Source organism: Melampsora larici-populina (assembly GCF_000204055.1).
Source record: "Melampsora larici-populina 98AG31 unplaced genomic scaffold MELLAscaffold_77, whole genome shotgun sequence".
NCBI classification, from domain to species: Eukaryota; Fungi; Basidiomycota; class Pucciniomycetes; order Pucciniales; family Melampsoraceae; genus Melampsora; species Melampsora laricis-populina.
Window position 1 is genome coordinate 255,901 of NW_006768841.1, and position 72,089 is coordinate 327,989.

At 40.1% G+C, this 72,089-nt stretch overlaps 10 protein-coding genes across 10 annotated transcripts; 1 reads left to right on the forward strand and 9 right to left on the reverse strand.

The window, feature by feature from the left end:
• Window positions 1-1,007: 1,007 nt before the first annotated feature.
• MELLADRAFT_95015 (uncharacterized protein) lies at window positions 1,008-5,296 on the reverse strand (the record flags this gene model as incomplete). Its single annotated transcript, XM_007417711.1, has 9 exons — window positions 1,008-1,424; window positions 1,506-1,978; window positions 2,038-2,469; window positions 2,538-2,587; window positions 2,739-3,014; window positions 3,155-3,534; window positions 3,595-3,678; window positions 3,730-4,733; window positions 4,807-5,296. 9 exons carry the CDS (start codon window positions 5,294-5,296, stop codon window positions 1,008-1,010), a joined length of 3,606 nt encoding a protein of 1,201 aa, XP_007417773.1.
• A 7,638-nt stretch (window positions 5,297-12,934) lies between these two features.
• On the reverse strand, window positions 12,935-14,297 carry MELLADRAFT_118406 (uncharacterized protein; the record flags this gene model as incomplete). The annotated part of the gene is made up of 5 exons (XM_007417733.1): window positions 12,935-13,421; window positions 13,489-13,583; window positions 13,654-13,818; window positions 13,887-13,952; window positions 14,030-14,297. 5 exons carry the CDS (start codon window positions 14,120-14,122, stop codon window positions 13,112-13,114), a joined length of 729 nt encoding a protein of 242 aa, XP_007417795.1.
• A 19,401-nt stretch (window positions 14,298-33,698) lies between these two features.
• On the reverse strand, window positions 33,699-34,347 carry MELLADRAFT_68947 (uncharacterized protein; the record flags this gene model as incomplete). Its single annotated transcript, XM_007417688.1, has 3 exons — window positions 33,699-33,867; window positions 33,993-34,237; window positions 34,291-34,347. The coding sequence occupies 3 exons, from the start codon at window positions 34,345-34,347 to the stop codon at window positions 33,699-33,701; spliced, it is 471 nt and encodes a 156-aa protein (XP_007417750.1).
• Window positions 34,348-34,646: 299 nt separating this feature from the next.
• MELLADRAFT_95017 (uncharacterized protein) lies at window positions 34,647-34,802 on the reverse strand (the record flags this gene model as incomplete). Its single annotated transcript, XM_007417712.1, has 1 exon — window positions 34,647-34,802. The coding sequence occupies one exon, from the start codon at window positions 34,800-34,802 to the stop codon at window positions 34,647-34,649; it is 156 nt and encodes a 51-aa protein (XP_007417774.1).
• A 3,035-nt stretch (window positions 34,803-37,837) lies between these two features.
• On the reverse strand, window positions 37,838-39,031 carry MELLADRAFT_113123 (uncharacterized protein; the record flags this gene model as incomplete). The annotated part of the gene is made up of 2 exons (XM_007417732.1): window positions 37,838-38,302; window positions 38,489-39,031. The coding sequence occupies 2 exons, from the start codon at window positions 39,029-39,031 to the stop codon at window positions 37,838-37,840; spliced, it is 1,008 nt and encodes a 335-aa protein (XP_007417794.1).
• A 1,321-nt stretch (window positions 39,032-40,352) lies between these two features.
• On the reverse strand, window positions 40,353-41,708 carry MELLADRAFT_113124 (uncharacterized protein; the record flags this gene model as incomplete). The annotated part of the gene is made up of 4 exons (XM_007417731.1): window positions 40,353-40,376; window positions 40,452-40,667; window positions 41,253-41,296; window positions 41,444-41,708. 4 exons carry the CDS (start codon window positions 41,706-41,708, stop codon window positions 40,353-40,355), a joined length of 549 nt encoding a protein of 182 aa, XP_007417793.1.
• A 1,980-nt stretch (window positions 41,709-43,688) lies between these two features.
• MELLADRAFT_68949 (uncharacterized protein) lies at window positions 43,689-44,670 on the reverse strand (the record flags this gene model as incomplete). Its single annotated transcript, XM_007417689.1, has 2 exons — window positions 43,689-43,703; window positions 43,777-44,670. The coding sequence occupies 2 exons, from the start codon at window positions 44,668-44,670 to the stop codon at window positions 43,689-43,691; spliced, it is 909 nt and encodes a 302-aa protein (XP_007417751.1).
• A 9,391-nt stretch (window positions 44,671-54,061) lies between these two features.
• On the reverse strand, window positions 54,062-56,066 carry MELLADRAFT_95018 (uncharacterized protein; the record flags this gene model as incomplete). The annotated part of the gene is made up of 7 exons (XM_007417713.1): window positions 54,062-54,128; window positions 54,281-54,866; window positions 54,953-55,214; window positions 55,285-55,377; window positions 55,450-55,682; window positions 55,845-55,924; window positions 56,011-56,066. 7 exons carry the CDS (start codon window positions 56,064-56,066, stop codon window positions 54,062-54,064), a joined length of 1,377 nt encoding a protein of 458 aa, XP_007417775.1.
• A 6,328-nt stretch (window positions 56,067-62,394) lies between these two features.
• Window positions 62,395-62,592, forward strand: MELLADRAFT_95019 (uncharacterized protein; the record flags this gene model as incomplete). Its single annotated transcript, XM_007417714.1, has 1 exon — window positions 62,395-62,592. One exon carries the CDS (start codon window positions 62,395-62,397, stop codon window positions 62,590-62,592), a length of 198 nt encoding a protein of 65 aa, XP_007417776.1.
• A 7,141-nt stretch (window positions 62,593-69,733) lies between these two features.
• Window positions 69,734-70,940, reverse strand: MELLADRAFT_95020 (uncharacterized protein; the record flags this gene model as incomplete). The annotated part of the gene is made up of 5 exons (XM_007417715.1): window positions 69,734-69,778; window positions 69,890-69,982; window positions 70,058-70,204; window positions 70,275-70,592; window positions 70,653-70,940. The coding sequence occupies 5 exons, from the start codon at window positions 70,938-70,940 to the stop codon at window positions 69,734-69,736; spliced, it is 891 nt and encodes a 296-aa protein (XP_007417777.1).
• Between the last annotated feature and the right edge of the window lie 1,149 nt (window positions 70,941-72,089).

Genomic DNA, 72,089 nt, shown 5'->3' on the forward strand with positions numbered 1-72,089 from the left:
TAGAACCGAGGATAGTTCTCAATGAAGTTTTAGAGGAATGAGGTAGCAGCGCCAAAGTCTGGTAGAACCAAATTACATAGAGTCGATGTTTTCGCCCCCTTGTGTAATTGACCGCTTCATCCCTTTTCCCTCTCTTTCACTTCATCCATCCATCATCCATCTAACTATACAGCATACTCTACTATCAATTGATTTCGTATTTTCCCGACTTTTCGATTTCCCGCCCACCCTCACCTATATTTGTTTTTTTTATTCTTCAAAGTTTTTTAAAAAAAAAAAAAAAAAAAGTTATATTTCTCTTTTTGATCACCGAACATTTCATATTCCTGTCAAAAAAAAAAAAAAAAAAAAATCATCAACACATATTTATTATTCAAGTACTTTTTCACTTCAGTTTCGTTTATTTATTTCCTTTGTCTTAAACCTTTATGCCTTAGTTACATCTCACATTATATGTTCTGCTTTTTGTATTTCAGTTATACTCGTGTTATATTTTGTAGGAAGTGTCTTTACGTTGTGTGTTTACTGGCCTCAGGCCACCCCATAGGGGCTGATGTTTTTCTGTTATCTGTCACACTTTCCGTTCCAGATTCTTGTCTAGTTTCTCACGGACGTAATACATTTTCGTTCGCGCTACCGCTTCGCGGTCGCGCTCCGCGTACATCAAACAGCTGTATAAGCTCCGTCCTTTTCAGATGCCATCTCAATATCATTCGATAACCTATTCCAGGACCCTGGAATGCCCCTACCGAGGTATCTGTCGAAAACGTAGCAGAAAATCTCCGGTCTTCATTCTTTTCGGGCCGGATTGCTACGTTTTTGGTCAGATGCCTACACCGGTTTTCCATTTTTGGAGGCCAGATTGCTACGTTTCTGGTCAGATACCTTCATACAACGGGTTTCTTATAAACAATCAACAAAAAGCGCCATTTGATCCTTTGCACAGAGCCAACAAAACAATTGAAGCTATTACAACAGGAACGAAGAGACAAAATTGAAGAAAACAATCACGGGTTATTTTTTCCTTTCCCCTTTGGCTGCCCACGAGATTTTTTATTGGATGTAAGAAGGCGAATGCGTTCTTTTTCAAATGCATTCAAATATGCAGGTATGTTTAGATTAGTAAGCATTTGACAAATCACTTTAGGTAGTGAAAAGCATCCGTCTGCAAATTCCACTATGTTGGACCCGCTTGAAGGCTTGAAAACGTAGACTACACTTGTAGCCTCAAGGTGACCAAAAGTCCATTGACTTTTTGGTGATTTTGGTGGGGCAGTGCTTGCAATTGGATAATCGGGGTTGAAATACAATATCTGAGTGGATATGTATGAAAGTCCGCTGAGAGTTGTGGCTGATTTGACCCATGCATGATTGCCAGAGCCGGACATGTGCTGATATACGGTCAGAATCTTGGCGAGGTACAGCTTCTGTGTATATCCAAATCATCCAGATGATCAGAAGTCTTGAAACAAGAATATACATATGTGCATTTCTAAACAACTCACTGCGTTATTGATCAGAAGGACAAACTTCCCATGTTCCAAAGGATTGTCTGTGCTAACTTGACCGCCACCAAGATCGATATCTGTTGGAAAGTCGTCAACAGTTGAGGTGTTACGGATGACATCAGCTAGTCGAAGCTTTGAGGTGATATTCCAGCGATGCAATCGAGTGGTTGCTGAAGAAACAGCTTCGTGGTTCTTCATCATAACTGCCACCAATTTACTACACATGCTTGGCTTCAATTGTTCTGCTTCAGAGGCCGTGAGATTGATAGCGATGTCCGAAACCGTTCGTTTAGCTCGCTCATTTCCATGGCCTTTGGAGACCTGACTATCATGGGATTCTCGGATGCGAAGCATAGCTGTGGCATTGAGTTTGCATCCACTTTCGATCAAATCAACAAGCGCTTCCTGTGTAGCAGACTCTGATGCTTTTCGTGCAACAGTCGTGGTAGCCGATAACATGTTTGCAGCAGCTGAGAGTTCAACCAGATCAGTAGAGAGAATGAGATGTGAAAGAGATGGCCCGACTCACATTGTGGGTTCAGCAACGATGATATTCTCATTGCAGCATTCCAATACTCATCCGTTTGATGAGTATCGGGGACTGAGTCCAATATTGTATCGGCTTCTTGATGCTCACGAGTCAACTGGGCTACTGCTTCAACCACCGCAGCATCGTTCTCACCTGGAACAAAGCCATATTGGACGTCGTATGTCTTTGTTGGAGCTTGAGAGACGCCAGTGTCTTCCAAATCATCCTCGTCAGCTGAATTGAGATGGCTGGAGTCCGGAAGATCAGACTGTACAGTTTCAGTCGGGGGTGCCATACCAGCGAATTCGGCTAGACTCATAGCTCGTTTATGAGCAATAGTAAGTTCACGTGAAATCTCTTCATTTGATGGAAAGTAAGAGAGATCGGGGGTTTCTGTGACATCAGGCTCGTCTGAGAAGGCATGTTGATAGCCTGATCGACGGATTGGAGTGTTAGATAAGATATTGATACAGAAAGATTCAAGCTAATAGAGCACTTACCAGAGTGTATATGTTCTGACTGGGGCATTTCCATATTCCCGGACATGATACTTCGTATGACAGCAAAGATCTTCGGCATCATTAATCAAGCATCAAGGACTGTAAAGTTGGGGCATATTACCCTCATCCATCCGAAGATATGCTCACAAGCCTCTGTTCCATGCTTCCAAGGCATGAGAGGTGAATTCGGATAACACTCACGATGAGTTATAATGAGTGCTATTAGACTCTCTGCCATCGCACAAAAGATCTTCATACTCTGATGTGATATGAAGTTCTTTGATAAACTCATCAAGGAATCTGGTTCTTCTTGACGATCGGACAAGTATGATTGCCATCTTCTCAAGAAGAAGATAGCTGTCCACGCGGAACGAATTCGTTCTCCATGACCAATTGTCTTGTTTAGCCAGGCATCGCAAAGCTCTCCAAGGATGAAGAGGTAGATAGACAAGCCGGTGCATTTGGGTCGAGCTAGAGCTGCCTTTAAAGTATGATGATTTGTAGTTCGATATGCGCGGCCATCATCCTGTCGATCACTGTTGAGAACGTCTTTTGTGAATAAGGGCGAGTTTTCTGATTCGAGCAAAGTAACAAGGTGTTGAATGTTTACATAGTACTTCCCAAAGCATAGAAGTCGAGCTCCAGACAGTAATTGATTGGCCGCGGTTTTCCGACCATGCTTGGGATCTTGCACACATATGACTGGTAAACCCTGAGGTCCTAGTCTGGGGACCTTGACGTGTACTTTGAGTTTTTCGTTCGTGTATTCAATGAAGTTCTTTGCAAGATTTGAAAAACCGTGTTGAGCTTTGAGCTCTTCTGCAGCTCCATCCGATCCAAGAGATAGTACTTGCAACCCAGCCGTTTGAGACATCGAAATGAAGGTATCATGTTGTGTGATGAGTTCTTCGGCTGTCTCGTTTTTGTAGCTTGCGATTAATGCTACCACAAAGGTTGGAATGTTTGGTAGTGGCACTTGTATTGTATATGCTCGCACCTACAGTTGAACCGAGAGATCAACAAGGTGGTAAATGAAGCAAGTGGATTGAAAACATACCTTTGAACACAACTGTTTCTTTGAGACAATATCGTTGACAAGTTTTTCAAGTTCTTCTTTGTCCTTAAACTCTCGATCTCCACCCTCTGCCCCAACCAAGAATCCATGATGGTGACGGAGGGATTGAACACATACTGTCTGGTTGGTCGCAGCAGCAAGAGGTCCGTTATATCCAAGGTCTTTAAGGTACTTGGCAATCATTTCGAAATTGGATTGTTTAAGACCGTCTGCAAGCTGTGCTCCACTTTTGGCGCGATCGTAGCGCATAGCTCGAGACGTCTTGCCTGCGAGATGCTTGTTGAAAAGATTGAGTGCACTTGGACTCATAGCACCAATTGTCGTCAGGAAATTGTCCAGATATACGTCAATTCGCTTTCCACAAAGGCTTTTCCCATCAGCTTCTCTTTTAGCTCGATCAGCAACAGCCATCATAAGACCTCGAAGAACGTCTCGGTTTTTGAAGAGACCGGCCTTTCCATATGTACCAATAAGACTCCAGAGTTCTGAATCACCCTCCTTTGAGCACTGATTAATTGACTTTGACAATCTTCGTACTTCTTCATGTTGAAGCATGATGGAATGAAACTGGTCGGCAACCATGTATACATCGGGGATGAATTTGACATCATCTTTCTTCGCATAGGGTCGACTGATTGCGGAGAGTAATGATCGCTCGTGCTTCAATCCAAGGCATGATTTGCAGACCACATGTGACGATCCAGTGGCGCTAGGAGAATCGACCTGCCTTTCACATTTTGGCGAATGAATGGAGCCAAGGAATCCGTGTTGTTTTATCACCCATTTTGACTCAGCTTCAAGAGCTCGGTGAAGAGTTTTGCGTTGAGCATTGCTGAGTCCCTTTTCCTTGGAGGTGTTGAACAACTCTTTGCAAACAATTGACCGATGTCGAGAACCATGATAAGGAGTAGGTGAGCCGCGGATGCATTCGATGATCTTGTGCCGGGCGCCTTCACGCTTCCACGTCTCGTCCGTTAATCCTGCACATGGGACTAAGTTCTTGGTGCTTTTGTTCCGACCTCCATCAGTATCCTTGGATATTGGTCGCTTTTTTGACTCAAAGTAATTACTCAAGAGGCCTTTTTTGTTCTTAAGAGTGTTTGTGACTTTTGCACAATTGACTACAGAACCAAGCGCAAGTAGTTAGATACTGTGTAGCTATTGATTTGTGCTGAAGGAAAATAAACTACATACCTGACGCCCAGTGTCTTTCAGCAGCCTGAATTCGTCCCAATTTCAAAGTGATCGGCTTGGCCTTGCAGTGACACTGGTACACCTTGTCTGAATCCTTTTGTGTGACTACACATTGACTACACAAAGCTTCAGCGGTTGAAAGTGGGCAAGCAGCTACTACATCCTTTTGTTGCTTCTTTTGGGCTGGTTTCTTCTTCGGTGTTGGTGGATCAGAATCGGGTTGAGAGGTTGTTTTGTTCTCGAAATTTGTGTTTGGTGTGGCTATAGCCTGCGAGGACGTGGATTGTGGACAGCTCTTAATGATCTCGATATCATCCTTTTCCTCCTCACTGGAGGACTCATCATTGCTGATTGGTAGGTATTCCAAGCTGATGTCACTGTCTACATCAGAATTGGAAGGTTTTTTTTTTTGGTGAGAGTCTTCATTATCGGAACTGCTATCAATGACAATGCAGTCTTTGGAAGGTGCTGTGTAACAGGTAGGACTCATTTGCGATTATGATCAGGAAAGTTGATTAGTGGTGATTTAGGGAAAGATAATAAGCTATGAAATGAAGGAGGGTGAATGGGACGAGTGGACCCAGGCAATATTCAGGGCAGAAGTCCCATCTCCTGTGGCGCTGTCAAGCTATAGAAAGCTTGACAGCGCAGAATCAATATCTGTCTAGATCTGTCAAGACCAGGCCAAGAGAGGCTGGGACTAGCCGGGACTAGACTTATGAAACAGAGGAGAACAGGCTAGAATAGGCGCACTCAAGGCTTTCAAGGGGGTTACCTAAAAATGGCAATCAGCAATCAATTGCTACGTTTTAGGTGAGATACCTAAAACTCATGACCCATGATTGCTACGTTTTTGGTCAGATAGCTTGCCACTAATTTTTCCAAATTTCTACGTTTTTGACAGATACATCGCCAAAATCTTAGCCAAAATTGCTACGTTTTTCGACAGGCCCCTCGGTAGGAGCATTCCAGGGTCCTCCTATTCCTCGCTGTTGTGATCACAATCGATCGACTTTGATTCAACTTTGAGTTGAATCAGGACACCGTACGTCAGATATTGGAGGGTTAAGGTCAGACGTTTCGCCGTTTGGGTCGTTTACGCGGCAGTCCATTATTACAAGCTCAAGGTCTGATTTTACACGTCATGTAAACCATACAGGCCGTTTGCAAGGCCCGGTGCCTCGGTTTTATTCTCACGGGATTGTAAAAAGGCCTGTATTTATTTTTTTACAAGGCCCGGTGCCAACACCCGGCTCGCAGCGCAGACTGCGAGGCGCAGTCTGCGCCTGCGCTGTGGCTCAGCACAGGAGTTTTTGCAAATTTGGTCACTGTGCGATTTTGCAGCGCAGGGTCTGTTCGATTTTTGGCCACTGCGCGTTTTTGCAGCACAGTGGCCTCTTGCAGATGATAAAACTGTGCCCACTGCGCTTGTTCTTACATATTACATATGTATCAGCGAGATAGTTGAGAAAGGGTGAGGATTTTTTGCAATTGGTCCTTTGCTGATATTGTAATTGATTCATGGAAAATAAAAGTGACATTTGGTCATCCTTCCATTCTTACGGGCATCTTGATCGAGAAAGTAAGTCAGTTGAGTAAAAATCAATTAGCAGATTTGTGATTTCAATGGACTCTTGGCTGTGATATCAGTTTTACGTCATAATTCCAAGCTATGACTGATAAACACCTTGCTGCTCAACTTGATCACCACCAACACCCGGCGTGTTTTTACAAACACATTTGCTTCCTTGATTACCCCTTTTTATATACTGTTCTAACCATCATAGCAAGGTGCCATCATCTCTTTCCAAAATGCCCTCTAAATCCAAGAACCCAAAAGCTGTTGTACCTTCTAAGCAAAAAGCCTCTTCAAATTCTACGGTTTCAAAGCCTTCAAGTTCAAATCATAGAGCTACTACTGCTTCTCAAAATCCCGATGGAGTGACTACAACAATTGTTCTAGATGTAGACTCTGATGACGGTAATTATGTAACAGAACGGGAAATTGAAGATGAAGAAGAAGCCGGGAATTCTTTTCGAAGCACTCCGTCAAAAACAGATGGCAAAAGAACTCGTCAATCACCAACAGCCTCGAAGTCTACAGCCATTCAAAAACACAAGTCTAAGAAAGTCCGAAAGAAACAAGTATGTAACTTTTCTATTAGTACTCCGTCCTTATGTAGAGGCCGCTGACCAACAACCAACCAATCAGAATTACAAGATGCCTGACAACGTAGATGCCAATCAAGACTCTGATATTGATATTCAAACTTCAAAGTCTGATGAAAACTGTAAGTTTGATCCGATCAAAAATTATTATGGCAAGGAACTTGTGCTTGGACCGAGGCAGGTAAGCCAAGTTTTTCGTTATCATCAAAAATATTGCTTGTTTACTTTGTTTTCTGACTTAATCATTGGTTTCTTCAGAAAGAAGGTGAAGAACCCAGGTGCCGTGAATGTTTGTGGTGTGGTGACATATTCACCGATGGCGACAGGAGTCGTTGGAACCTTACTGAGCATTGAGATGGTGGAAGTAGCCGCCAGCCCTGTAAAAAAAGACAGCGGGCCATCGAAGCAGGTGAAAAGCTCCCTCTTACCTGGCAGGAGAAGAAAGCAGAGTTAGCACGAGCAGAAGCGCAGAAAGAAGTAGGAAAGAACCACACTCTGGATGCCTTTCTCGAGTTGCCTAAGTTTTTGGTCCAGTTACTCAACACAATCTTGGTTCTATGGCTCTTACGTAACTGTATTCCATGGCTACGCATGGAGGACACTTACCTTCAGGCTGCGTTTGTGCTTTGCAATCCAGCAGCAAAGCTATGGTCACCTACATGGGCAGCAAAGCAGGCAATGGCCTACTTCGAGCAATTTCACAATAAGTTAATCACCACTCTTCAAGTGAGTTTCTTTGCATTTCTATAAGTTTCTCTCAAATTGAAAATGATATACACGTTTGGGATAGGATCTATCTTCAAAAATCTGTGTCATCCATGATGTGTGGACAACGAAGGGGGGTAAGCGAGCGTTCATTGGGGTTTCTGTGTCATATATCGACAAAGACTTCAAATTTCATGTGCTCCATTTGACACTGAAGCTCATTGCATGGAATCACTACGGTGTCCTACTGGCTCAACCAGTTGGACAATTCCTGATACGACATGGGCTGCATAAAAAAATAAGTCTTCTAATTACATTATATCTGATCTTCACATTGTCTGTATCAACTCTTAAGCTTATCAATTACTCAATCTAGCACATGGTTGCACAAACAACTGATTCAGGATCAAGCAATCCAGTCTTGGCCCAAGAACTCGAAAAGATGTTCATGAATGCTGAAGATCCACATTATTGGAACTCGAGTCGCAATCAGATTAGATGTTACTGTCATAAACTGGCTCTAACAGTCAAAGCTGGCCTGGACACTATTGGCTTTGGAGTTGGTCAAACAAAACCCTTGGCACCCACTGGCAAAAGACTCCGACTTCTCTTACCGGACAGCTCCTTGCCACCACCCAAAATTGTTCTCCAAGATGGCACGGTTGTTGAAGATGATGAAGATCTGAATGAAGACAAAGAACCAGCAGATCTCAGTGATCTCAGTGAAGGTCCGACTCCTACTGATCACATTGATTATGACTCCCAAGGCGAAGACAATGACAACAGTCCAGACTACAAAGACCAAACTCCAGATGCCGACCTAGTACCCCGAGCTCTGAAAAAGGTCAGACCGTTTTGTAGTCCTCTTCATAATCCACGACAACATCAGATAAGCTTATTGGTATCGATTTGAAACAAAACCACTTGAACTTCCTATGACAGGTTCGAAGGATCAATAAGTTGATCGCCTCAAGTGCTCCTCGAATAAGCCACTTCCAGGCAACAGCTCAACAGCTATCTTATAAAGGCCCCGGATTGATTGGAGCTCACGGTCAAAGATGGAACATCTGGTATGATGCTCAAAACCGCTGCTGCCAAGCAAAACAGGTAAGCAACGACTTAATTGTAACACAGTCACGAACCATCAGCGTAATAAATGACGTACATTATGTATTTTTTATCCAGGTAATCAATTTTATGATCAATTCTGATCAAGAAGGCTATTATGAAGGTATAACCATCACTCCTGACAAATGGAAAGGCGTGGAGGCGCTGAATAAGGTCCTTGAGGTACACTATGAATTTGTTCTTTTGGTTTCAATTTGCATACATACCAACCTTTGTCATTTGTTCGAATTCAATATAGGTTTTTCTACTCTCCACCAAGAAGATGGAAGGTGACGGACCAACGGCAGGTTCGGTTTTATTTCAATACTCAACGTTGATTGGTCTCTTAACAACCATGAAAAACAAGACACCTCACTCAGCAATCTCAACAATGATTACCACAATGATTGGCCAGCTTCGACTGTACCAAACCGAGTCGTTACACTGCGACCCTGTCATCTTAGCCACCATTCTAAACCCACGTTTTCGTCTCAGCTTCTTCACTCAGAAGTATCCAACCTACGCCACCAATGCTGAACATCTGTTTTGCCAGGCTCTTTCTTCCCTTGAAGGAGTCGATCGCGATGAGAAAGATGAGGGTACTCAGGATGGTAATGCTGCTTCACCCAAATCATGTGATCCATTTGAAGAAAATGGGGCCTTTGAGGCCAGTTCAACTTTACAACTCAGCGGCGATGACGAGATCGACCAGTATCTTTCGGGAAAATTTCCGTGTAACGGTGATATCTTGGAATGGTGGCGAGTAAGTCTTTGCTTTACTCATGATTACTCAAAGAATGCAATATGCTTACTCATCGATTCTTTCAGTTCAATCAAAAGTCTTTCCCAAAACTTGCTCAGCTAGCACGAGACTATCTATGCTGTATGGGAACCTCGTGTACTGTAGAGAGGACTTTTTCCACAGCTGCTCACATATGTACAAACAGCAGGGGCGGCCTCGTTTCAAGAACAATAGAACGAGCGGTACACCACGGGGCTGATGGCACGTGACGCTCACGTGAGACATTCAAACACATGCTGTCTACATCGTCATACCCGATGTGAGTTACACCTGCCAGCCAGCATGGGCTACACCCAGTCTGGTCACGTTGCTACAATGTGATGACTCACCCGACAAGCAGGTGAGTCATCTCACCTTGTTAAGGGTGTGAGGCAGGCTGCGTGACAACCAGGGGGGAAGATTGCACACCTGTACTGTACGGAAGTTGTATTGAGCTTGTGAGCATTGGCTCATCCCAGTGCTTTCCCAGCCTCGTGATGGCTGAATAAACACACCAGTTGAATCAGGCGGGGATGTTTCCAACCTTTGCTTGCTGAGTGCACACTATAACAATGATCTGATCTTTGCATTGACAAGGACTACATGTGGTAATTATAGAAACACAAATAACATGGAGAACAGTTAGAAAACAACAAAACTAAGACTAGAACTAAAACTAAAAATAGTCTGTGAGTGAAATTTGATGATTGATTGTAGTGCTTGATAATATGATTTGATGAACTGTTTCTATTGAAGAGGATCATTGAGCAATCAGCCAATGAGTTGATCAGTGAGAGATAAAAAAATGACACAAAGAAAGACCTACAATCTACGAGATCGATCCGGGTGTACGGGGCGATAAGAACCATGAGAACAAAAAGGAAGGGCAACATTGATATCTGGTCGAGAGGAGTCATGATAAATATATGAACAAATTAACAGAAAAGTACCAAAAGGTTAGTCTTCAACTTCATTGAGATATCAGAAGATTGTTCAAGCAGGGGGAGAAGAGGACTTACAAATGAAACAAACAGTCAAAGGGTTTGATGTTAACACTTCAAACAGGAGCAAACCATGACATCAAGCTTCACAGTAAATTGAATGAGATAAATATGAAAGAATGAAAGACTGACAAATGAAATAATCGATCAAAGGACTCCAATATGAATGGAACAGAACTAGAGTCAGCAAATATGAATCTGAAAAAATGAAATTTAAAAGAGTGTTTAGATAGAAAAGAAAGACTTGAATCCAGCCAACTGGTACCTATCAGAATGATGATTTATGCAAAGAAGTCGAATGAATGAGCGCCTCCAAGACAAAGGTGATCGATGTGATGTGATGACCCATGAGTGACGAAGGACTCGAGCGTAGACTGGGGCAGTGGACAAGGTGTAACTGTGGAGTCTGTGACATGTGTCTGTGACGTCATACTTGACAGCATGTGTACCCGGTTCTGAAAATGACACCGGGCTGTGACATTTACACAGCCTGCTTTTGGAAAAGCGGCCTTCGAATTTCAGGATCACTTTGGCCAACAGCTCTTCTTGATTGTTCTTAACCATTAAGCTAGCCCCATTGGGTAAGTCTTTTCTTCTTCTTTGTCATCCAACACTCTCAACTTGATACTAATAGCCTTGTATCTCAATTGTCTTTTGATTGTCTTCTAGGGTTTCAAAGCTATCATCGCCAGTTTGTATCAAAGTAGTTGCTCTCAGCTTTCACTTCCATTCATCTATTGGGTATACATGTTGATGTTCCAGGTTGTAAGTTTTTTGTTGACTTTTATCTTATACATACCTCTTATGTCTGTGTGTGATGCAAGCAACCCGTGTTTTTTGTGTTTTGTTCTTTTTTGATAGTGTCAATAAGGCTGACATATCTTTTGATAACAAAAATGTTCTCACTGTATAGCGTAATTAGGATACTTTTGTACAATATTGATGTAATTAGCATTTACGGATTCTGTTTTCAATAGGAATCTAAAATGTTCATAATCAGTTACAGTATGAACACAAAATAACCAATTGTGGAGATGCATCAGAAAAAAGAAAAGAAAAGGATCCCAGAATTGATCAATGGGCTTTTTCTTGTTTTGTGTACTTGTCTCGATTCACTTTGTGTTTTACACACATTAAAAAAATACCCATCTGCTCAGCACCCGACGCACATTTGGATGCTAGTTGTCCAAGCTGAGTGTGTGGATGGGAGGTTGTACTGACACATGCCGGCTCACGTGCCGCCCAGGTGCTTAGGACCCAAATCAGCTTGCATGACTGGCATCCAAGTTCATTCGTGTGCTGAGCACCTGGCTTTCAGGCCACGCTCACATGCATCAGCTCACCCGCTGCTCACGGCGAGCTCATATGTAGAACGGGTGGCAAGCTGGGGTGAGGGCCTCGTAGCCGCGGTCACACTGCTGCCACCTGTTCTACACAACCACTCGGCGTGGTCATACCCAACTTACGTTTCACGTGGTCCCAGTTCAAAGTCGCCCCGTGGTGTAGGTGTGTGTCAGTGGCTCAAACAGGGCTTCTTTCCCGGTGGCGAAATTGGAAAGGCTGTTGTGTCCGTTGAAAAGCTTGCAAAGAATTTGACTCAGAAAAAGAAAGCCGAGCATTTGAGCAAGTGACTCTTTGCCTCGGTCTTCTTCAGACTAAATTATTCCAGAACTCAACCTTGTTTGCTTTCTACCAAGTTTCCTTCTATCGATCCTGCTCCTCTCTTTCTTTTATAAAATTCAATTGTTTTGTTCTCTTTGTCTGTTTTCTTTGTATGCCACTGTTGTTCTTGATTTACACACCGTTTTCTTTCCTTATACATAAGCGAGTACCTTTCACTTTTTATGCTATCCTTTACAAAGAAAAAAATTGTGTCGTGCCTCCTCGAAACGCAGTTTTTTTGCCCACGGCGCTGCACTGCACTGCGATATAGGACAGCGCAGGGGCATATCAGATTGTGGATAACTGCGCCCCAGCGCTGCACAGTGGGTTTGTTGATTTTCGAATTTTTGGGCGCAGCGCAGTTTAGCGCATTCTGCGCTGAACTGCGCTGAGGCTGGGTGTTGCCGGTGCTGATGCTCTAAGGGAGCAGTACTTCATTCCACCATCTACTCCGATTTCCATATGTAGGACTATCTAGGCAAATGCCGTCTGAGGCAGGAATGTATCAAATCCCTTCAACAACTTGAACTCAATATCTAATAATGAGCTTTTTCGCACCTATTACCAGAGTAACTGACGTTACACTCAAGCACGATTGGGCTCAAACATCGAAAGTGGCAATCTTTTCCTCAACGCTTGTATCATGGAGCCTACCACTGTTGCTAAAAGCCATATGGTCATGGGGATGTCTTCTCAGTGATGTACTCAATGAAAGGGTTAACTTTAAAACACATGGTCATAATATTTAATCAGCGGTGCGAAGCACAAGAATAAGTCAAGATGCAATAGAAAACAATTTTATGAAGAAAAGCAGATAAAACAGATAAAACAGATAAAGAAATTCAATAAGATTTGTTTACTATGTTGTGTGTGATGGTGATCAAGCAAACAGACTTATGATCATCCCAACTACAAAAGGGGTACTCAAGGCCGACAAGCTGAATCCTAAAGTGGCTGCAGCCGAGTTTGCACCTGCTGCGGCAGGGTTGTCAGATGAGGTGGTTGTATTAGGAGTGGTCGAGGTAGTATTCGCGGGTGCGATGAAGGGAGATGAACCTTTGGTGGAATTGGTGGAACTGGTAGAATTGGTGGCTGTAGTGGTGTTCTTTGTAGGTGTCGTATTCATTGATGCAGATGTATTGCTGGTAGGTGGAGTGGAAACACCAGTGGTAGTTGGCGGATTGGCAGAACTTAACGATGCAAAAGATATCTCTATTAGTAGTCAGCTTGCAGAAACTACAGGCAATGAGCACATACGTGGTGTTTGGGGTAGCTGGAGGCTGCGGAGTGGTGGGAGCAGGAGCAGGAGCAGGAGTGGAGCCGCCACCCGATAAACAGTCGGTGTTGCCGGGCTTAAAGAGGAAAGCAGCAAGTTTTTAATCAGCACAGACGTTGAGTCAAAACGAGCAAAGTTAGATTTACCTGCACTGTGACTTGCTGAGAATAGTTCAATTGTCCATTGGAATCCCTGATCCGAAGTGTTATCGACGTCCCAACAGGCTGATTAACAACCCAACGGTATGGAGATTCGGACAACACAGGGAAATCCATAAGTGAAGCAGCTGAGGGTTGGCCACCGGGAATCACCTAAGAAAGAGGAGCTGCCTTAGTCTCACGCAGAGCGATGCTTCATCATTGAATCGAAGCAAACCCACCGAGATGTAGTACGGCGGAAGGCCTTGGCCAAAACTGATGGACGAAGGGAGACATTGAGCAACACCCTGTGTAAAAGCGATTAGGTCAGAATTCAAAATGACAACTAAACTGAGAGTGGAGATAACTTCGTGATCAAACTTACTAGTGGGGTGTTAATAACAGGCGGGTCAGCAGCAACAGAGCCGAAGACGATGAAGAGAGCCCCTAAGATGGAATGGATCATAAGGCGAGCCATTGAGATCTAGTATGATGGCTGATAGTGTTGATGAAAACGACGAGGGGTGAATGTGGTTGAAGGTGAATTTATGACCGCGCAAGAAATCGAGCTAAGATAGCGATTAAAGGGGATGAAGTTCAGAGCAGAATATATGTGTAGAGATGGGTATTGTATTAAGAGATGACGAATCACGATGATGACGAGGGTGGGGATTTAAAAGAGGTCAAGCTGTTGATTGGAGCGGAAGGAGAGAAAGCAAGTCAGCGAAGAAAGGGGTTTAAATAGGTTTAAATACAATTCTTTCAATGCGCAATTCCCTCAGATGTCAAATGTCAGATTGTAAACTGATGATGGAACTGATCGAACAAATTGGGAAATTCAGTCAAACGAATTTGAATCTACGCGTAGTTTCTACTTACCTAATACAGTTGAATTCTATCTTTTGATGGATGTTTCATCTACTGTATCTAGATCAACTTCAAATTTATAGCAGTTGCACCACCAATGAAGTTGACCGATTCCAAGGTTGACCGCTTTGAGGAGCAAACCACCCATGATAGATAAATGCTAACCAGGCGTGCATTGAATCTAACGACTAATGTCAATCCTTTCTTCACTCCGCAACCTTGACCGATCATCGTAGCTGAAGCCAGCAGAGATTCGGGATGAAGTTCCAATTGCGACTGCAATTTGAGGTGCTTTCTCTTATCCAGCGCTCAGTAAACTCTAACCTCGCTGATTGAGTCATTCATATCTCCCAACTCGAAACGAGCCTCGCTGTCGCAGGTAGTGAATCTTGGAAGATCCTCGTTAACCTTTTTCTTTATCACCACATATCACGAGAGCAGTGGAGCCTACCGCGGTATCCGCGAAATCGCGGAAAATACAGTGTGTACATAGATACAGGGCCACTCTGAAACCCCAGGGTAAGGGAGCCGAGTAAGCACATTTGTTTCAAGCCGAAAGCAGATATAGCCAGAAATAAGAACGGCACCCGGCCTGAAGGTAGCCCTGAGGACTACCAAGCGGGCTTTGGGCTGCCCGATCTTGTCTGGCCTACTGTTCAAAAAAAATTGCTGCAGCGCGTGCGCTGCTCAAATTTGTACCATGAAGTTCAAAATTTTCAAATAAGATGGACATATCTGGCGCATGAATCAGCATATATTTTGATATTCAAGCTTGTTCCAATGGGCTCTACACACAAGCAACACACCAATACCAGCCCCAACTCCAACAAACACTCCCAAACCAAAGAGGCACACCTCTCGTGTTCAAAAGAAAGTACACAAATTTGAACACTTTCATCTGAAGAAGATTCTGATCACTCTAATCTTTGTATGAAAGTCACTACCACATCAACCAGCTCCAACCAATTGAAGAGTACTAGTTGAATCAACTCCAACCTTGGGCACAAAACCTTGTGGGTGTGGAGATATTTCAAGACTAAAATTGTTGTCAATCCAATCACCAACAAAGAAGAGAAGAGGACAATTTGCACCTTTGAAGTCAAGCCTGAAAAGCACTGCCAAAGCCATTATCAATCAGAGGCAACTCAGAGCACAATATCAATGAGTCAAATTTTGCAAAGCACAGCCTTGATGAAAAGTTGCATATTGAAGATGGAGCAGTGGATACAAAGAAGTACCTCAAGACAGGCAAAATTGTTAAGGTAAGTACCACAAACCTTACTAAATAGTTTTGTTTCACCTCTGACACACTTCCCTTGTGCTTCATGATAGAGTGAAAAGCTTTTGAGCTTGAGCTTCTGTTCTTGTTCAGTATCCGTACAAGGCATGTGGGAGGTTGAGCTTGTCCATGGAAGTACTGGGTCAGTAAAGAACTTGGGCTTTGGACTGACTGTGTTGCACATGACCAAGAAAGTGCTACCTGATCAAATGAACAGATCACCAGGGAGGCAAACACCATCAGGTGATCAGATATGTCAGCAAAGCTACACAGTCGGGCCCTGGAACTGTGAGACTCTCTTATCGAGAGAACTCAAAAGGAATTATATCCCTTTCCCCTTCACTCAATTGCTTCCAGACTCATGTATCTCTCCTGAAGATACAAAGCCCAACTTCTCCCCCCTTCCGCTCTCTCTAGCTCATATCACTCACAATTTTTCTTACAGCTCATTGTCAATCAAGAACTTCCATTATCTCTTGTTGAATCCAAGCAATTACAGGCTGCTTTTGAACTAGCAAATCCAACCACCCTATTCTTTGGTCATGCTATTTGACCAACACTCTCAATTCTCAATTCATTGAAGGTTAAATTTTACTGACTCATCTTCTGGAGGATTTTCCTCAAATGCGTTTTACCTATGATGGCTGGAGTCAGCACACTAGATCAATTCTTGGAGTCACAGCTTCTTGAAATATTCAATCAATGTAGAGAAAGTGAATTAGAAGATACATTAAGATACAAGAAAAATGAGAAGCACCCAAGTAGAAAAGAAATATGAAAATCATCATCAAGCAAAAGGAGACTTACATTATCAAATGATTGCCCCAATGTGGTTCAACTAACGGACTACTTATAGTAGGCATATTCAAATTTGCCCAACTTCTCTTTTCCCCATCTTTGGGAAGAGAGCTAAGTACCTCTTTACTTTGTCATCAATCTATCTATTTGATCTGTCAACCTTACAAGGATTATTGCGAAGCAATAATCCCAAGTACATTGCCAAGAATCCAAAACTACATCAAAATGTATAAATATATAAAAATATACATTTTTAGAAAATACACCTCTACACTCAGTTTCAAGAGTGCCATTCAAAAGATACCAAACTGGTTACAAATAGATCCAAAATACGAGATGATACATTTTAGCATCATTATGTTAATATTTCATTCCTTTATAACGACAGAAACCAAGAGCAGAACAAGGGACAGCTAGACCCCAAAAAAACCCTGACTAAACCAAAGCATATTGACAAGGCACAATACAATGGCTAGTTCAGGGTACAACTAAAATTAACGCCTTCTCGTTAGTTACTAAATAGAGAAATTGAACATATAAAAGATCTACCAACTCACGTTGAACAAACAAGGATTATCTTTTACATTTAACTTTCCCTATCAGGAAAAATAAAACCTTCTTATCCTTCTAGTTTGATCAAAACCCGAGTAGTTTAAAACCTCAGAATATCTTACTGTAGACTTCTTACAAACAACTTCTTGATCTTGATCAACACTTCTAGATTCACTTATTCTTTTCTCTTTACAAGTCTTGTTACAGATCATTTGGGTAGTTCCAATTGACTGACGTTCTCAATTCTTCAACTCCTTTTTTGATAAAAAGTGTTATCAAACCTCTGCTGAAGCAAGCCTGAAATATACCTAAGACTTTACACAAGGCACAATGTGTGGAGCAAGTCCATGAAGGCGTGCCCTGTGAAGACAGAGGATGATAAATAGAAGAAGGTAATAAGAATGACCTGTTAGATTATCGCCCAAAGAAGACATGTCAGATCTCTTTCAAGTGACCTCGGTCTTTCAAAAAATGTCAAGAGAGGAGTTACATCACGGTAGACTCTACGAGGGCGGTAAGACTCTTAGATGATGAGATATAGAACTCATCATTGAGTGAAATATATTCCCTTCCCTGCTCCGACTATTTCTCTTTACACCTTTCACTTCACTAATTCACTATAAGCACAACTGAAGTTATCTGTATCTTAGTTCAGGAAAGATCCCCAAGTTATTGAATAAAATAACTACCAGCTTATAAGATTGAATAATAACAATCTTTTTGTCCAACCCACCCGCCCTACAGAACAGGAGATCACAGATCTCCCGTTGGGAGACTCTGGCTCTCCCTGCTCTCGTCTTTATAAGAAAACCAGTTCCTCTACGTTAGATAGAAGGCAGGAAACCCCTTCCTTCTAACAAGGAGAACTGCGTCATCTTAGAAACTAGCCCTCTTAAATCACCAAAAGATTCAAGAGGGCTTCTAGCCCACATTAAGACCCTTTCTCGCCCAGTGACTAATCTGGGAGAGGTAGGGTCATCTCCCAGGAGATTGACGAGACACAAGATAATGGATACTTCCTGAAGTAGTCAATTTCAGAAGATTTGTCCTGTGAGTGCACATAACATCTAACTGGCAGCAGTAACCATTCTGCACCTTATACAGTAGTACTAACAATCTCTAGTTTACCTTTACAGCTCTGCTCACCAAGAATCTAAAGCTACATCTAGATTTATAGAACCATCATCTATATTTTGTGGATAGAGCTTTTGTGAGCATTAAGAATTCAACCCTAGCTTCTAAATCATCACTCATTTGAAGACTAAGGCTGACAGGATCCTATATTAATGTGACTTGGTTTCCTTTGTAATACTTGTGTCTGTTGTTTTGATTAAAGAGCTCTTTATTTCTTTTTCTCAACCAGAGATCAGTTATTGATCAGCAATAACTCACAAATACTCAAACATACACTTATATCTTTGAGTTTATATTCAGATATTGTCAGCCTGAGTCTCCAAACTGATGGCGCTCTGGAGAATTTTTTAATTGCCTTGTTAGATAAGTGTCCTAGGTGGCTTTGCTACAATATTTTAGTTTCTATCAAGACAAATTCAAGCCTTTCTTGAAAAGATGTTAGTATTTGAATAAAACTTCAAGATATTTAAAAATAACTTGTAGCACTCACAATTATGTCTGAACTAGCACGATTGGGCGGCGGGCGCCGCACCGGCATTTTTTTTCAGTGTGCCTGTACATATTTCAAGTATTGGGTGCGCTACCAGGCACACCTGGAATTTGGCACTGCTTTTTTGTGCTTGTTTTTCACACTCTAAACGACTCTATGGTGTAAATTGTACAAATGAAATTCTATTGTGCCCTAAGCAATCACATAACCCCTAACTCCTAACCCAATACACCCTATCAGTTCCTGACCAAAGAATAGGTATGGTGCTTGTGTGATTCCAGCTAAAACTCATAGTCGAAAGGTTTTAACTTGAATTGGGGAGTAGATCCCTAGTTGCAATGTAGAGGAAGACTATACAGGATAGTATCTAGGTGTACATGCAGCTGACTCAAAGGTTAATAAAAAGGTCCGCTATGGGGCGGACTAAAAAAGTATTACAAAATATCATAAAAGGGAGAGGAGCAGTGGGACAAATTTTATTAAATGAATCAACTATCAGGAAGGTGATAGGATGATTAATAAGAAGGTCTGGTCTTGAGTAAATGAGAATACTTTTAATGAGAAGAATGAAAAGACCTTTGAGATAAAAGTAAGAAGTGGGAAGAACAGGTAGTTCAAGACCATCCACTTTGATTATAAGTATAATCGTAACGGTAAACAGTGCTCATTACTAAGAAGGGTAATGAGGGGTTTTTGCAAGATTGCACAGGAGGTAAGACGCGAGTATGGCTTTCTCAGAATTCATCAAGGCTACATCACGTGGCCCCGTAACCTATTCTTGTACCTAGAAGTTGCCTCCTAGCACCCATGGTTTCTTCTTCAGGCTTGTCAGAGGTTCAGTGATTAGTACAATTGGGCAGTGGGTGCCGCACTCATAATGCACTTTCCTTCAGTAGCAATTTGTCATTACATGCAAATACTTTATTATCTTGTGCTCAATGGGTTGTTCACCTGTGGAAATAAAGTTGCACTTAGTGGTGAACTCCATGATAAAACCTGTAATTCTCTGTTGAAAGATAGGGAAAGAGACGTACACTGGGCTTATATATATCAATTAAACAATACACAATGCAACTTGGGTAAACAATGAGCTTGTTCCTGAACCATGACACAACTGAAAATGAAAATTAGTTCTATGAATATGTTGGCCCTAACAATATCAATCCTCAATTGATTATCTCAATATGAAAAACTTGGTAATAATGGTTACATTATTTGAATGATAGTGATAATAATCTGAAGTTACAAAAAGTTGGTTGTTTCAACATTAACTTGTTGCTTTAAAAGTCAAGTCTGCTTCTGGTTCTTGACCGTTCATCTTGAATTGATTGAATGAAATAATATCTGAAACCATTCCTCTCTTGGCGTCTGCAAAGTGGGATGCACTTTGTGTCCAAAACTGGCAACAATGGGAGTCAAAAAACACTGATTATCTTTTTGCATTCTCCAAGTTCCAAAGCTGGTGTTGCATTGTTTGACAGATTGAAACCTTGACTACTGGTTGAATGGTATTCAGCTCTAAAATATATGACAGACATCATTCTAAATAAAGACCTTGTATACAAAGTTGGACCAAGAAATTGGGTGAAATTGGGCAAGACTGAGATACTCAAAGATGTGCATTCAGGTTGAGTGATCAAGTTTGCATAATATTTGAATTCCCAAGGGAAGATAATTCAAGTGGGGTTGTGGATGATTAGGATCAGGTGTATCAGCCTCTCTCAAACCTGACCCGGTCTCAAAAACCCGTCTAACTCAGTTGGCTTTTTGGCTGGGAGCAGTCAACAAATGTCAACTTGATACACAAATTTACTGCAGAGCTAACTGGGCCAGCTGGTTTTTTCAAACTGGGCCACATTTGAGATAGGCTATCAACTTGACAATGGCAACAAAGGATCCCAACTAAACTGGCCAGGTTTTGGATGTAAAAATATCTAGAAGTTTACAGTTGGTTTATTTGGCTCATCAGATCCATAAAGCAAAGATTCTACTAAACCAAGTTAGATGGTTATATTGACACCAACAAAGATTTACTTCTCATATGAGTATCAAGTCATGTGATGATATTAGACTTTTGGCAATTCCTGATCTTAAGTTATTTGGTCAATTGATTGCATCACTTAGATTTGTTTGGTTTGAAAACAATTTGGGACTTGATTCAAGAACTGGATCCATGGATATTGTAAGCTGTGAAAAGCAAAACTTTTCTATAAATCCACTGACATGTGATTGCCCTTGTGTTACACATCAGATTCATGAGTCATCTATGGTTCTGTTGATGCCATTCCAGCTTTTCAAGTGGGTCATTGGGGTGACTTTGGTATAATACCGGATAAGGTAATATAGAAGTAGCAGTAGTTATAAGAAACTCTTTTTTATTGTGTGTGTGCTTGAAGACTCTTGTTCTGGAAATTAAATCCCATTTTCTAGATTGGAGTGAAGAAGTCTTGTTCAAAGTACATTGAGATAAGATAGAACAGTGATTAATGAGTTTGGCAAATGAATTGCACTGAGATTGAAATGTTTTTTAACAATCCAAAGCACATGGTAATCTTGAAATAGATGAAGTGAAATAAGTAAGTTGAGTAGACAATTGATGTGGAGCAGTGTGGAGCTTATTTGTGTAGAAACAGATGATTTAGATGACCAAGTTTGGTAGAGTATAGGCTCAGTTTCAAAGTTGATGAGCTCACCAAGCTTGTACATTCCTTGTTTGATTGAATGCATCAGGTGAAACCACTGGCTTTTGATTTGTGTTGAGTGATTTGTTGAAATGCAAAGTTTCCTAGATTTCATCCTGTTTGATTTCTTTATTGGCTGCTTTGAGATTGAAGTTAAGAAAGTTGAAATGAGTAATTGATGCAAACTAAGTTGAAAAAGAAGCAAAAGTTTCTTGAAATGAATAGCTCAATAACTACAATTATAACACATTTCAAGGTCAATTATAAAATATAGTAACTAAAACAGATATTGTGATAAGCTGGCACAAAAAAAGACATCATGTTAGTAAAGATGAACGGTGTTAAGAAGTGCAGGAGGTTAATTAAATCAAGTCGGAAGTACTCACAAACAGAGAGGGAACTAACCTAGTGTTGATAAGTGCATTGAAAAAGTTGTCCAACATCATGATCAAAAGGTTGATGTTGATGATGACTCTAGCCTGTGAAGTTCAATAAAAGCAAATAAGATGAGGATTAGTTAGTTAAGATGACTAAAGCTTTTAGGAGGCTGGGATCAATTTGAATACAATTGGAATTGGACCAAGATCAAAACAAAAATCACCTAAACGGTACAGGAGCAGCCAGTTTGAAGATAAGTCAGAAGGTGAATGTCCACATGGAGTGAAACCTCAAGGTGTGATTAGCGATTTTGAACAGTTTGACTCGACCTTCTGAGAGCTTTTACGGCTGGCCTGGCTAGGAACCGTAGGTGGCTAGGCATCTCACCCGTTTTTGGTTTAGCCCAGATGGAATATCTAAGAATGTTAGATTGGGCTGGTTTCATTTTTGTTTGTGTGCGTCATTCTAGTTGTGCCTGGCTGAAACTTGTTTCGTATATAAAGTTCTTGTTTCTTCTCTAAATAGTGTTGCTCTCTATTGTCACAAATTTCTTTTGTTACGGTAGACCTTTACTGACACTAGTTTAACTAGGTACATAACTTTTTCTCTATGATGCAATTGTCACAAATTTCTTTTGTTCGGTAGACCTTTACTGACACTAGTTTAACTAGTCTGCGTTTCAGCTCTGTTTGTCTCTACAAGAGCAATAGCAAAATTAATCGATTGTTGTATTCAGTACTGTTAGATTATGATTAGTAGCAAAAGCCAAAAGCCCGGAGAGTTCAAACTAAACATCAAATTCAGTCGATTGCAAAAGCTTTGATTGTCATTTTGAAGAAGAGATGCCAAATAAATCAATTTTGTGATCTAATCAATCAATCACATTCAAGTCCTAAAAGACTTGGAGTATGTAAGTCAAAGATCAATAAATCAAAAATGAGTCTGATCAAAAAAAGGTAGATTGATTTTTTTGAGTGTAAGATTGCTAATGCGTTGATTGATGTAAATTTGATTGATGTAGTTGATGAAGCTCATAAGATTAAATCATGTATGCTTTCTGTGACTTGATTGTTTGTACTTGTTTTGGCGTCACAAGTCCAAAATATCAGAAACACAATAGAGGGAATCAGTAACATTAATTGGGAATCTTTCACAATTTGCTATTGATTGGATTTACTTGCTTTACTTGAGAAGATTGTTCTGGAGATAAGTTTGGATGAGAATTTGATTCCAATTTTTGGTTAGTGAGACCAATGGAATTACAATTAGGGGATACAAAGTAGAAAGCCGGGCACGTGCCCGGGCATGTGCCCACAAGTCCAGATCCCAATTTTACAGCCAAAATTCGGGATGTGGACTTCTGGGCACATGCCCGGCTACGTGTCCACAAGTCCAGATCCCAATTTTACAGCCAAAATTTGGGATCTGGACTTGTGGGCACATGCCCGGCTTTCTACTTTGTATCCCCTAAATGAACCCACTCGCTTGACAGTAACACCGGAGAACCAATTACCAGGGTGCAATGACTATGGTGTCCCTGATGTATGGAGGACGAGAGTCGCGAGCAAGGACCACCTTGAATTATGCACTATGCATTGTGTGATATGCACTGTTGTCAGCCCTGGGTACATATACATGTACCCAAAACTAACTTATAATATTGGACTTTTACTTATAAACCTAATTACATGTACATACAGCTTATAAAACACATGTAACATATAATAAAACATATAAAAACATCAATTACATATGTATATACACTTAAAAACATATGTAACATGTAATAAAATACCAATTACACCTCATAACTCAGTGTCAAGAGTTAAAATGCTTATACTACATAAATTACATAACACGTATATGTAATTATGTTATATTAATAATAATAATAATTAATAGTAATTATTAAACCCTAAACCACAGTGATGATACAATCAAATATCACTACAATTAGGTTTGGAGAGGAGGATATATAAACCCCTCCTCTCTCAGCCTTCAAGGATTTTCCCTCAAGCATTTTATTACACAACTCTTTTAAAGAACCCTTTAAAGTTCAATTGAAGTATATAATCAAGAGTCTTATAATATATAAGACTAGTGATTCACTTCATTTCTTTAAGGAAGTTCCTGACTAGAAGATAAAGTAATTTCATCCTTCACCCCCTTTCTTTGGATCCTCTACTTCCCCCAAGTAGAACTCTTCCTGAGGTTAGTGACCTTCCAATAAACCATTAGGTTAGTCACCTTCAGAACAACTACAGGTTAGTGACCTATATCAACTCATAGGTTAGTGTACCTACAGAACAACTACAGGTTAGTGACCTACATCAACTCCAGGTTAGTGACCTCTTGAATAACTACAAGTTGGTGACTTTATTACAACCAGGTTAGTGACCTCCATATCACTCTTCAATCAGTTACCTTGAAGATTGAAGGGGAGCCTTGGATCCAGCTTTCAACAATTATATTATAATTAAACCCCTGAACCTCCTTTTGAGGAGTCATTTAAATGAAGTCTGTCTGGATTTATCCAAACAGACCAGTTCCCTTCTTCCCTTTTCTCTCTCTTATCTTATAATTTTATTGTAATACATTATATTTGAAATATATCTTTAATTATCTAAAACTACCAACCCAACTTGCCATTTTAGTGAGCCCTGAGTATTCTTTTGAATACCCAACCCTCACAACTGTGCACCTTGCTCGTGATGCTGGGGGGCAGACAAACTGTACAAATTTGAGATCTGCTCTGTACAGGTCTATCCTGGTCTGTCCACCCATACCTTTCCTTTTTGAACTCCCTCTTTGACTCTCCTTAACATGATATGTAGCTCAATTGTTTGACTTAACTTGTTCTTTGGCTGCCATGGGTTGTACTTAAACACATATCTCTTCGTTGGAATGCAATGAATACCTTCAATTGCTGATCAAAGTAGTTGGTTTATACAAAAGATGATATGATTTAATTGGGATGGTTGCTTTCAAGTTTTGTCTTATTGGTCATTGCAAACAAATAAAAGACAGGCAGACCGGATCACCATAGAACAACTATGTGTAACTTGACCGTCTTGATATGTATGGTATGACACAGAATATGTTTGATGATTGGGAAAATTGACAAAAAACCACTTCACCTTCACTGTGATATACTACAAAATATATAATGATTGACCAGCTGACCCATTGATGATGACTTCATAGACATTCCAAGACGGTGGTTTGGTGGCCCTTTAGTGATAAACCAGGGTTGCTACAGACGCTGTAAGTTGAGCGGTTGAATGACCGGAAAGGTGTGACTGTTTACTGAAGATCTACAATCAATCCTTCATCTAAAAACCAGGTTCGTTAGTTCTAGATCCTGGTAGTTAACCAGTCGATTGACCTTATGATGTGACCTCTGGATGACTGGTGGCCCAACCCTGAAGGCTTGGCTTCCAAGTGATGACTGCAAAGAAAAAGGCATGACTAAAGGAATTCTTTAGAGAAATTTCTAGGAGGTTTGTTGGTTGATCAAAGATCCGTAGTTGCTGGCTCCAGATGCGTCTGGAGTCTGGGAGCACAGCGAGTCCTGCATAGTCATCTGTTACACAGTGCATAGTACACAATGAATGGTGCATAATTTGAGGTGGTCCTTGCTCGCAACTCTTGTCCTCCATACTGATGAGCAATCAAGGACCACACTATGCGCTATGTACTATGCGTTGTGCACTATGCACTTTGTGCTTATGTGCTTTTGCACTTTGACAAAATCCCAACCGGCTGATTTTTGATTTGACCAGAATTTTGAATTCCATCATTGATTGACTCCTCAGCAATGTATGGCACCACCATGATCCTTACTTTCTCTCTCTTTCTCTACCATATCAAATGTTTTATATAGCTTGTATCTATGTATGTACCCGACTTGGTGGAACACCGGAAGAGCCAAGATTTTTCACAGGGATGCTCTTTCTGATGTTTGCTTCAGCTTGTTCTTGTTCTTTTTCATCAGTGATTGTCTTGTTTTGCTTGATTTGTCAATTTTATACCGTTCTCCTTCACCGATCAAAGATTAAGATATCTCCAAAATGCAGCTTCAAAATACAGCTTCGAACTACTCTGACAGTGAATCCGATGGTGATGATGATCCTGTGTATCATCAAGAGATCGAAGAGCATGCTATACGCCAGTGTGTTGCGGCTGCAATGCAAAGCAATGATATACTCTCTCATCTCGATGGCATGGGGATCAAGATATCACGGACAACTCTTACTTGTCGTCTTCGAAAGTTTGGCCTCAGCACTGCCTACAGTAAATTGTCACCTCAAGATAAAGCAGTAGTGGAAGGACTCCTCATAGAATTCAATAAACGTGGCTATCAGAAGAAAGAAGCCATTGATCAGATCAAGGGAGACACAGGTATTATGATCAACATGTATGATGTGCGCAAGCTATCCCCAGATTTATCACTTAGCTGGAAGAAAGACAATCTCCAAACTGGCCTGGTAGTTCCAGAGCTTCTCATTGAACAAATGGAATTCATAATTCGTGGTTCACATCGTGATACTGGGATACGACACATGAAGAATGCCTTGGCTGTATTACATAATATTCGAGTCAACCGGAACACAGTCCAAACTTTGCTTAAACAAATTGATCCAGAGGGTGTTGCTGCACAACGTCAAGGGCAATTGAAGAGGCGGATATTTCATGTTGATGGTCCAAATCATGTCTGGTCTAGTGATGGGCATGATAAGCTCATGCCTTTTGGGATTACTGAAAATGTGTGAGTCCTTTGGAATAGCGTTAACAGAACCTGATAAATGAGCAATGTTAGGTAAGGTAATAACCACAAAATCCTCTCTTAAGGATATGAGCTGACCTATGACGGTGCAGCAGGGATAAGTGAGATAAGGATAAAAATGAGCTTGTGTGCGTATGCAATCTAATGGGGACTAAGATTCTCTTTCCAAAGATGAGGAAAGAGAGATAAAACAAGCATCTCACAAGTTATAAGTAAGAAAAGATAGAAACAAACAAATGAACTACAAATTTACTTCCTTTGGCCAATCAACAATATGAACCTTTTGCTCCACTGCTTTACGTTAGCTAGACTTGGCATTCAGCGCATGATCAAGTCGTGCTCACAAGATTTTATGTAAAGCGAACTGACTGATTTACGTAACAGCATTGAGTCAAGTCAATTTTGTGTCTTGAGTCGATTGAACATTAACAATTACAATCTATGGTTTCATTGATGCTTGGTCTAGAAAGGTCTTGGGATTATATGTGGGTGTTAATAATAATGATCCGCGGAGAATTGGTTATCATTATCTGGATATTGCTGAAAAGCTTGGAGGAATTCCTCAAAAGACGTGCACAGATCATGGTGTTGGAACAAATCCTTGTTACATGTATACGCATATTTCATTTCATATGATTTCATTCAATATATGCTAATAATTAGATATCATGTAAGATAATACTCAAAACCTTTTTCTTTGAACTTTAAACCTAACCATGAGTTGTATCAAATCTTATATTCAATCATACCTTGTTACTCTGAAAACTTTCTTTTCTTTTCTTCATTACTTTAGAAAGTTTTCATCTTAAACAACATCTTATCTCAAAACACTCTCTCCGGTCTCATAGAACCTCTTTCCTGTTTGCTGATAAGCTTGTTGTTGAATCTGATCAGGAATCGAAGATTCCTTTAGGTTATGAGCCCAGGCTCTTAGGCGCATCCAATCAACGATAAAAGTAGACTAGAGTTTTAAATACGCTCTCTTGGCACGAGATTACGTCAATTTAAACTCGAAATACTCTTCAAAAGAATCTAGAACTCTAGAATCTTCTCGGTATCTGAATTGAAGAATTCGAACATCTTCTTTCGAATTCCGGAGAACTCAATCAATCCAATTCAATACCGAAACCTTAACGATTACCCCACAATCCAAACTATCTCAAGCTGGATCCAACGACTGATCCGAACCTTAATCAATCTAAACCTCCCACCCACCCGTCAAACCCAGAATTAACTGCTGATCAAAACACAACTGATTGTACAGCCGCTGCCACCGGTGCAACCAATCATCCGGTGACAGTCAAAATGTCTTCTAATCATGCCAATTCTTCCGTATCCCATTCCTCGTTTCTTCTCGGCCAAATTCCAAAACTCAACGATACCAACCAAGTTGACTGGGTATTAGGCATTAAGACCTATCTCAAAGGTCGAAAGCTTTGGAAGCATATCAAATGTGATACTTCCCTACCCGAATCTGATCTCAAGGATCCAGATAAGGTAGAACAGCTTGAATGTGAGCGTGCAGGAGTCCTCGAGGTAATCCGAGCGACTGTCTCACCCACTCGCCTACCAGCTATACGAGGAATTGAGAATCCCAAGGTTGCTTATGAACGATTAATCAAACAAGCATCTCAGGATGATGGACTCGAGGTTGCTTCACTAATCGCAAAGGTTGCAACTACTCGATATACCGGAACGGAATCTGTCACAAAATTCCTTGATGGAATTCATGACCTTCATACCCAGTTGGCTGAAGCCACTGCCAGCGACAAGGACCTCAAGATTAGCAATAAGCTATTGGCTGTCTTCCTTCTACTTAGCTTTCCTGAAGAGCAATTTGGTACTATTCGTGACCAACTCTTTGGTGATCTCAAAAGCCTTACCTCGGCCAAAATGTCCTTGCGAATCCGAACTAAGTCGGCGTTGAACTCAGTCGATGACTCTCCCATTGCGTTAGCAACGAATGCTCGGGTCCCAAATCAATCTCAAAACCGTACCATCACCACTCGGACCAACAAGTCTCCTAACGCTCCATGTGTACTTAAGGAGCATTGGCAATTCTCTCATACTAATGCTGCCTGTTCAAGACAAAACCGTCGGACAACTAATGCACGTCCTGGAGCAAATTCAACATCTTCTTCGGCCAATTCATTATTGGATGCTGAGAAGTTGAGAAGGTTCAATCAACTTGTAGCGGCTGGTGTAATTGGTTTGAATGCAGAAGCGCAAGGTGCTACTCCTCCATCAAATCCGAGTGTTACTGACAGTCAAGCTCCGGCTTCGAGCGAATTGCCGACTGCCGATTGTCAATTTGCCACTTCCTTCAACGTGGTTGCTGAGGATGAATCAACGGAGGTTTTGTTAACTGTTTCACCGAACTATCCACCATCATCAGAGACTCACAAGGCAACTCTGGCTGATACGGCTTGCAATCGACACATGTTCGGAGATGCAATGTTACTCGATGATCTACGAGAAGTTACTCCGGTCTGGATTAAGGTAGCAAATGCAGACAAGTCTTCCAGAATCGTGGCGAATCAAATGGGGACCGCCAAATTACACGCATTCAATCCTGATGGATCAGCCACCCTTGTCGAGATTCCGAATGTTTTGTATTCTCCTTCCCTACCTGCAAATTTGATATCCATCACTGAGCTATATGAGACAGGATTCAAAATTGTTGATCCTCACTACGGCACAAATCAAGATGATAAGAATATGTATTTCTCCAACTCCAATCACATCATCCCAGCCTACAAAGATGCCGGTCCTGGGGGGTTTTGGAAGTTCTATCATTACTCAGAACCTAGTGCGTGTGCTGCGAGTTCTTTCAAACCGAACACCACTGATTTATGGCATTTACGCTTTGGACACCTGAACAATAGGAGTACCGAATCTATCATGGAAGATGTCTTACAACTTAATCCTTCTGCACCGTCAACATGCGAGGCTTGCACCCTGGGGAAACAGTCGAGGAGCAGCCATTCTGGCAGCCTTCCAAGGTCTCAGGTCCCTGCTTATCGTATTCACTGCAATCTTGCCGGTCCATTTCCTGCTGCGACTATTGGTGGTTTTCTTTATTCAATGGTTCTTATAGATGACGCCACCAGACGTAACTGGGTTATACTTCTAAAATCAAAATCTCAGGCTCTTGATGCCTTTAAACAATTCCATTTAATGTTGTCTAATCAAACTTTGTGCAAAATTGCTGTTTTTAAAACCGATAGAGGAGGTGAATTCACTAGTACCGCTTTTACACAATACCTTAATGAGAATGGCATCATCCATGAGATGGGCCCTCCCGAGAGTCCCCAACAAAACTCAGTCGTTGAAAGATTCAATTGCACTATTTCCAGTCGTTTACGTTCGCAACTAATTCATGCCAATCTACCTGTGCGTCTTTGGGGAGAAGTTATAATGGCTACATCTTTCATCCTAAACCTATGTCCCTCTAAATCAGTTCGCTTCACATGTCCTGAGTATGCCTGGCAGCTATTAGCCTTGAAGGTTAAGGAACCAATTCTACCTTACAATCATCTGAAGGTAATAGGTTGTTTGGCGTATTCTATTCCTCCTGGTCACCACAACAAACTTGAACCAAGATCCGTTAAAGCTATTATGGTTGGTTACGAAAAATATTCAAACACTTATCGCCTCTGGGATCCTAAATCTAATCGGATAATGGTTTCGAATGATGTTGTGTTCAATGAGGATGAGTTTCCTCTTCGTCGTCTTGATCCCGAGTTCACTGAGGAGCTTGCAGTTTTACGAGAGGATGACTGGGACGATATGTGGGAAACCCCTTGCATTACATCTCCTGATTCTACAGAAATCAACAGGTTCCTTGGAATACCTAATCAACCTAACCAAGCACCACCACCTCCACGCCGATCCGAACGTCGAACTCAGCCTGTTGAACGACTCGGTGATCTTGTGGGACACCATACTTTTACTGAAACTGTCCAATGCTTTCATAGTCAAATCAATGATGGCCCTGAAAATGACGAACCTAACTATTCTGTAGCTATGAAGGGTCCTAATCGTGATGACTGGTTAAATGCAATGTCTGAAGAATTCACTTCTTTACAGAATCATTCGGTGGGTCACTTGGTCAAACCTCCTTCCGATGCCAATGTGTTACCCGGCATGTGGCGGCTCAAACGCAAGCGTGATGAATTTGGTCGAATCATCAAGTATAAAGCACGATGGGTTGCTGGCGGAAATCATCAAATCAAAGGCATCGATTTTGACTCTACATATGCATCTGTAGGAATGACTGACACGCTGCGAACATTATAGGCTCTCACTGCCAAAGACGACCTGGAAATGGAGCAGTTTGATATTGAAACCGCTTTTCTCAACGGAACGATGAAACATAAAGTCTATGTCCGACAAGTAACCGGGTTTCGTGATCTGAGCAAACCAAAACATGTCATGTTGCTTGATTGATCTTTGTATGGGACCTGCCAAGCCCATCGTGAATTCAATCATGATCTGGATTCCAAACTGAAGAAACTAGGATTTACTGTATGTCCGGTTGATAACTCATTATACACGCTGAGGAAAGAATCCTCGTTCATCCACATTCATATGCACGTAGATGATGGAATGACCTTCTCAAACAATAAACAATTTATAAATCAATTCAAAAATGATCTCAAACAATTCTACAAATTTCGTTGGAATGAAAATCCATCACTTCATCTTGGTATACATATCACCCGAGATAGATCAAATCGTACACTCACTCTTGATCAGTCACACTACTGTGAATCAATGCTAGAAAGATTTGGAATGGCTGACTGCAATGGTGTCAAAACACCTCTTCCTCAAAATATCAAACTTTCAACACCGTCACCCGAACACACTACTGAAATTGAAAATTATAGGGCCGCTGTTGGAATGTTAAGTTTTCTTTCTGTACAAACTCGACCTGACATTGCGTTCGCTGTTAGCTATCTTGCTAGATTCAATTCAAGACATAATGAGACACACTGGGCTGCTGTTAAACATTTACTTAGATACATAAAGCGTACAATCAATTTCAATTTAACATTTGGTCATCAAAAAGGGAAAAATAAACTTGTTGAGGGTTACGCAGATGCGGATTATGCTGGGGATATTGACACTCGTAGGTCTACCACAGGTTTTGTGTTCTACGTGAATGGATCTCTTGTTTCTTGGAAAAGTCGTAGGCAGCAATCAGTGACGTTGTCGACAACTGAAGCAGAGTACTTAGCTATTGGTGATTGTGCAAAACATGGGTTGTGGCTATGCAGGTTACTCGAACACATTCTTCAACAACCTCCCATAAACGTTCCAATATCTCTACCTCTTTCCAACAATAATCAAGGAGCAGTTTTTCTTTGTAATGAGGCTTCTGTTAATAATAAATCTAAACATATTGACATTCGACATCACTTTATCAGGGAACTTACTAGGGAAGGAAAAATTACTGTTTCTCATGTATCAACGAAGGAAATGCCAGCTGATGGTCTTACTAAATCTGTGGGTACCAATATCTTACTAGAAAGTTACGACCAACTTGGCCTGTCTGAAATAAAAAGGTAGTGAGCAGGGGGGGCTGTTGGAACAAATCCTTGTTACATGTATACACATATTTCATTTCATATGATTTCATTCAATATATGCTAATAATTAGATATCATGTAAGATAATACTCAAAACCTTTTTCTTTGAACTTTAAACCCAACCATGAGTTGTATCAAATCTTATATTCAATCATACCTTGTTACTCTGAAAAATTTCTTTTCTTTTCTTCATTACTTTAGAAAGTTTTCATCTTAAACAACATCTTATCTCAAAACACTCTCTCCGGTCTCATAGAACCTCTTTCCTGTTTGCTGATAAGCTTGTTGTTGAATCTGATCAGGTATGATATTATGCTACTCATGTTTTTATTTGTTTTTGTTTATGATATAAAGAAATATTCATTACTTTAGAAAGTTTTCATCTTAAACAACATCTTATCTCAAAACACTCTCTCCGGTCTCATAGAACCTCTTTCCTGTTTGCTGATAAGCTTGTTGTTGAATCTGATCAGGAATCGAAGATTCCTTTACATGGAACTGAGACAATCAAGATGGCTGGCTTTCAAATGTCATTAGCTCAAATTTATGGTGGTTTTACTCCTGAAGAAGCTGAAGCTGCTCATATCTATACAACTTCTCAACGCAACCAGAAGATTGAAAGTCTTTGGTCACTGTTACAAAAAGCAATTGGTTTTGTGATTCATGATGAGATAGAGGCAGCTATACATATGGGAATATATGATCAATGTGATCCCCTACAGAAGTAAGTTTATCTCCCTTCTTTCATGATGATATTTTGCTCACCAAGCATTTACTTTTTAGGATGCTCCTCTTGTATCTTTGGATACCCATTGTGCAAAAACTCTTGGACAACTACACTCAAATAAAGAATACTCCACGGACTCAAAAAAATAAGCAATCAGTGCTTCCAACGGGTACAATTTCCAATGTAGTCTACTCTTCACCTGAAGGTTTGAATGGTACCTACAGATGGCCTGGGTCCAGTTCCCAAATCAACCATTCAAGCTCTCAGACAGAAACATTTCCCTGATTCAGATATACTGTTCCAAGTCACTCCAAAAGCCTTCCAAGAACAAGTTGCCAGTGCAATTAGATGCTTAGAGATCCCGCCTGATTATATTTAAATTGAAACTGTTTGGCATGTCTTTCCAGGTATTCTAGCTGTTCTCAGGCGTCTCAATGTGGATGTAAATGAAGCAAGATTGATGTATAAACATCATACAAACTTTGTTCCCAAGGTAGAAATTAGGGATAGAGATAGATAGGCACCTACAATTGATATCACTCATCCACCTGTGCTAAACTAGTATATTGTATGGCTCTCCATTTTTTTGCTTGCCACTTCAAATGAAACATGTTCAGTCAATGAAGATTTTTCCGGCTCAAGCAGTAAGCTTAATTATTTGGATTTAAAGCTTTGGAGGCCAAACCTTTGCATTGGCTGTGATTATACTCATGATATATAATTTACAAAAAGTTATATGAGATGTGTATTTAGAAGTCAAGTTCATTTTGTTTAATTCAAACAATCAAGAATCTCATTTTGAGCATTGTCCTCATGACCACGTTCTTCTGACTCATCTTCCTCCAATTTGGGGGTTTCATTATCCTGCGTACCCACATTCTCATACTTGAAAGATTTTGGCTTCAAGTCTAGTGCAAAGCAAGTAGTTCCACAGCAATGACTTGAGATGAATGCATCCATCCCTTCTTGCTGTGGGTTATCCTATCTTGTACCTATATCGATTTTTTACTCCAAGTAAGATATCTTGCCATATTTATGTTACACCAATTGAAACAGGCAACTCACCTGAGGTCAACCATACACATGCCAGTCAGGAATCCGTCTTTTACCTTGATGTTTGCAACCAGTGCTTGACCTCGGAAGTACTTGTAGGTAAAGTGCACAAACCCACTCAAAAGGTCCAATAATAAAGAATCTGGCTGAGAAGGGCAAAAATTCTTTGTTGTACATATGACCTGGAGTGGTTGTTTCAAGATTTCTTCAATGTGATAAGTAGAGGGATCATCTCTCAGTACCATATTGAACACAACCTGCAAAGACACATATGTTAGTAGAGGAAGAATTGAGAGAAGAAGTAGCTTACTTGTAGGGTGTTCAACAACAGCTTTTGATCATTGGTCACATGAATAGAGAAACACATTGCAATCTTGAATTGTTTGAGTAGGCATGAAGTCAGATGATACACTGCTGATTCTGTTAAGTAGGTGTCTTCATCTTGTTTTTCAAAAGTCCTAATTTTCTTAACCACAACCGCACGAGCTCTTCCATCAATCAGTAATTTTGCCTTGTAGCTAGATCGCCTTGTCCCCTTAACCATCACATGATCTTCAATAGCATGCATTGTCCACCATTGACCAAATTTGAGGTTCTTGAGCGTTGTGGAAAGCAATTCCTAGGATTGTGTCTTAATCTCGTATCATTCTTTTATTACATTGTAGATCAACTCATCAAAGTGAAAGAAAAGATACATAGATGACTTTCTTCAACTCTTACAAGGCACAAGGGACTGGAGCAAAATTTGAAATCCTCATAACAATTCATATTATTTTCATTATGCATTTCTCTATACTTCATTATCAAGGGACTCAAATACATACAAAAGTAAATTAAAAGAATAAATTCAAAACATCAAATGAAATACAAACCTTAGAAAAGGGGTCAGAGTCAAAAATTATCAACATTGATGTGATGCAGGAATGAAGAAAGAAAAAAAAAACACTTACATATAAAATCAAGCAAGACCAAACAGTTGATCTACAAGAAAACATGTGCCAAGATTGAACATTTCAAAGTGTCAGTATGATTCAGAAGAAGGAATCAAATAAGATAACAAATTGATTTTAATTACATACCTGAATTAAAGATCATGATCAAAATTCCAATTGAATTTAAACTTCTATTTTGAGGTCCTAACTTGATACTAGATGAGAACTTGATGAATATTGAGTAAGCTATACAAACAAGAATCAAAAAACAATTAAATTCTAAATAAATAAAGAAACAATAGAAGTAGTCAGTAGTGTGTAGGAGAGCAGAGACTGAATAGGAAACTTACTTGGATATCATGAAGTTGATCATAGGCCAAGATCGAAATGATATACTTGATAAGTGGTTTGATTTTGGGGTCCTAATATCTAAACCTGATTGAGAGATGAAGGTGGAGATCGAAATTGAATTCAAGAATAAAGGTTGAAGTTGAAAGGGAAGAATTGAATTGATAAAATAAATAAATTTGTTTTTGGGGTTTGAAGTCAAAAGAAGGAAGGAGATTAAGTCAGTACTGAACAAGAACCAAAGCTCAGAAGGAGATAGAATGATAACTTACTTACATAATGATTAAAATCGAAATTAAGTGATTTGAGGTCTTGAGTGTTTGATTTAAATTGAAATGAACGGTCGGAATCGAAAGTGAGATGGGATAGAGGATGGTAGGAAGAAGTGTGAGGTGATAAGGGGATGGGATCGAAATTTAAATCTATCGGACCGATTAAAATTGAATCTAAAAATGAAAGGAATCAAAGAAGAAAGAAGAACAAACAAAAGAGGGAATGAAACTTACTTACACATCAAGAGCCAGAATCGAAATTTGAAAGATTAAAGTATGAACAAAGATAAGAAAATTGAAATATAACCTTACTTACATGAAGACCCCAAAATCGAAAATGGAATGAAGGGACATTATTGAATGAACAGTCAATATCGAGATTGATGAAGTCAAGATCTAAAGAAGAATGGTTAAGAAAAGAACATAGAGAGTTAGTACAGTGAGAAAGTGGAGAAGATAGAAGAGGAAAGCAAACTACATACCAACATCGAACACCAGAATCGAAATTGAAACAGGATTGGAGTTTGATCTTGAGGTCTGAAGTTGAAATAGCTGAAAACCTAATTAAGATCGAGTGTGAATTGGTTGAGATTTGAACCTACAGTTGAAGTGAATTAAAAACAGAAAGAAGATTAAGTTAGTATTGAAGAATGAACGAGAGAATGAATAATAAGAAATTATAAGAAATGAAAAACAAACTTACTTAAATAGAACTCAAGATTGAAATTGAGGATAGTGAAGAATGAGATAGCGGAGATCAATGAAAAGACAATTTAAAAACCTTACCTTTTGTGATTTGAAGAGAAGAAAAGTCCGATCGGAGATCGAGATGAAAATTGAGAAAGCAGGAGGGAGGGATCGAGAGAAGTTATCTATGAGTTTGTTTTTTTTGTCTCGTTTGTGTAGGAATCTGTGGTATCGTTTTTCTTTTTTTGTGATCCATCCAAGGGATCATCAAGTGTTCTTTTCGTGTGATTCGCGTATTAGTGTGGATCAAAGAGTGTTCTAGTGTTAGTTGTTAAAGTGTTCTGATTGTTGTTATCGGCTTCGTGTCCGTGTCTAAGTGTTTTAATCGTGTGTTCAAGTGTTCTTGACATCGTATAAGGTTTTTTTTAGAGTGTTCCATCAAAGAATCAGAATATCATCGTTAGTTAGTGTGTCCGATTAAAATCAAGTTTGTTAGGATTTTTTTTATCTCATTGAAAGAAAAAGAAAGATAGATAATAAAACAAACCTTTATCGTAGTTTAGATCATCGTTTGTAGTGGTTGATCTTGAAGAATTGTAGTGTTGTTGTTTTATTTTTTTTCTTTTATTGTAGTTTTGCTGAGCTGAGTCGTGAAACAGTTGTCAGTTGGTTGGATTCAAGCTCAGGGCCGGGTTTTTTTTATCAGGGCTTTCCATATATTGTTTTTTATCATTAACTTTTTACTCATAGCAAGAATTACATTAAACTCAAAATCTACATATCTTTGCTTCAACATCTAGTATATCTTTGTGTAGGGTATTGTTGGATTCTGCCAGATCTTGCGGTTTTTTTTAGAAATATCAGAATAGTGTTACGTGTTAGACTTGTGAAGGTAGAAAGTTGTTAGAGAGTTGCTTCCTTGCTTTTTTTATTTTTGAACTGTTATTTCAAGGTTGAGGGCAGTCTACGACAATCATAGTTTCACCCGCATCTTGTTATTCTTTCTGCGGTGATTCTTCCCCTCTCCGGCTCAGCCTACGCCACACAGCGTAGGAGTTCTACAGCGTTGGATCAAGACTTAAGTCTTCTGACTGTGCAACAGGCGCAATCAAAACTCCATTAGCCCAAGGCATTGGGTCTTGGTCCTGGATATCATATTCAAGTTCAGGTAGGACATCCCCAAAACTGCGAATCCAAGACGGCTCCATCAATGATAAACAACGCCCTGCATAAATAGGACAAGTATCAATATTGGTTTTGTGAACTTGAAAGCAAAACATTTACTGCTCACCTATTTTGAGACGCAGCTGTAGAGCATCACTCCATGAAATTAAAGTAATTGTCTGATCAGGGTCAGCAGGATGACCATCAGGAAAAGTAGTTGCGTATTCTTGAGGGGCGCCTGAATTTGAAGCATCAAGCTTTGGGCATGAGGCCACAACTGAATCGGCTGGTATTCTAAGAGGGTTGATACCTTTATTTGCCAGCTGATGGATTCGCCTAATTATAGCAAGGCTGACAGATTTGGATATATCATCTGTCCACAACACTGGTTCGTCGATATCTGTTATTGACAGTTTTATTAGTATCGGATAAGCCACACAATTAAGAAAGAATACTAGAATACCTGTGACAGCCTGAGATACCATCTGAGTATTGGCTGGAACCGGTTTAGAGAAGTCAAAAAATCATCCAATTCCTCGCTTTCTTCGTCTTCATCGCTTTGGTTGCTTTGGTCATCTTTTTTGCTTTGTTCATTTCCAGAATTTGAATTCAATTGAAAGCTTGTGGGAATGGTTGAAGCTAAGTAGGTGGCAGCAGCAAAAAATAAAGTCATGACAACTGGCCCTTGAGCTTTGCGTTTACCAGGCTGCTTTGTGCTGAGCAATAGTATATGTTCCTTGAGCGGATCTCCAGAAAGTTTTGCTGTACTAACACCAAGCAAATAGAAGGTGCTGTCATAGGAGGGGAGATTGGGATACAGAAGCTTTTCACTCTTGCAAGATTTGGTAGGGTTTTGAAAGAATCCTACTGAATTTTCCTGGAAGTGTCTTGTTGCAGAGCGAGCCATTTCATCTTCCCACTGAGGATCTGAGAAGTTGATATCATGAGTATAATCAGAGACCCCATGTGGTCTTGAGCCGGATTGCGTGTTTTATCGGAGCTTGACCACGACTCGATAGATAACAGGGTCTGCTGATGAGTGATTCTTTTTCTTATCATTTTGTCCTATCACAGTTGATTAAGGAGTTTTCTTTTGTTTGTTCACCTCGATACAATCCATACGGACTCGCTTTGCTCTAGTTTCACCCTGTTTGTAACCTTCAGCATGATTGAGCATAGTGGGAGTCAATTCTGATGGGTCGGGTGCAGATCGCTTGATAGGCCGAGAGACTGGGGCTGGGCTGGGGACAACACAATTGCAGCAATTTCCAAGAACTTGAGCTGGTGTTTGGAGCCGGCTTGTGCTGGCAGCTGGACGAGAAGGTAAGTCAATCGTCTTCCTGATAGACGCGATTGAGGCAGGGCTGAGTTGTTTGGCTGGGAGGGGTGCATCGCATCGAGGAGGGGGCTGTTGAGTCAATTGGCCTGACTTTTGCTTGCAAGGTCCACACATATCTGTTGCATACCGTCCAAGTTGTATTCCACAGCCATCCTTGCAGAACTTGAGCGGAGGGATGCTGTCTGGATCACTTGCAGTCTCAAGTTTATCATTGTATAAGCAAGATCCACAGATGGGATGTGTAATCGTATCCATGAAAGGGTACTCTTCCGTGCATGTGATGCAAGTTGGAAAATTGCTAGGAGCCATCCTATGAATTGAAAGAAGCATATGAAGAGATCAGAAGATATTATAGAAAGAAAACAAACCAAATGTGCTTGATAAAAAATACATACTTAAGAACAGGAGTACCAATTACTTATGATAATTACTTCCTTGAAGAGTTGGTTTCAAAAATAATCAAGTAAATTAAGATGGTGATGCCAAAAATTTGAATTCAAAACGTTCCACAACCACTGGTTAGGTTAACATCCAATGAAAAAGCTGCGGCGCAAGTTAGGGTGTGAGGAGTGGTGCCCAGACAGGTTCAGACTTGTTAGTGGATGGTAATGGTGATGGGCTGTTTTTTGTGGAGAGGGAATGAATAGCACGTGGGGTAATTGTTCATATTGGTGTTGACCACATGCTGTATTGATTGAGTTCAATAGCTTGAGTTGGTTGGTGATGGGCAGTTGAGTATCAGCTTGATCAAGTGATGATTGGGGTGCATCCGGACACTCCAATCAAATGATCCCAACGGTTCCGAAGGGTTGCATCTGGACAACCTTTCAGATCGTTGCTGCTGCACAGCCTAGGTATTGGCGCAATAAAAAGATGCTGTGATATCAAGATTTGTAGGCTGATGAGATGAGGTGAGGCGAGGTGTGAGGAGTCGATTGATCGATGATGGAATTCAAAATTCAGGTCAAATCAAAATTCAGCCGGTCGGGATTTTGTCAAAGTGCGAAAGCACAGCAACCTCAGCGCATAGCACAGAAGCACAAAGTGCATAGTACACAACATATATTACATAGTGCATAGTGTGGTCCTTGATTTCTCATCAGGGACACCATAGATGACTATGTTGGGATGGAGTTTGCGCGGTGTTATGTGAAGGTAGGCTAGCCAAAAGAACTACAGGTCTTGAGGGATCAGGTTGGCTGTTTTGATAACTGGGATAGTGTGCGTTCAAGCTTTGTTAGCATTCGAAATCAATCGGGCTTTACATTTATCTAGCATTTCAGCGGCGGGCGCCGCTCACGGACTTTGAAGCCAAGTTTGATATATAACCAATGTACTAAACTGAACCAGAGAGAACAGAATTACCAAATGAAGCCAACCTCGCAAACCCAATACAAATGACCAGACAAAAAAGTCACACAAACATCAAGGGCACAGGAAAATCAAGAATGCAAGGACACTACAGCACACTAAATCAAAAACAGGTAAAAATATTTATATCTGACTAACGTGAAGTCAGACTCACAAACAACCAACACCCAATCAGACGGGTTCAAGTATTAAATGAAGACAGCACCCAAAACAAATACCGGTAACCAAACCAAAAACAAATTCAAATTCAACATTAATATCATTTGAACCAACTGGCAGAACCCTATAGAATCAAAACATTTGAAGCATAAGTCAAAGAAAAACTGAATGGACTAAATAAATGGAACAAAATACATACCGACAAATCAGTGTGAGTCAATTTGTTAGTGAAAACACAACGTATACCATAAAGAGAGCATAATTCCACCAATTCAGGATCCTCCACACTTGACCCATTCCAAGTCATAAAAACAATGGTTTTGAAATTAGGAGGAAAATTAACAGGGACATATTCCAAATGTTTCAACAGAAAATGCCAATATTTTTTTGAGTGCCAATAACTTGTGACCAAGACCTCCAGTTCACAAAAGAATTTCCAGCTTAGCCAAGCAACGGATGTTGATTGGGCATCAAAAGACATGCACCGTATAACACGTAGTCAAGGAAAATGAGTATGCGCGACACTATGTGGTAAGCGGTAAGGAATTGATACCATGAAGAAAGATTCTAAATGTTCACGGAACGACAGAATGATTGGACCAAGTAGATCTTGATCTTGGGTTGGTATACATTCCAGCAACTTCACGCTTTGTTTTACACGATGGCATAAAACCCCAAAAGCGTTCAAGTTTGAGGAATGACATCGCAACCACAGATGTGTTAAGTTTGGTAAAGACCCGGGTTTTATATCTAGAGGTTTCAAAGAGCCACATGAAATTGACAACGATTCTAAATGAGGTGTTGATTCAAGTACTGATTTGATAGAATTTGATTTGTTTAAAACATCAACCTCCTTGCTCCCATGAATTATTAACACCTTGAGACATTTGATATTGTTGATTGCACTTGCCAAGCCAGGTGAAAAGCCAACCAAGTTAGCAAATTTGAGTTTGAGATGTTCCAAGTTGTGACCACAAGTGCTAATGATACCTGCCACCACATTCATTGGAATTGCCAATGTGTCCAACATGTCTGCCACAGAATCTGTTCCCCCATGATCATCACTCAATAAACCCCCAAAAACTTGCTCCCTGAGGCAATCAGAAACAAACAAGAGACGATTGAAGCAAATACGGCGCAACAGATGAGAAAAAGAAAATGACACAGGAGACTTCCACAATTTCAAAAAACTGGAGGACATAATTGGCGATAACAAATAGACAGATTTATATGCAAAAGGAATAACAGCTGAAGCCCAAGATTTGCTAACTAATTGTAGATTTAACAAATGTTTATAAGAATTGAGCAGTAAAAAAGCCTTGTTCGCACAATTCATAGGATCTGAAGCAGCACGAGGAGCCATTTCGACGTAGTGACTGATTATTAAATCTACAATTTCTACTGGTAGCAAACCAAAAGATAAGGATTTAGTATTATTAGCAGCCACTAAAGACATGACGGACAAATGCTAGGTGAAGTAACCTTGGGAATTGGAGGACACAACTGCAGCAATAGTTCACTATTGCAGACCCTATATAACAAACAAGCAAAAGAAGTTAGACTTCCATCAGGTAAGTGATTCATGACCAATTTGCACCAATGAACCTAAATCACATGCTACAAGAATATGATAAACGGAGACCCGTGAATTGACACTCCGGACAGGCACAATAAAACAAAGATCCGTATCAGCACACGCTCCATGACACAGTAACATTATAGCGCCATCCGGAAATATAAAGCAACCCTAGTGTCAGTAAAGATTTCACTCAATCCATACAAACATAATCATGCTCAAATGTGTGAAAACTGGCCAACAATACACAAACAACAACACTATCAGGTCTTGCAGGTTATCCTTTCATAGCAGTCCCAAAATCTCCATACCGCTACAACAATCCTGCAAATGAACCAAGCAATCATGAGGCCAAATGGAAACATACAAAATTCACACAACGTATCTAACCGTTTCACAACTTGAGACAAACCCAATATGTGCGCCACATATTCCTACACATGGGAACACTACACAAAATGTAATCTTTACCGGGCGGTAAAGAAAACTACTACCATAGAAAAATCCTGAGGCAACAGGAAGAGAGCTAAAAATCTGAAAAAATATGGACCTTTTTCCTAGATGTTGGGGCATCATGATGAGTATTTTTTTGTATTTTACAGACAGATATTGTTCGATGTACTAACAATAAAGGCTGAGAATCATCAAAAACCCACGTGTAACAATACCTGAAATTTGGCCCATGATTTTGAAGACAGGATTTTGAAATCTTCAAACATCAATAACTTTTGCATTTCCAAATCAAATCACTCGATTTTTAGTTCATCAAAAAGGTGGTTCCTTCCTCTACATTTATCATTGAGGCATCACATCTGTAGCCGGTCTGCAAAAGATCCTACAGAGCTATTTATTCAGAACTGTTTGAACATATGTAGAGTGTTTACATGACTAGATAACACCTTACTACCTTTATGAAGTTTAAAGGAGAATGGTTCAGCTTTTGAATGAACCAAAAATGGAGTCATTTGGAGCAGAATTGCAAAAGTTATTGAAGTTTTTAGACCACAAAATATTGTCTTCATAATCATGACCCAAATTTCAGGTATTGTTACAGGTGGGTTGTTGATGATCTTTAGCCTTTATTTTTAGTACATTAACCAATATCCGCGTGTAAAATACAAAAAAATACCCACCATGACGCCCCAACATCTAGGAACAAGGTGCATATTTTTTCAGATTTTTAGCTCTCTTCCTGTTGCGTCAGGATTTTTCTATGTCAGTAGTTTTCTTTACCACCCGGTAAAGATTACATTTTGTGTAGTGGAAACAAATAGTAAATTCAAGCTGGTAAAACCCAAACAATCAAGCGTAGTGATGGCATTTTATACACCATCATTTAAACTCACAAGACAATAAGTGACACACAATCACCAAAATAACTCAAATCGCCCACTATCAGCACACATTCATAGTAAAGTTGATATTAGGTATTATCTCATATCAGACATAATTGTCAAGATCATAAGAAAATCAGTGGAATCTATCTACAAAACATACAGGACAAAATGAGTCAAACCACGCGCAACAAAATGTTACCCTAGAATTAAGATAAGTATCAAGGAAATATTTGTGATTTAACAGGTTAGAAAAAACTCAAGACAGAATAGCCTATGACAATGCCAGACCACAACAAACAAACTACATAAGGAATTTAATATCAAGAAATTTGAAAGTATAACACAACAAAACGGAAGCATGATCAAGTTGACAGAATATAAGTCAATTGAATTTTGATATATGTGGCGTGATATCGGCGAACACAAACAGGCCATTGATCAGAAGTAAAGCCATAAATATCATGCCATAGAACACGATCTCTCCAATTATAAGATAGAAATTAATGCGCCAGAACAATACTAGTCATTCCAGAGATTCCTGTACAAAACAGAACACCAGGGTATTATCATAAGTAAACAAGACAAGAAAACCAAACATGAGCTCCACATACCAACATATCTCTGTGAGTCAATTTGGGCCTGAAGAGGCACTTAATATCATAAGCTAAGAAAGCATGGACCAATTCATCATTGCACATAGATTGGCCTTTCCAGGAGGTGTAGATGATCCATTTGAAGTTTTTTGGTAAAATAACCCCAGCCCAAACAGGGCAAGTCAACATCTTGAGCCAGTCCTTTTTTGAATGTGAACAACTTGTAATGAACACTTCCAACAAGACAAAAACCGGCCATTGTAACCAAGATAGGTTTGAGAGGATAATACCTGACCCAATGCTTTGAAAGACAGTAAGTTTAAGGAAGTACATTGCGCACAAATCACCGGGTAGATTGTCTGGGATACACTCCAAGAAAAGAATTTCAATTGAGTTCCGTAATGAAACAATCATTGGTGCAATGTCTTCTTGGTTCTCAGGTGAGAGGCATTCAAATATTTTCACATCCATGGCTACATCCTTACAAAAGCGGGTTAAAGCTGCTTGATTTTCAGGATAAGTAGCAAGCCAAAGATGTGACAAGTTTGGCGAAGAACCAGGCCACAGGTCTAAAGAATCTAGAGCAACACAATGAATAGATAAAGATTCCCATTTGGTTGTTGAAGTGAGCAAAGCTTCAATAGATTTTGAGTTGTTGCGGGTGCGTCGTATCTTGCTGCCAAGCAGAATGAGAACCTTCAAAGATTGAAGATCTCCAATAGCATCCAACATATTCTTAGAGAAACCCATCGAGCTTTTAAAACTAAGTTTGAGATCAGTGATATTACAGCCACATAAAGTGATAAGTTGAGCTGCTTCCTGCATTGAAAACCAAGTCAAACCAACATCCATGCCTAATACATCTAGGCGAGTGTTTGAGACCGGATCAATGACACCATAGGTTTGATACATAATATGATCCAATGAAAGTCAACATAAGCCAGTGCAACCGCCAATCATGAAACCATTAACGAATCTCTGCAATACTTTCTTGATCATTGAAGCATTAATTGGGCAAAGTGACCGATAGCCAAACGGGCCAATTGCTATCACCCATGATTTAGATAACAAACGCAGCTTGAGGATATATTTAATAATACTATGATGTAAGAAGCCACTATCGGCGCTGTTGAGGGTTTCAAAAAGGTTGACATGGTAAGAACTAACGAGATAAGACATGATTGTCTGCACTACCTCAATTGGAAGAGTAAAAGAAAGGCGCAAGATGAGAACTGGGATTGATTGCCACAAGGCATTCCAATAGCAAGACACAAAATATAACAAAAAACAATGTGCAAAGAAGCCAACCAACCACCACAAAGGACATCTTAAATACTATGACTCCCTCTCAAAAAACCAATTAGATAGAATTGGGGAAACATGCCACTCAAGCAATAAAGTGACCCAAACAAATCAAGAAAAACAATGCCCTGCAACCCCAGAGAAAAACTACAACTAATGTCAATTTCGTATCTTCATACGCCAACCAATGCGACAAAGTTGATATTGTTGATTTAAATTGCATTTCACAAAGATTGAACGAGCTAATCCATCATCCGCTTGTACCCCAACACAAAATTGAACAAAAAATATTACACATCGTGATAGTAGTATTCTTTGCAATACCGCAACAGACCCAGAGAAAAACTAATGCACACACCCACCATTAATAATTAAATTCAAACCGCAGACCACAAAAGCCTATGTTGAAATTAGTATAACACAACTACATCATACCACACGGACATAACAAAACAACCAATGCTATACAAAGGGATAAAACTTAACACCCCAGGCACAAATAGCATGTCATAGGGGGAAACAGTTTTCTAATTCAACATCAGAGCCACAAGATGGCTTAGAAAACTGATACTCACCAAAATAAACGCGGACCCATTCACAAGACCACATAACCCAAGCACTCAAGAACAATGCAGTTACAATGACACCACCACATGAGCTCAGTAACGTAATCAGCAAACTTGAGTCAAGAAAAAAAGTGTTGACATGAAAACCATTCAATTATTTCAATCATAAACCTATCATAGGTTGAATAGTCATAACCAGACACTTTTAAACATGAACAATATAACAAAAAACAAACATTTTGGCAAAAAGAAATTTTAAATACGCAAACTAACCAATTGGATGTGCGCACGGTCTGCCATTCTTCTCATTGTACAGGCATGCAAAGGTAGGACAGGTATTGTGGCAAACAGATACAAAAACACATCAATCACCAGTTTTGTTATTAAATCTGACGCCTAAGTACAAATCCCGGACAAAACTGAGACACAGCCATGTTACACTACAAGAAAGATAATATTTTCTGGGCAGAAAATTAAATTATTGATACACAAAAATATTGAGAGGCCAGGAGGAGAGCAAAAAATGAATGAAAATATGCATCTTGTTCCCTGCGTTGAGAACTTCACTCTGCATATTTTTCCAAATTTTTACAGTCCATATTGATAAGTGTACTAACAATAAACCTTCACAATCATCCAATTACAACCTGTAACAAGCACTGAAATTTGGGTCATTAGTGTTTAGAGAAACTTTTGATTTCTGAAAATACTCATAACTTTTTCAATTCCTGTCCAAAACGCTCGATTTTGGGTGCATTGGTAAGCTGGAATTGTCCTCCAAATAGCTCGTAATAGGACCACACAGCATGCTGGTCTGCTAAAAAAGATATCATCATTTTTATACATTTGTACATACAGATCCATAGAATGATTGGCATACTAGCTACATAGTTCTTGATCTTATGAAAGTTTGAGAGGAAGAGTTCAGCTTTCTAATGCACTCAAAATCGAGTATTTTGATGCAGATTTGACAAAGTTATAGGTGTTTTCAGAAATCAAAAGTTTCTCTAAACACTAATGAGCCAAATTTCAGTGCTTGTTACAGGTTGTAATTGGATGATTATGAAGGTTTATTGTTAGTACACTTATCAATACGGACTGTAAAAATATGGAAAAATATGGAGAGTGAAGCTCTCACCGCAGGAAACAAGATGCATATTTTTATTTATTTTTTGCCCTTCTCCTGGCCTCTCAATATTTTTGTGTATCAATAATTTAATTTTCTGCCCAGAAAATATTATATTTTGTGTAGTGTTAAATGATCAAGTCCGCATAAACTCATATTGGATCTGAGTCATGCAACACCAATTGTACAATGATATCCGCTCATTGGGATATACAATTTCCACCATGATGAACAACAAAAGGAAAAATATTGCTGTTGAATATGCGGAGAGATCAATCAGTATAATCCCACAGGGGCAATGTCTATATCACATTATCAATATTAAAGTCGCTAACCTTCGAACTGCAATCTCAATCAATGTGATCAACCTTGAAATATCAATCGGAGGTGCCAACCTGGATGCTATCCGCTATACCCTGTGAGGCACATGACCAAACTATCAGAATTGATACGGTTTCCAGTCGAGGATGAAGAACTGACCATCAAGTCACAATACTCTAACTGACGCCTGAAGTGACAGTGTATTCCATACTCTTTGAACATTTCAGAAAGCTTTTGATTGTTTACTGGAATTCCGTTACATGTCACAAAGATGATGTGCTTGAACTTCTTAGGTATCTTGAGGTAAGTCTCATTGGATTCATTTAACTTTGATTTCCAGCACGCATGTGAGTGATAATACCCCGTAATGAAGACTTCCATGTTTTGGAATACCCTACATACCAACCATTCAAGATCATCATACATAATGCTTGTACAGTCAATTGTTCAAATGACTGGAAGTTGAGGAAACACCGTATTGGAAATTTTGCGAGGCAGGAGATCAGGTATTGTTTTGGAGAACAGGATTTGAAGTGAGTTTTGAATCGCTAGCACTAAGGAGGCCGGGGCTTGAAAGTCATTGTGTGGTGTATATTCTAAGCATTTAATATTCTTAGCATAATACTTGCAGAGGTTAGAGATAGCGTCCAAGTTATGCAAATTGCATTTGACCAATAAGTGAACAAGTTGCGCAAGTGAATCGGCATTGAGCTTCATACGGCGCAAAGACTTGATTTTGAGAGTTAATGATTGTAAATTCTTGGTCACATTGAACAAATTTGCCAAAGAATCTCTGTCATTCGCATGGATTGTACACAAGTTACCCACAATGATCATGCATCGAAGTTGTTTAACAGATCCTATCACACTAATTAGGTCCAACGAGAATCCTACTGATCCATCAAAAACAAATTTCAAATTGGTGAGACTATTGCTACACAACCTGATTACGTGTTCCACATCCTTCATACGGTTTGAAGAATAATCATGACGTGTAGGAGGTAATTCACGCCTTGAAGACAGATAGCTCGCCATTGATTCGACTAGATTCATAGTGTTTTGTAGGTTTGGATAGAGTAAGTGGTCAAAGGAAATACACCGTAATTGAGACATTGTAGTGATCAGATAGGATTCGTTCCACGTTTTGACAAAACCACGAATCATTAATGGCGAGCTCAAGTGCACACAGCGGAACACAAAGGGCACAACAGCAATTGCCCATGCTCTACCAATCAATTGTCAATTGAGCAGTTCCAACACCAAGGAAACATTTGGATAAGGGAGATCAGCCAAATTCAGTGGGCTAAGATTTGACTTAGTAGATTTCCAAAAAATGATGAATGATGATATTGACGACTTCAATTGGTATATGAGTGATTAGCCACATGTTGGACTGAATCCAAACACAAACAAAAGAAAACACAATAATCTTATATAAAGATTTTGTTATGATACAGTCAGGTCAAATATTCATTACCTGAATCCAAACACAAACAAAATCTCAGTATAAGAGAAACAAAAGAAAAAACAATAATCTTATATAAAGATTTTGTTATGATACAGTCAGATGAGGAAAGAAAAATTCTATCGGACTGATTTAGGATCAGGTTATAAAGAGAAACAAAAATGAAATTTACAGCTATGACATTATAAGATCAGTGACATAATATTCTTCATTGGGCTATATGATGTAATATGGTAAATGAGGAAATACGAAAATGAGAAGGAAGAAATACATTTGTAAGAAATACATTAATAAGTAGAAAGACATTTTGAAGCACATCAATAATCCAACACCCCCCCATGCTGAAAAAGTCTGACAGAAAAATAAATTAAGATAGATCTTTGAAACCTAGTTGATTTCTGAGATTCACAAACGCAGGTCTTGATAAAGCTTTGGTTAAGCACCGCCAACATATTTACCTCGGATTGGAAAATCCGAGGTATTATCGGATTACCAACCTCCGATAGAAGCTGTCCGAGGTTTTGATCCGAGGCAACTCCCAGCGCAGAAGATTACCTCGGACAAAAACCTCGGACAGATCTTGTCCGAGGTTTTACCTCCGATGATGCCTCGGATTCCGCAACCCGAGGCATCTATGTTGGCAGTGAAGAAATCAGCGAGTTGAAAAGATGTATTGACTTGTTTTAAAGCTACATTTTTGTCTTTTATGAGTTGTCTAATGAAATGATAACGTAAATCAATATGTTTGCTACGTGAATGATGAATCGGGTTATTTGCAAGAACCGCTGAACCCGTATTTTCATAGTGAATGATTGTTGGAGAATTGTCTAAGCCACATAGCCTCCCTACCAGCATCACTTAACGCCATATACTCAGCCTCTGTACTCAACAAGGCTGTGGTTTTCTGTTTCCTTGACTTCCAAGATATAAGTCCATTACCCAACCTAAATAAGTACCCTGAAGTAGAAGACCTGTCATGCAAATTTTCTCCCCGATTTGAATCAGTAAATCCTTCAAGTTTATTATCATCACCACCCAAAGTAAGGCCAAGATGACGAGTGTGATAGGCATAAGCAAGAACTTGCAATGCCGCATTCCAATGGTCAGAGTTGTCCCGCTTCAGAAATTGAGAGAGTTGTTTTACCGCAAAGGCAATGTCTGGACGTGTGCATTGAGCCAACCATAATAATGCACCAATAAGAGAACCGTATCTTGAATTTGATGTTGAATTATCAATTGCAGGTACAAGAGAACCAACATTTGAGACATAAGGAGTCAAAACATGAGCTGGTTCATGAAGGAAAAATTGCTTGGTAATTTTAATGATGTACACAGTTTGCTCAAGAGTGAAATAGCTAAGATCGGGAGAACGATTGATTGAAATTGATAAATGATGTTCTAGATCTGTTTCCGCCAAGATGGGAAATTCAGAATGTAATGAATGTGAAAAAGAGGAAAGGAAAGAATCATCACCAGTAACTGAAATATTGTCGATATGTATAGTGATTAGGCCAACTAGTTCGTTGTTGGCAAGTTTGAAGAAAAGAGTGGAATCGTGTGCGGATTGATTCAAACCCATACGAATGAGAGAAGCAGTGAATCTGTCGTTCCAGTTTCTTGCGGACTGGTGTAAACCTTACAAAGGTAAGATTAAATGGCACACATAATCAGGAAATTGTTCATCTCTAAAGCCTTCCGGCTGCTCCATAAAAACGGCTTCCTGCAATTTATTTCCGTGTAAGAAAGCAGCAGTGATATCAAACCCCTTCACTTTCCACTTCTTAACCCCAGCCACGGTTAAAACAACACAGTTGGATTCTTGTCTTGAAGCTGGTGAGAATACATCATCAAAATATAATACACCGAGAATTTGACCACTACCTAAAACGACCAACCTTCCTTTATATTTATCGATATCTCCTGAACGTGATGATTTCCTTTTAAACACCCACATAGAACGTAATACTTTTCTATTTGAAGGTCTTGGTACCAATTTCCAAGTACCCAACTTTCGTAGCGTTTCGATTTTGGTGTTCGCTGCAGACTTCCATTGTGAAGCCTCTTCACTGTCAGTCGCTTTTTGGTAAGACTTGGGTTTGGGTGACGAGGTGTCTAAAACAAAGGCTGAGGGAGTAAACCTCTCGGGTTCCTTTCGTATCCTCGAACTTCTTCGCACTACTATTGGTGAAACTTTCGAAGAATCCATTTGATGTTGAGGTACAGGATCGGAAGGAGTTGCTTGTGGAGGATCAGGAGGAATTGTGGATGGTTCAACAGTTGGTAATGGTAAAGGAATGTCTTCATTTATAGGAGAAGAAATGGATGGAATGGATGAAGATGTTTTTGAACGAGTCAAAATCCCATAAGGCAGCACAGGTTCTTCTAAAGACGATAAATCAGACCAAGGAAGGGTTAAAGTATCTTTAGAATGCTTGTTCGGTTCAATAAGAGAAGGGAATTTAGTGTAGAAAAACTTGAAAGATGCCGTCTTGACTAAAAGATGTCGACTTCAATCATAAGCTACAATATATTTACCATCAGGTACAGAGTGTAGAAATACCGCTTCTTGCAACACCGGAGAGAGTTTTGATCGTAAAGTCGGGGGAAGTAGGTATTCAACAGCGCAACCAAAAGGCGCAAAAAGCTTAATATCCTCTTGTTCACGGTTAAGTGCAGAAAGGGGAGAACACAATCCAGCGTTTGTTTTGGTTGGAAAATTATTAAAACAAAGGACAATCTGCTGCAAACATTCTGGCCAAAAATAAAGCGGAACGTTTGAAGACGAAAATAGTGTTTGAAGACGTTCGGAAGCTGTGCGGTTCAAGCGCTCTGCGATGCCGTTTGATTCTGGAGTATACGGTGTAGAACTCCTACGCAGTGTAGCGTAGGCTGAGCCGGAGAAGGTTAGAATCACCGTCAAGGAGGACAGATGAAACTACGGTGCTGTGAAGCTGCCTTCAACCTAAAGAAAGTTCTAAAAAAATACGTGAGACAAATTTTTACAACCCCGCCGTTACAAGTTTTCCCGTAGACCTAATTTCACTCTGTACAAGGATCTTCAACCTTTCTAACCCTATTTATCCCTTCCACAATTCAGCCGCACACACAAAGTTAAAAAAACAAATTAAAACAAACACAACTTGTCCTGGAATTGAACCCAGGATCAGTCCTTTTCCCTACTGGCCCTGACTTGGCCCTGTACTCAAGTAGACAGAACAAAAAATAAAAAAATTAACATAAAATCACGCAACCCTTCTTCCTCAACTTCAACAACGAGAATTAAAAATAATACCACAACCCTTTATCACAGTAAGTCTTCCCTTTCTTTTAATCAACTTATAACTTGATAACTAACAAAAAACAATAAAACTTCCACTTTTTTGATCTTTCACTTCAAGACTAGGACTAACAATAAAAAAAGAACACCACAGTACACTCGAGTCAATCTCAAGGACACACTTAGACAAAAAAAACTCAAAACACAACAAAGATCACTTTAGATCGATTCGATTCGACCTCTCCACACAATGAGCCTCCTTTTCAACACCAACAACACCCCCCCTTTTATATCTTCCAACCTCTCCAACCACAACTTAGCCTCACAGCCCTTTCTCCCATTTGCTCCGATGAATCCTGATCGATTCCCATGCCAAGATCCTTCCCATTCGACTCGGTTCTCTCTTTCAACTCAGGTATGCTTCTTGCTTCTACTTTTCTTTTCTTTTCTCATTAGAGTTGTTCTTTCTTATTCTAATGACATCATTTTTTTATTAATTCTCTTTTAGCTTATCGCTCCAACCCTTCCCAGCTTAACTCCTTCCGTTTATCGACTTCGTTTTTTTCGATTTCTCGCTCTAGGTATGTTTATTTCTTTTCTACTTTCTTCTTCTCTTTCTCGATTGATTCTTTTTACTGACATCATTCGGAGTTGTTTAACTTTTAGCTAGTTCTTGCTTGGCAAATTTGATTTCGATCTTGGTCACTTATTGTTCACCTGTGGCACCTGTATGAAGAGACTTACAAGTCAGTCATACAGTGTACTGTATGACCGACTGAGAAGCCGGACTTTGGCCTACAGAACACTCCGAAGTTCTGGAGCACACGTTTCCATTGTGATAAGTCATGAAGATCATAAGTTTTCCACTTTTTTTCAGCATATTATTGCAATCAAGGAAGTGCTGATCATATGCGCACAAACTTTTACATTGACCTCCAAGTCCAAAAATAAGACACCCCCAGAGCGCTCTGAGCTGACCTTCAGAGCGCTCTGAGACCCTCCAGAGCGCTCTGAGACCCTTCAGAGCGCTCCGAGCTGACCTTTAGGGTGCTCCAAGTTCACCCTCAGAGCACTCTCAGTTCACCTTCCAAGCACTGCGCACCCATCTTGCCCTGATTCCCCAGGGCACTCTCATGAGTCTCTGCCCAATGCATTATGGGACTTGAGTCGGGCTTTCAAATCTTTTGCAGATTTGGAAGTGCTCTCACTCAAGTCTGTACCTGTTGCTCAAATCGGTACTAGTCCAGATTGGGATTGACTTTGGATCCTCCTTGTTCTATTCCAAAGCTGCTTGAGGTCTCTGAATTTATCTCAAGAACAATTTTTACAGATGAAATAAGTTGTTCCAAAGCCTAAGCAACAATGAACTTCTATCCAATTCACAAGTTTCCAGTCATTGATTTGGTTAATAGGTCTTGACGCTTAATCCTAGAAGATCATTTGAAACCAGGTATCGATCAAACTAACAGTCAACAGTCTTGACTGTATTTGTCTTCTCATACTCATACGCATATCCTTACTATGTCAAATACACCAAATCTAGGTGTTCAAGCATTTGAATGACTGTCCAAAGGTGCGAGGTATGTAAAGATTGGAAGACAGGTGGAAGGCTGTGGAAGGCTGTCTTCGATCAATGTAGAGTTTGATGAATGATGAATCACTGATCTCATTGATTTGAAATCGATTGAATGAATCATGATTTCAATCATCATTAACCAAGGTTGAAACAAGTTTCAATAACGATTCAATATGATTGAATCAATAAGGTTGATTTCAATATGATAGAATCAATCAGGTTGATTGGAACTATCGAGGACGAAGTTTAGTTAATTTCTCATGAACTGAGAATCATACCACGGTTTAGTGTAATTACATTGTTATTGATTGAATTATGATCTCATTGAATCGATCAGGGTCCAATATGATTGGCAAAGGACGAAGTTTGGTAGAGTTTGGTTGGTTCCTTGAGTTAGGAATCACACAACGGTCTAGTTTGAGGAATACAGTGTTCGAATTTTGACGTAACTTGAGAGTACCAATTTGATAGCCTTGCTTTTTGAACAAAACAAGGAACTTGAAATTTCATAAGACAGGAGTCCAGAACCGGTCAAATTCTCAAGGAAAACAAACAAAACAAAACACAACGATCTTGATTTCAAATTCTCAAGGAAAACAATAGAGCAAAACAAAAAAATCTTGAAAATAAAGGAAGACAATAAAACAAAAGAATATCGATTGATATAACATCATGTAAAAAGCACCACTTGATATGTCATGGCAAAAGCATCTTTGATAAGTTCCCAGTTGCATAAGCTCAATTGAGATGACATTCCACCAGAGTGATTGGGTATTGACCCAATAGAAGAAAAGGAACAAAAGATAGAGAATAAGAGAAAAGCAAGGAAGGGAACTGGGCAGAACCAATTGAGTGAATCGATTTTATCCAAGTTAAGTTAGCGACTTACTCAGAATCAGAGTGGTCAATATCATTGTCATCGGTATCAGATCCTTTAGGCGTAGAGGAATCAGATTCATCCGAAGTGTCAGATTCCTCAGCAGTATCAGATTCATCAGCGTGTTGTCGACGTTTATTCTTGTTCTTGCTTTTCTTGATACGTTTCAACGGTTGAGAGTGTGGATCGCCCTTTGCCAGTTCTTGTAACTTACGCTTCAATTGAGAGTTTCCTTGACCAGGTTCTAAAGTTGTTTGAGTACCTGAAGTTGATGGCTGAGGTTGTGTAGCATTTGAGATTTGAGTTGAAGACTGAGTTTGTTTTGAGATTTTTCGAGTTTGTTGTTTTGGGACAGATTCCTTGTTCATTCCCGATTCTGAAGTACGTTCAACACGTTCAACTAAAAAGACCCCGTTTTTGATGTCCTCCAGCCATGATTTGATTGTAGGACCCTTTGCTCGATGATGGCCAGCATCAAGCTCCTCCTTTGATAAGAGACTGCCCTCCTTTTGTACAAGTCGGACCGATAAGCCTCTCTCCTTCATTTCTTCTTCAGGGAATCCACACTTGGGAAATTTATGACCTCGAAAAATCACATCTAAAACAGGAAAAAAACAATACATTATTATAAATGGATAGAAAATGGTCAAAACGTAAGAGAAATGATATTTGTTAAAAACTCACCAACTAGACCGTTGAGCTGTTTTCCTAGCCGACTCTTACGCTCATCACTTGGCTGTTGAGGCTTGCTGGGACCCTTGACTATTTTTGCAGCGGATTGACCGTGGATGTAAGAAGATAGTGTTTGCGGGACCTTGACATCGTCGTGCGCCCACTTGGCAAAATTTGAGTTATTCGAAAAAACCTGCGTCCATCCTTCGGTACTTCCACAACTGACTGCAGCTAGATAGTAAGTAACTTGATATTGCTGACATATCACAGCAAACTGAGGAACAAGGACCCATATGAATGATTCAGTGTATAAATATTTGAAATGAATTGTACAAAGGACTTACAGCATGATGAGCTTTTCGAAGCTCTACAAATGACTTTTTCTGGATTGTGGCTACAGATGTTGAAGGAGCCGGTTTGCCGTGACATACATGGAGCTTGTCGATGTCAACAAGTCAATTGAATAATGGTTGATATTTAAGCTTCTCTTTGTCGGTCAGTTTGTGTACCTGCGGAGCGTTAGTCGTTTGATCAAGATGCTGAAGGGGGGTTTTGTCTCCATCGTCGGTATCGGGTAAGTCGTCGTCTCCACCAGGCACATTTGAGAGGTCGGGTAAGTTTGCCAAAGCAAAGAAGTAAGGGTCTCGAAAGACATCCTTCTCATCTTTGCTGAGATTTTTCCACATCTTGGAAACTTCTTGATTATGATGGGTCCAGCCTGCCTTGTCGCCTGGCGCAGGCACTGAATAATTCAAAAGATAAGAAAAAAGCAAATGATTCGGAAATTCTCAAAGAAAAAAATATATAGTGGGAAAACATGTAACAATAAAATTGAAGAGAAACAATAGAAGCAAAAAATTACGTAGATGGAAAGAGTGAGTGAAAACAAAAGCGAGAGGCTCACATTTCTCTTCTAGCGGAAGAAGGCAAAAGGCTAAAAAAAGTATCCATGGATTGGCGTGACCCTTTTTGGCCCCTTCCCCCCTGATGATACACGTAAAAAAAGTCGATTACATATGTGAGTCGATAAGTCAGGAAAAAAGAAATATGAATAAGGTAAAATCACTTACACTAAATGCCAGACTACAGCTTCTGGAACTCCACCCATCAACGCTGCCATGAGCATCCTTTTCTCGTACTCCAAACGAATCCCCTTGACTAAGGTTTTGATTTCAAATGGGGCTTTACTGTTCTTCGAATCTTGCTTGGTGATGGCCTGGCGAAGGGAAGTTAACGTCCAATTGTCTAGATGATTTTCAAATGTATCCATCTCCAGACCCGGAAAGCGAGATTGAAAGATGGTTGGTTCGGTTGGGTCGTCTTCATTGGTGGTTTCTTCCAAAGGAGTTGATGTCGAGTTCTCGCCCTGTGTGTTACTCTTCTTCTTCTTCTTGTTTTTTTCTTGTTGTTTTGGGATTGATTCTGAGTAGAGACAGGAGGATCCTGACTCGTAGGTTTTGATTGGGTGGACACCATGATGGAGATAGGTCAGGGAGCAGGTTGATATCGAAGAGTATGAGTTCAGCTCCGAGGGGTGGAGTTGAGCTTGAACCTGCATAATACCATACCTCATATGGTCCAGACTCCACGACCGCGTATTTGTATATGTACATGTAAGCCTTGCTAAGCGCATAGCCACATACCTTTACCTTTAAAGTGAGGTGCAGCAGCAAGCATCAACTCAGGTATGTTATGTCACTCCATGTGGATTCAAACTTCCTGATTCATCAATAAACATTGTCACAAAGAGGTTTCAGGATTGTCCCCTTGTGATAAGTTGTTCAACTGAATGTATTTTATGATGTTTAATGCATTTTTCACACATCCAAAATTGTGCAAATTGGACAAATGGTGTACATGTCACTCAATGATGACCCTACCTTTCTGGTCCTTCAGTAAAATAAAGAGTGTTCACAAAGAAATATCATGATTGATTTGTTGTGATAAATTGTTCAAATTAGTGAGTATTCAATGTCACTCAATGCCTTGAAAATGTGCAAGTTGTACAAAAGGTGCACACATCACTGAATATTTATGGGATCCAACCTGTATAATCCATTGATAAAGATTTTTCATAAAGACATTCCAAAAATAAATCATCACAATCTTCTATTTTCATTAGTCAGTCTTCAAAGACATTCAATAGCTTTTGTGCAACTTCAAATTTCCGCAAGTTCCAAAAAGGCACAAACTTTTAGCTCCTTATTGATCCAAACTTGACAATTCATTAATGCAAGTGCTCTGGGAAGTAATTTCAAGACTAGTTTATTATAATACTTCTTACCAAAAGTGGCATCTTAGTACTGTTTATTGGCTAGATGTCAATACAATCCCCAATTCCGTAACCTCAGTCAAACTACAAAAGACCTCATAAGTCAGAGGTGTGTGGGTTGGAAGGGCTTATCTTGAATGTATATTTGTCTGAAATTTAGTAAATATAATTATATAACAAGACCATTCTCTTTTATTTTCCAAATGTTACTGAGCTACAGTTTGTTACTTGGTTGCAGACAATTTGACACTGTTCAAGTTGCACAAAATGGTCCACAACTCACTGAATATTCACCAAAACTTGGACATCCATTAATGGAATTGGTTTGTGAAGCAAATTAATGACTAGTTTATTATAATACTTCTTACTAAAAGTGACATCTTGATGCTGGTTATTGGCTAAATATCAATACAATCCCTAAATCCATAAACTCAGTAAAAGTGCTAAAGTCCTCATAAGTCAGAGACGTGTGGGTTTGATGGCTTATCTGCAATGTATATTGGCATGAAGTTCACTAAATATAAATATCTGAACCATTAATTGTATTCCCATTTCCAAATGTTATTTAGCTGGATGATGTTACCTTGGTCAATTGACGTGAAAACATCAAATATGCAAGTATTTGAGACAAAATTTTAGTGAAATTTAAAACTCATTTTGGGCTCTAAGTTCATTAATGAACCCCCCTTAAAAATGCTCAGAAATTCTCTGGAACAGAGCAAAACATCAAAACACAAAAACTGACTGAGATATGGGCATACAAAAATGCCTGTCAAAAATTGAAATGCACAAAGTGGTGTCAAGAAGGCTGTTTTTTCAGGAAAGCTATTAATAAATGGAAAATGAAATTAAATTTCAAACAAATTTCATTACTGAATTTTCAAATTTGGCCCAAAAGTGAGGGAGATGTGGGGATTTTGTCACTTTTTCAAACCACCAGATGATCACAAAATCCCCTATTTGACTATCAAGACTTCAACATTGTTGAAAGTGCTATTATCAAACTCTAAGTGAAATTCGTCAGACAATTTTTCCTACTAATTGAATGTCCAGTTTGGAGCAATATTGTTTGAGTTATGTGTAATTTTCTGTTTTCCAGTATCACCAATTCCTTTATGTGACCTTCAAGACATGGACATTTCCATAATCTGTATTATTAAACTCCACTTATAATTTAATTTACAGCATTTTTCACTAATGGATCATGCTGTTAGCATGAATATTGTGTGAATGACATATAATTTGTTCCTTTGTAGTAACACCAAAAGGGTGACATGACCATAAAAAAGTGGTCATTTCCACAATTGCTCTCATTAAACCCTACTTGAGATTGATTTTACAGTGTTTTTGGCTATTGGATGATGCAGTTTGCATCAATATTGTGTGAGTTACATGGATTTATTTCACTGATAAGGGTATATAAGAGTGATGTAAAAGTGATGTCCGTTTATGGAAAGTTGCCACGAGCACTAAACCAATTTGATATTAGACCTTATTAGACTAGACCAAATTGATATGACCATTTGTTAGCGGCTGTTGAAATCGGTCGATGTTGAAATCGGTAGCTGTTGCAAATTCATTATATTAGTATCTCATTGATTTGTAAGAGATCAAGCTTTCAACCCCTTTTTCAAAAAAGCACCAAGTGGAATCTATCTACTTTGCTCATGGCTTTGCCTGGAGAGATTGTCCCAATTCCAGGAAAGCAAAAAAAGAAAGAGACTTCAGCACAGACTACTATTCCGAATAAAAGATTTGCGTTACTCCACAAACTAGAAAGCGAAGCTGCCAGCTCAGCTCTTGCGGCGTTGGTCAATCCTCCACCTGTAACCCAGCCCCAAAGAGAAAACGAACAACCCGAATACCAAGATCAACCCAACGAGCAAGACCAATATGGATATGATCTTGTTATAAGGCCCAATGGCATCGATCCAGCCCTTTCTAGCGACGACGAAGTGGTCCATCCTCCACATACACTGAAAAAATAATGTATTTTTCCAAGGTGAAAAATGATTGACATTAATGCACATAATGATTAATAATGCAGAATTAATGCAGAAAAATGCAGAATTAATGCAGAATTAATGCATTTTTAATCATTTTGTGAAATAAATGTAATCATTTTTCACCTCGGAAAAATACATTATATTCGCAGTGATAATAGGAAAGAGTATTATCGAAGTGCTACCTATCAAGAACGAACACTTAGGGAGGAGGCCAACTGGCGAGCAGTCCTCCCCAAGTTCTTCAATGCTTTCATGCCTTGCTGTCGTCAGACTTATCAATGGTGTGATAGTCAGTTGTGGAATCAGGACTTCAACACTGACTGCAAATGTAAAGATTGGCAAAAGCGAACAGTAGAGGTAGATACGATTGATTTTGAGAGTAAGACTCAAATGATGGTGTTCGGATGCATTTTCAAAGCTTACATGTTGAGTTCATAACTGGATTTTTTCATACGCAGGCCGAAAGAAGCTATCTGTCGAGTTTTGTGCTTGCACAAAAGACGTGGTGCGCCTGATTTGTCTTGGCTATATAGGATCCAAGCCCGTTTGCCCACGAACAGCCTTTTCGGTTCGATTGGTCCGGTTTCATCACATATTGTGGAAGCATTCAAGCATTTGGTTGGCATCTTTCACCGAAGCCATCGATGAATATTTGGATGCAAAAAATCCGTTATTTGTAGTTCCGGGAAGTGATGAGGTAAGTTCTGCTATCTGTACTATGATTCAACAAGTTCATATAGACTAAATCCTATGAACTTGTCACAGACACAAGACTTACGTCGCTGCTTTTCAGCAGCGGTCGACGCATACCGCGAGATGCTGTGCATGGAAGACGAGCTAGCAACGTCCGCTTTGCGTTTGACATCTCTTGATGTTCTTGCTGGGAATTGTCCCAGTTGTTTTGGTCCTAAAGTGCCAGGTAAACGAATAGACGAGCCCGATTACATTATTTGCCTCGATGCAAATTTCCAGCAACGAAGGCATCTTGCTGCCAGTGCTGCCTGGCGAGGTGATACCGGCGTTGTGCCATCACTTTTCATATCACCTGCCCACGTGCTCTTATGGAGAAAAAAGATGGAACCACCTGTGAATCAGCAAACACGTAACAAAAAGAAACCTGTGGATGATGTGGTGGTGAGAGTCTTTCTGCTCTTTAATTCGATAAATTGTTACTGATTCATTGGATTGGTGCACAGGATCCTTGTAGTGCACAGCATACAGCCGCCAATGATACTCGAGGACAACAGACCTGGCGTAGCTGTGACAAAACGGGCTTGATGGGGATGGCCTGTCGTCACGATAATCTACTCAAATTCATCAACATCATTCAATCAGGGGAACGGTAAGTATATGATATACTTTTTACTCAAATTTGTTCTCTCTACAATATGTGTAGATGGCTTACTGATGGTTTGTGATGGGTAACTAGTGGGTATTACCCTTTGGCAATGCTTGACTGGATCCTTCAAAGTACAACTGAGATGAACGGGAATGTGCCTCGATTTGGAGTCCTATATGACATAGGATGTAACCTTGAAAAAAGTATTATCAAGGTCAATCATCGAGTTTTGCCATCTTGAAATAAAATCATTGACTGTTTTGTGTTCTGAACAGCGGAACTTGTTTGCCAATGAACGCACAGCTGAACAATTAAAGTTCGGAACGAGCGTCTTTCACTCTTACGTCCATCAATGGGCTTGTCAGTTGAGATACAACCCTAGATTGAACAAAGGTTGGGGGCTTTCGGATGGCGAAGTTTTAGAACACATTTGGTCCAGTCTATCATCCTTAGTTGGCGCATTGCGATATTTGACCAAAGCCCACAGGCTTTGTGCATTGGCTTTGCGAACTCGTCACAACAATGAGGGAAAACGGAAACGAGCCAGTATGTTAGATCATTTTTTTTTGCTTGGTCTTATCTGACTAACTTGGTACTGTTGCCATTTCAAATGAACAGTAAATTGGGCAATTACACGGTTGTTATCTAGTCAAAAGATTTACAATCAAAGCCTTGAGAAGCTAAACGTATTGCAAAGCAAAAACATTAGATATACACATGAATATTTCAAAGACCAGTGGGCCAGGCAACAAGAATGTCAACTTCGCGCCTTAGTAACCAAGAATTCACAGGTCTTAAACCAAATGCTTTCTCGCCTGGTGAATCTCAAAGACCAGTACCGAGTGGCTCAGTTGAGTGAATTCCACCTAAAGAGACGTATAGAACAACTTTTTGATGTGATGTTGTGTTTGCTCTGCGAGCCAAGAGAAACCAGCTTCGAACAGCTTCTGAAAAGCGGAACATACTTCATCTGCCTGTCACACTGCTCATCATTGAGGAGCAGATCGAAGAATTGGTTACAGAACTGGGTGGAAACCACTACAGGGATATGCCCGAAGCTACAAGTATGATACATTTATTACATCTTTTGATTATCATCGAAGCTCATTGTGGCTTGTTTCAATTTAAGCTCCAAAGGGTCGAGCGCTGATTAGGGTACGGTTGTCAAAATCTCAACTGTATGGCGCAAAAGTAGATGTTTTTGAAAGTCAACGGAGGAATGATGAAAGGGAAGGTGCGACAATTACTTGAATCTTGCATTACAGTTTTTTTTCTAAAGTATGGGTGATAGGTACCCGTATGCAACAACGCTCAAAAAAGACATTGAGTGATAAACAAAAACTCTTGAAGGATAAGTACAAGATCTTTTGCCGGATTGTAGGGAAGTTTAATGAAGATTTCCCGTCACCGAATCCAATTGAGTGCCCAACATTAGAGGAGATCCAAAGCCTACCACTAGCCGATCCGCACCTGTGGCTACCCGCCCCTTTGGACACTAGCCGATAGGAAATGGGTCATTCCTATCGGCGACAAGCCAAAGACCCCCCTTCCGACACGCCGACGCGGCCGCTGCGTCGGATTCACAACTACAATAACACAAGTTCCCATGGGAGATTTCAATATCATCATTCCTTAAATGCACTGTTCAGCTATTAACAACAAATACAACACCTGCATCCCACACTCCAACATGTTACACATGCATCCGTAGACGGACTTTCACAATTGTGTGAATTCCGGTCACCCAGTGGTGAATTCCAGTCACACCTGTGTGACTTCGGGTCACACTTGGGTAATTCACGTTTTTGGTTTAACCTCTTACAACTTCTGGTCACACATGTGTCACACAGAGTCACACAGGTGTGACACAGAGTCACACAGGTGTGACACAGAGTCACACAGGTGTGACACAGAGTCACACAGGTGTGACACAGAGTCACACAGGTGTGACACTGTGTCACAAAGATGTAACCCTGAGTCACACATCTGTCACACTAATCACAAAGATGTAACTCTGAGTCACACATCTGTGTGACTCTGCATCACACATTTGTGATTGATATGTCAACTAGGTTATTTGTTAGAAACTCGTGTTCAAAAAAGGAAATAAGAAAACAAAGTATCTATTTCATTTCCTCAAGTCAAGTGGAAATATTTTCTTGGCTTAATAAGATTGAGATTAGAGTGGTAAAAGTAAACAAGAATATCAACTATGTGAAAACTCATATGCGTGTAAACCCCAGAAACCTAATACTCACACAATTGTGATCAACAATCACACATTTGTAAATGTGATTCACAATAGCGTGAATCACATTCACAATAGTATGAATCACATTTCACACAGCTGTGATCACCATTCACACAGCTGTGATCAACATTTACAAATGTGTGAATCACATTCACAATTGTGTGAATGATGATCACACATTTGTGAAACTCATTCCCAATTGTGTGATCACCATTCACACAATTGTGAATAGTGTTGTAGCTTCGAGAGGGAGATGCAAGAGAAGCTTTAAGGGTGGTCTCGTGAATATAGTAGATTGCTAAGTGAGGAAAAGCAATATGCACAACGGGAGACAAGACTAGTATGAACTCTACATGTAACACGCGTGACAGGTCATAACACCACTCCCCCTTTTATGTCTCTACCTCCTCTTGCAGGCCAGCATCTATCCCCGGGTGGCATTAAAAAACCCAGTGGGAAAAAGCCATACCCTCACTTCTTTCTCCTCGTCCTTTTGTATCTAACTTCAGCATCTGGATACTTTCTATTAAAATCATTCATTAATTGTTTTGCATTCTTGAGACCTTCTTCTGGTTCCCATGAATCATGTTCTTCACCATATCCCTTCCAGTTAATTAAATACTCTAATTTTCTTCCTCTTTTTCTCTTATCAAGTATTTCATTAATTTCAAATTCATCTTCATTATTCATAACTATTGGTGGTGGCGGCATTTTGTGATGTCCTGGTATCTTGCTTTCTTCGAATTTTCTTAATAGGTTGACGTGAAAAACAGGGTGTACCTTACTCATAGATTTAGGTAACACAATCTTGTAAGCATTTTTAGACACACGCGCTGAAATAACAAATGGTCCTACCCATCTATGGGCAAACTTAGCTGTGGGCCGTGTTGTTGATAGGTGCTTGTTGTTGAGCCAGACCTTGTCTCCTTTCTTCCAATTAGGCGTATCTCGAACTTTGCTATCATGTTGCATCTTCATTAATTCTTGAGTTAGGCCCATTGCATCTTTTAATTCACGTTGAACATTTTTGATTTGATCAATTCTTTGTTCCACCAGCGGTAAACATTGTTCACTGGACGGAACATCGGTGAAGTTGACATTGAATCCATAATTAGCTTTGAACGGGGACACGCCTATCGCCAAGTGTTCACTGTTGTTATACGAAAATTCAGCAAATGGTAATAACGTCAGCCAGTCATCTTGCTTGTATGCGGTGAAGTGCCTGATATATAATTCAACCACTTTGTTCGTAATTTCTGATTGGCCATCTGTTTGGGGATGATACGCCGTTGAGGATTGGGTCTTGATGCCTAGTCTTCTGTGGAAATCTTTAGTGATACGTGATATAAAGATATTTCCTCGATCAGATGTTACCGTTCGTGGAGTGCCGTGCAACCTCCAAACTTCCTTGATCATTAAATCAGCAAGCTCTTCGGATTTCATGCTCTTCCTACATGCAACAAAGTGCGCCATCTTTGTGAGTCTGTCAACAACAGTTAGGATACTGTCATAACCTCCAGATTTGGGTAAGTCCGTGATTAGGTCGTAGCAAATGTCGAGCCATGGTCCTTCCGGGATAGGTAAAGGTTGGAGACTTCCAAATGGCTTTTCGGTCCTAGATTTTACGCGTTGACATGATCCACATCCGTCCACGTATTTGTTGATGAATGCTTTCATTGACGGCCAGTGATATGCGCGCTTTACCAGTGCTAACGTTCGCATTCTCCCCGGATGACCTGCTAATCTGCTATCGTGTCTAGAACGAAGGATGTGTAATTTCAAATCAGTGTCAGACGGAATAACAGCCTTGTTTTTGAAATATAAAATGCCATCAATAGTTTGATAGTCCTTGATATGCTTTGACATTGGCATTTCAGCACAAAGCCTAATCATCTCATTGATTTTCGGGTCGGACTTGCTCTTCATCTTTATAATTTGTAATATTTCTCTGTCGGTCATAAGCATTTGATTGTTATCTTCTTCTTCACTGTTGTTCTCTTCATCTTGTTCCAGCAATTCTTCTTCTTCAAACCATTTATCAATAATCTCTAATTCATCAATAAATGCATCAGCAGGCAAATTTTCGGGTTTTAGTAGCTGTCCAAATGTGAGCTTTGTTCCTTCAGCTGGGACTAAATCCGGTCTCCGAGATAACGCATCTGGCTTGGTGGATTGTCTACCTGGTCGAAATCTAATTTCAAAATCAAAGCTGCCAAGAATTTCGGCCCACCTTGCTTGCCGCCGTGTCAGTTCTTTGGTTGTCATCAAGGATTGTAAATTCTTATGATCACTATACACAATAACATTGAGGCGGTTTGGATTCCCCTCGAGATACTGTCGCCATTCTTTGAAAGATGCTACTACTGCCAATAATTCCTTGTCGAATATTTCATAGTTCCGCTCTGCCTGAATTAGAGATCTTGATAAGTATGCAATAGGATGTAGTTCATTGTCATCATCAGACACTTGAGAAAGTACCGCTCCTAGCGCATAGTCAGAGCAATCACATTCCAATACAAAAGCTTTGTATGGATCCGCAATTTTCAATACCGGGGCGGTGGTGAACGCAGTCTTGAGTGTTTCGAATGCTCTCTGACGTTGTTCATTCCATTCAAACGCAACATTCTTTTGTGACAGCTCGTGCAGTGGTCGTGCGATCTTTGAGAACTGATCAATGAATCTTCTGTAAAAATTTGCAAATCCCAAAAAGGTCTGTACTTCAGATAAATTTTTTGGGGTTGGCCAGTCTTTTACTGCTTTGACTTTGCTTTCATCCATCCTAATTTGATTCTTTGAGATGATTAATCCTAAATACGAAATTTCTTTCTTTGAGAATTTACATTTTTCAGGTTTTAACCATACATTTTGACGTCTTAATATTTCCAAAACTTCTTTCACGACCTCTTGATGATTAACTCCTGGACCGGTGTAGATTAATATGTCATCCTGATACGCAGCCACATTTCGGCCTATATGAGCTTTCAGTATATCTTTAATGAAGTACTGAAAAAATCCAGGCGCTCCCGTTGGTCCAAAGGGCATTGTTCGCGGTTCAAATTGGCCAGATTTACATATAAATGCTAGTTTTGCTTCGTCGCCTTCCCTGACCCTTAGATTATTATACCCATTCCTCATATCTAAACTCGTGAATTCATCTGCATTTAGTAGGCTATCTATTAGTTCCATTGTCAGTGGAAGGGGGTATTTGTTCTTTACAGTTACGGCATTGAGTCGTCTGTAATCGAAACAGGGTCGTAAATTTCCGTCTTTCTTGCCGGTAAATAAGACAGGAGCTGCCCAAGGAGAAGTTGTACGGCGAATTGTTCCATTTTTCAGTCCTTTTTCAAGCATCTCATTAAGCACTTCAGTTTCTTTCGGTGATAAAGGAATAACTTTTCCTGCTTGTGGCGATGCTCCAGGTATCAAATCAACTCTGAAATCATATGGGCGATGAGGTGGTAAAACGTCAGAATTGCTCTTTTCGAACATAGGTAAATAGTCGTGATAGCATTCGGGTACGAGTTCAGCCGCGTTCTTAGTAGGTGAGTCCTTCACTTGATCTGCTGCTATCTTCGCAGACAGGTTCCATGACGTTTTCATTACATCAATCATTGATTTTGTCGGTTGTTGTAAAGTTCGTAGTTGATCCATCACTTTGTTTTGACGATTTAGGCTTGAGTTGAGTCGTTGGATAGCATGCTGTGGTTGAAAAGAAAAACGCTTGCCAGCATGTTCATTCACATTTGAGATTGAAGAATGTTTACACGTACTCTGCGGGGGCTGTGACGAACTCAACTTGAATTCAACCCCCTTGTCATGGTGCCTAGCTTGCCTCGTAGGATCCCGTCTTTCGTGGTCCTCCAAGGGGTTTTTCGGCACCAACAAAGCTGCCTTACGGTCAGCTGCAGTTTCATTTCGTTTCTCTTGTTCTGTCGAGTTCCTTGAATTCTCTCACGAATTCGTGTGTGTTAAGTTTTCTACATGATGTAATGGCTTGCTAGCTGCTTCTTTTTCGTCATTTGAATAATTAGAAATATACGCACATTGCGGGGGTGTTAATGAGTTTTCAGGCTCCACCCCCTCGTCAAGATTCCTAGCATGCCTCATAGGCTCCTCCTTGTGGTTCCTCGAGGCTTTGTCCGGTCTTGACGAAGTTGATTCTACAACTGCAATGAGTGAATGATTTTCCTTGAGTTGACCGTTCTTCCAATCAATCTTTTCAAAATTTTGTCGTATCCAAGGCATTCCAAGAATTATGTCGTACTTGTCGCGCAATTCAGTGATTATGAAGGTGGTTGGTGTTGATTCAATGGAGTTGACACAGAGGTCAACAGTATGGGTGATTCTTGACTCGTGACCACTAAAACCAGTTACACTTCTGGTTTGAGGTAATGGGTCCGTCTTGAACTTGTTGGCAGAGACAAACCGGTGGCTCATTGCTTCATGTGTAGCACCGCTGTCTACTAAGGCTCTCGCAACAATGGGGGTGGCACTCTTAACTTCGAAAATAGTAACAAAATCAATGATTCGCGTATCTTTTATTTCAAGTGAATTTAAGCTACTACAATCTTCAGTTAAGTAATTACCGCTCGAGTGTGGCACCACTAGCACTCCCGAGCGCCTCCATTTTTTGAGGCTTCAGCTCTTCCATCGTCCTTCTCTTCTTCCTTGACACCATCCACTTCAGCAACTTTACTTTTGAATTTCCCATAACCTCCATATCCTCCTCTACCTCTCCAACCTCCTCTACCTCCACGTCTTTTTCTAGTTGGACAGTCTCTAATAAAATGATCATCTTTACCACAACTATAACACATTCCCATTGCTCCTCTCTTGTTATACTCCTCATTTGATATGTTAACACGATAAGCCAAACAATCCATTGCATCTGGATCAGTAATAGTGGTTGAGGTTGAAGTTGTGTTGGTTGAAACAATTGGGTGGTGCGTGTTGGAGTCTCTTTTATTAATTTCATTATCAAGTTTAATAGCTAACTTTGCCATTTCTTCAACTTCCTTGAATTCGTCCCGTACCATATGCACCGTGATTTCTTTCTTTAATCCTTGCTTAAATTGAGATAGTAATAAATTCTCAGGCCATTTAACTATCAACGCTAATTCCGAAAACTTAATCCAATAATCTACCACTGCCTTTGTTTGAGTTAACGCCCTCATTTCTTTTTCTGCTTTAGCCAATCTTTCAGAGTCAAAGAACGTTGCTTTAAATGATTCAATGAATTTTTTCCAAGTAACTTGTTTCATTTTATCTTGGTCGAGTAGTTGATCGGTAAAATTTTGGCTCCAAATACTGGCTTTCCCATCAAGGTAAGATAACGCGAACGCAACTTGAGCTTGTTCGTTCACAAATGCAGCAGCATTCATTTGCATATATAAGCAGACCTGATTAACATAAACTTCGGCTTTCTGTCCTTTAGTACCATCATATTTATTTGGAGTGGCGATCTTAGGAGGCTTTATTTGACTAATCGTTTGCGGAACAGAGGTCTGAGCGATCGGGGCGGAGCTGTGAGGTAGTTGAGTGGAGGTAGTGCGGGTTGTTTCAAATTGACGTAGTCGTTGTTCTGCTTCGTCACTTCTTCTCTCAGCTTCTTCTCGTTTCTGCGATTCTTCAGCTAAGCTTGCTTTGACCTCTAAGAATTGAGTGTTTAATTCTCTCATTTGCCGTAAAATCTCGGCCATAGAGGGCTGTTCGTGTTCTGGATTCATTGCGGTCTCTTCTGTCTCGTAGAATTCTTTTTCCGATGACTCCGAGTCCGTTGAGTTAGAGGGAAGCTTAAAGTTTGGCGTTTTGGAAGGATGCAGTGGTGTTCGAGATTATGCGGGGTATAAGTTATCTTCTTTAAATGTTACTTCTGTGGTAATACTGAGTAATCAACTTTCTTCTAACTTTGCTTGCGGAGTGCAGATTAAGTTTATACTTTAATTTAACTTTATTAACTTTGAAAATCTTTCTTCTTAACTTCTTTTAACTTTCTTCTTAATCGTTCGTTTTGATTTCTTCTTACTTTCGGTGATTCTTCTCTTGGATCTCTTTTGATGAGACTTAGCAATATGTTGTAGCTTCGAGAGGGAGATGCAAGAGAAGCTTTAAGGGTGGTCTCGTGAATATAGTAGATTGCTAAGTGAGGAAAAGCAATATGCACAACGGGAGACAAGACTAGTATGAACTCTACATGTAACACGCGTGACAGGTCATAACAAAAAACTGTACTCTTTTGTGACTACTCCGCCAACTCAGTTATTTGATAGCTTCCAAAAGCTAATAAGGAAACAATGACTGCATTTCATTTTTATAATAAACCAAGCTTAAAAATTTTTAAGCTTTACTATAAGTATTAGTATAAACAGGAAGATATATCACAAAATTTCATCATCCTGCTCAAAATTTTCTGATTTCTTTGCGTTGCAATCTTTTCTCCACTGTTTGAAAATGTTGATATTTTCTTGGTAGAATGAATCCCAGCCGGAGGCATCCGGTTTTCGTAGTCGCAGCCAATCAGGATTGAAATACGGGATGGGGAGACTATCAGAGATCTCAAGTTGAAGGGAGATGCAATGGCATCCATCGATAATTCCCACAACGATTGGCTCGACGTTTTCTCCGGGTGCTGACAAAAGTGGTGGAGTTGTAGAACACGCAGTCGGAACATTGGAATAGAAAATTACCGGTCGATTGTAAGTATTGGCGATAACACAACATCCACCCGGAAGTGGATACCAATGAGATCTAGGTACCATGTTGACCGCTGGATGCTCCACTATGGAGAGGATTCTTTTGAGACTGATCTTGCTTGTACTTAATTTCCATAAATTACTTCTATACCATGATAGATTTTCATTGACGTGTTTAGCAAGCTCTGCACGAACAGCCACAGTGTCTTCCACAGGTCGTCCAAGCAAGACCGCTATTGCGGCAAAAGTACAGAGGCCCTTGGCGGGTACATTGGTGGCTTTCTGAATAAACGGGTAAATTACCCGTGGAAGAGTTATCACAAAAGGCCAGCACTATTTGATTGGTTAGTAATAATTGAACAACATTTACTGAAGATCGAAGAGCTCACCTGTAAAACTATTTCTTCTGGGCTTTTCGTGATTTCGTCGTCCTCTTTGTTTCCTTCGTGGGTTCCTGCAGTTTTAGTAATGGATTTGGTACGCTAGTCAATAAATGATGAGAGATAAAGATGAGCCAATATGGGGAGGATAGCACGATATCACTTGGAAAATCTTACCTTTCCACTGGTCTTCTTGAACCTCTTTGATTTTGGTTCGTTCTGATTGAATGGTAATAAATAACCAGGTGAGTTCAGGTTGTAATTGACTAATTTGTTTTTTAGATCGACTAGACTAACACTTGGCGTCTTGGTATTGTTCTCATTCTAAGGATACGAGCAAGGCTTCATCAATTCATAATTATTGAAAGTTCATTTAGATATGTGTCAAACTTACAACGTCACTCGCTTGTGAATTCCCACATGAAGTTTTGCGGGTGGTCCTTATCGAAGAGTCGATGTTCTCACTGCGAGTGGCTCGGCGAGGGATGCTGACCTCCCTAGAAATCGGGGTTTTAGATGTAGTGGTGTTTTTTGTAGACTTATTCTGTATCATCAGCAAGTTAGGAGGTATGTCATCATTGTCATCATCCTCCATATCTGGATCTTGCTCCTCTTCGATTTCTTCTTCCTGAGAAGTGGGTTTGTTGGCATGCTCGGTTTCAATATGATCGGTCTGCCTCATTGGGGAGGATTCGGGCGAAGGCTCAAGTTGCTGTTGAATAGAAAAGAGGTTAGTAAATCGATATAGTCATGAGAAGACAAAATTACTTACTGGAGGTACTACTTCCTTTTTTAATGACTTAGCTGCCTTAGCCACCTCGCAATCACGAAAGAATCGGTCAAGAAGATCATTTTGAATAGACTCATCAAGGGATTTCATATCTTCGAACAAGGCTTGGAAACGAACGGGATACTGAGATGGAATTTGAGATGTAGAGGTACTCGGAGCAGGTTGAGTCTGGGTTGGTGGGGCTGGAATTGATTTGGCTCGCTTTTGTTTAGTAGTTTTTGTAGTAGGCTTCGTCTCAATCTTGTCTTTTGAGAGATCAGGCAAATCCATGGGCTTGAATTCAGAGATCGGTCCATGGTCATGATGTGAATGGTCGATTCGGATGTACCAGGTGTAATCATCTGGGTTGCGTCTAGCGGTGGCTTTGAATTTGCAGGTGGGTATTATGAGGTTCGGGTTTTCCTTCTTGGCCTTCTCTTGTTTGCGATTGGGTCCAAGGCCACATTTCCAGGTTTTGAAGGTGTCGCGGGAATCTAGGGAGCTAACAGGGTATCAATGGGTGTTGCCGTGGTACTTGAAATGGTGCTTGATTGCCGTGTGGGTTGGGAAAGTGCCTGATGCGTCAGGAGGAGGGATATCGGTCGTAGATGAGGGTGGATTGGTGTTAGTATCATTGGATGGGTCAGTGCAATTGGAGTCAGTGGTATTGGTCTCGGTGGCATTTGTAACGGTATTGGCGGGATGGGATGTGGGATCGGTGGTGGGGGTTTCGTTGGTAGAGTCCATTTTTGAATGGGAAAGTTTGAAAGGGGAGATCAGACGAGAAGTGAGGAGGAGAGTCACACGAGTTGTGATTCCTACAAGTGTAGGATCACACATGTGTTCATGTTATTGTAAGTGATCGCGTGTCACACCTGTGTAACTGTGAGTCACACAGGTGTGATTTAGTGGCCTTCTACATATACGTAGTGAGTCACACAGGTGTGATTTAGTGGCCTTCTACATATACGTAGTCAATGCGGGTAGATCACAAATGTGTGAACACAAATCACACATGTGTGAACACCAATCACACATGTGTGATCGCTAATCACACATGTGTGATTGCTAATCACACATGTGTTGGGTCTACAGCTGAATCACAAATGACACATAATCACACATGTGTGATTAGTAATCACACATGTGTGAACACCAATCACACATGTGTGAACACTAATCACACATGTGTGATTAGCGATCACACATGTGTGAACACTAATCACACATGTGTGAATCAGTAATCACACATGTGTAAACACAATTCACACATGTGTGAACACTAATCACACATGTGTGAACACTAATCACACATGTGTAAACACATGTCACACGGTGTAACTCAGGATCACACCATCTGTGTGAGTCAGAGACACAAATGTGTGATTCAGGCATTTGTGAGTCAGAGACACAAATGTGTGATTCAGGCATTTGTGACTC